This window comes from Triticum dicoccoides, chromosome 5A (genome assembly GCF_002162155.2).
Source record: "Triticum dicoccoides isolate Atlit2015 ecotype Zavitan chromosome 5A, WEW_v2.0, whole genome shotgun sequence".
NCBI classification, from domain to species: Eukaryota; Viridiplantae; Streptophyta; class Magnoliopsida; order Poales; family Poaceae; genus Triticum; species Triticum dicoccoides.
This window is the reverse complement of record NC_041388.1, coordinates 495894845-495966933: the sequence shown is the minus strand read 5'-3', so window position 1 is coordinate 495966933 and position 72089 is coordinate 495894845. Positions and strand designations below refer to the sequence as shown.

The following is a 72089-nucleotide window of genomic DNA, read 5'->3' as shown; positions in this document are numbered from 1 at the left end:
AGAGTCAGCGAAGAGTGAAATGATGGTTGCTTCGTCCATGCTTTGTGATTTGACGCCTCACTGCTTTGTGACTTGCGATCGAAGGGACAGGGGAGTAGACTCTGTCCTCTATACTATACATGCGTCCAAGCACTTGAGAAAGACGAGAGAGGTTGCATTTTTCTGTTCCTTCAATGAATCAATTAGGGAGCTTCGGTTCCATCTTTTTGGCATTGGCAGCACTGTCCACAATGATTTCCATCGATGCTATTTTCACATTTGGCTACACATTGTGGATGCCCTTATCCATACCACTTGGTTTTGCTCCTGTGTGCTATCTATACAAATCTCGATTGTATTGATCTAAAAAAATTATAGTATCAAGATTAGTAAAAAGGAGGTGATTTTTCCGCGCGGATGGCGAAGAGGTTTCTTATTTTTATAGGACGTTGGCCTGGCGGTTTGCTAACATGCGGTCCCACGTGTCAGTGCTTTACCAAACCGATCCGCGTCCCACATGAGGCAGACAACGGCAGAAGCAACACATGGTTAACTTGAAGAAGATGAGGGTTCAGCAACGAGTGAAATGATGGTTGCTTCGTCCATCCAACTTCTCTTTTTAGCATTATCAATTCGTCCCTCCAACTTAACTGTGGGAAAGGTGCAGCTTTGTGATTTGATGCCTCATTGCTCATTACTACGCCGGTGCCATGACTAGGGTGCTTCACCCCTGCTGCTCTACACTGTTATTTCGGTATGGCCCGTGGTCCCGGTTGCTTGATATCCCACATGTCGACGAAAGGCACTAGAACATTTATGAAAGCGAGCGCTCCAGTCTTACGACGGAGTACACGACACAGCGGCCCAGTGAACTATTACTTGTACTGCAGTACTACTATCGTTTTGCCGTTTCACACGATCCATAGTTACAAACCCGATTAAATAGGCAAGGGCGGGATTTTCCCCACGTGGTAGATGATACTAGCCATATATTTCAAAGGCTATTTTTAATGTATGCAAACTGAATAATTAAGTAACAATATGAGATCTAGTAAAACTAAAAACACATATGATTTATTGTGTTAGAGTGTAGTAGTAGTGATGTATTGCATAGTTGTTAGATGTAACATGCGAGAACGTGTAGAGATGTACTTTTGGAGGGCCTACAGAGAGAAGTTCGGCATAAACTGGATTCAAATATTTGTGTTCATCTTCATAGCATTTGTAACACATATCTACAGTTTGTACAGTAGACGTGAATGCTTGTTCGCTCTTACGAAACTATAGTACAACAATAATGGGGTGGTGTGTGCTAATTTAGGCACCGGCATGTTGGCCTACTCGGCTCCATAGAGAGAGCGAGAGAAGAGATAAATACACGGACGGTCAGTGTATTTCAAGCAAAAAGCGTAATACGATCACCGGACTTCAGAATACGCTCATTACGGTCACTATATACGTTTTGCGATGATTATACGGTCATTTGCTCACCGTTCAGCATCAGATTGCTCTCTGTTGACTGGTCAAATAGTCCGTGTGGCACTATGTTGACTAGTTAAATTGACCATGTTCCTTGTGGGTCCCTCCTATCAGTTCGCACAGGAAAAAGGTCATATAAACACAAATTTACGCAGGAACGACAAGACTCCAATCCATGCGCGGGAACCACTTGGTTGTGTATGTGTTTCTCAGGGCCTGATGTGTGCGCATGCACGTGTAGGTTGAGCACTTGAGCGTGAGAGTGTGTGTTGGTCGTGTGGTGTGTGCATGCATGCAAGCGTGTGTGCGTGTGAGTGTTGCGTGCATGCGTAGCTGTGTGTGTATGTGCGAGTGTTGCGTGCGTGCGTAGCTACGTGTGTTCGTGTGAGTGTTGCATGCATGCAGTTTGTGTGCATGTGTGCATGTGCGTATAATCACCACACCAGCTCATGTGTGTTAAAATAGATGGCTCAGCATACCAATACAAGGCCACCTTGTCCATTGTGCCCGCGGTCATGACTTCGAACCACCGTACAATATTTTTATCGCTTATTTTCGTTCTTATACATGCCGACAGGTGGGCCCAATGGTAGTGAGATAATTTGATACAACACTAGAGGTGCCACTCGAGCATTTAATTGGTCAACTAGTCATGTCTTGAGCAAATACAGAGATGTACGGTGAGCCCGTGACTGTATAATAACCACAAAACTTAAATGGTGACCGTAATGAGTGGATTCTGAAGTCCAATGTACGCATCGTGCTTTTGCTTCAAATACAATGATCGTCACTGTATATATCGCGAGAGAAAGATGAAACATGTGTGAATGTGTTGGGGGCATACTTTTAGACGGCATGTAGATAGTTTGTGTGCGTACATGAAAGGGGCGTAGAGGGGATGTATGCGATGGAGAGAGAGAGATGCTCTTCATTTCTCTTTATTATGACTAACTTTTTATATAGTATAAAAATATAAAAATTTACAGTGCGGATTAAATATCATTGGGGGCACCATGCAATGCAAATTAACGTTCCATCCTCCATATAACTTTGTAATGTTGTATATATGTACAAATTCTAAAATAAATTTTTGTCCATAGTTTGTGTGGTTTTATTCAAAAGGAATATTGTATGCGAAATAAACATGAAGAGAGGCCTTTTTAGATCAATGGGGTACGTGATGTAACATGTGTGAATGTGTAGTTCATGTATTTGGCAGGGCCTAGAGAGGTATGTGTATGTATTACGTATTCGAGAGAGGCATGGATAGAGGGGCCGGCGGGGGGGCATGGGAGAGATAGCACGAGAAATGAGAGAGGTCTAGAGAGAGAGAGACGAATAGGATGTCACGGTGAGAGAGGCCCTTGAGTGTGTTTATGCAAGGGGGAGTGTCGGTGTACAAAAGTAGGGTTCCATTTTGTACCCCTTTACTTGTGCGCGGGCAGTCGCAGCCACATGCCCATGGCCACGCTTGGCGGGGCAGAGGAAGCGAAGACACAAGACTACCAGAGCAGCGCCATGCCAAAGACGCGAGAGGCAGAGGGACAAGGTGGGCTTTCCCCGGCAAGAGCCTTGTCGGGGGAGCTTACGTATCCCCGGCAAGAGTCTTGCCGGGCAACTTGCCCAACACCAGTAGAGCCGCCACCCTTGAGCCTAAGGGTTCCGACACCATCGACAACACTGGAACCAAGGTTCGGGAGGCGCCTACATGGTGGCATGCGGATCTTTGTAAAGACCAAGAACATACAAGACTAGATGAGAACCAGAAGATGGAAACCCCCCGGCAAGGACGCTCGCGAGACCCCTGGCAAGACCCTTGCCAAGGACACCTATGAGACTCCGGCAAGGCCCTTGCCGGGGACATCTGCGGGGCCGCAGCTAGGCCCCCACCTGCCAAGGCTCCACCGCCATTCCAACACAATAGTCAACCCGCCAATGAAGCAGGCACCTGCGTGGCGACGTGTAGCTTACATACCAACTCAGCGAGCACCTGCGTGGTGGCATGCAGATCTTCGTGAAGACTCTGCCACCACACCAACTCAGCAGTTAGCCAGCCAGTGGGCCACTGCACTCCTAGTCAGCTTGGACGCGCGTTAGTGCGAGACGAGGCGGCGACGGGTGAGACGAGTTTCCTTGCCATCCCCGATAAAGTGAGGGGCACGTCGGCAACGCATTAAATGCGTTTGTCCTACGGTACCAGGCGATAGACTTGTATACAGTACAAACTTTCCACCTCATGTGTGCCACTGTGGCGACCCCTTTGGCTATAAGAGGAGGCCCGAGGCATACTAGAGGAGGATTCAGACTTTTTGGACCCTGCACACTTTGTAGCTAGTCCAAGAACACCAGATAAACAAAAACCAGTAGGAGTATGGTATCACGCATCACTTGCGGCCCGAACCTGGATAAATTCCCCCGTGTTGATCTTCTAAACCCGCTCTTTCCACAGCCCCGCGCCTGCCATCCGTAGAAGGGATTCCCTGTGATCCCATAGGTGTCGTTCTCATCGACATCTTTGGCGCGCCAGGTAGGGGGTGCAAGCTGTGAAAATCTGGTTTTGGAGTCAACTTACCGACTCCTTCGCCGCGATGGCTCGAGAAGAGAAGGCGACGTCAAGCAGCCATGCTCTAGTGTTGTCCACAGCCGCAACGACCGTCCGCGTGGCCGCAAAAAGCTAAGTCACGCACAACCTTGAGCATTTCTTCTTAATATAATGTTATTCTCCTTGAAAGATCTTGCTCTTTGTATAGAAAACCTGCACGCAATGGGACCCTTCCACTATTGGCAAAACCCTTGTTCTATTTTGAGTCCGCTCAACAGTTCAAGCGGCCACGCCGAGAGTGGCAAGGTGACCTGCTCACTATTAGCAACGCTCTTGTTCTGTTTCGAGTCCGCTCAACAGTTCAAGCGACTGTGCAGACAGCGACAAGGTGGTTTGTCCGGCAGCAAGCGCCCCCCGGTAGACTGCTAAGGATCTCTCCTCAAAGCACCATTGCATGGGTTTAAGCGCCGGTGAACCTATCCTACTGGGCGTAGGGTGTATACGTACAAAGAAAGATCGACACTGGAAGATAGCACGTTTCATCTTAAAGTACTGCAAGAGTTATATTACATCAATTGTTGTTGTGGTTCTAACTTAAGATAAAATCGTCTTGGTCATGAATTCACAGCGGCAATGAGAAACGGGGTACCTAGTCTCGACGCTGGCCCTCCACCCTCCTGACTCCATCGACACGGCTGATGATGGGCTCGATACGCTCTTCGAGCGCCGCGAGGTCCACACCCTCCGGCAAGCTCTCCAGTGCGTCCGCAAAGTCAACGTTGGGGTTCCAGTATGCCATGTTGGTGAGGACCTTGGTCAGGGCACCCCGACAAAGCTTCCGGGCCTCATTGGCTAGAGAGGTCACTCGGTTGGAACGAAGCTGCTCCAGGGCTTCAAGGACGCCCTTGAAGAACAAGGTCAACCTGGCGTTGGGGCTCACGTTCACCTCTGGGGAGTACTTGAAGTTCGGCATGCCCATGGCGGCCAGTTGCGTGGTGAGCCTCTCCGCGACATCGACGAGGCGGCTGATCCAGAGGTTTACGCTCATCGCGTAATCTTTGTGTTCGGCGGCGTCATTGCTCTGCAGCCGCTTCTCGTCCTCCAGGGCCTTGTTCAGGGTCTCCTCACGAGCTCCGGCCTCCGAAAGCTTCCCCTCCAAGCCATCCAGTTTCATCTTAAGGTCATTGATGGAGTCGTCGGCCTTGGAGAGCAGCTTGGCCTTGTCAGAGACTACGGCCTGGGCATCCTCCAAGGTGCGTTTGGTCGTGTCCCTCTCCTCTGTCAGCTCCAAGACCACTTTCTTTAGCCCATCTCGCTCCACCTCCAGCTTCTCCACTTCACCAGCATGAACCCAAGTCCGAGCATTGAGCGTGTCCTTGTGCCTCTGCTCCAGTTCCTGGGTCTGCTTCACGACGAGCTTCTCGACCTTCTCATCCTTGCAGCAAAGTGTGGCTGCGAGTGCCTCCTCATGGGCAGCAAGGTCCTCCTCCTAGGAGTTCAGCAGAGCCTGGTGCTGTTGCCAAGCAGCCTTGTCCTTGGCGGCCTGCTATTTTTCCACCTCCTGGGCCTTCTCAATGTCAGCCTGCTTCAGGATGAGCTCCCGTTTATGCTCAGCCAGCTCGCCCTGGGCAGCCTTCAGTTCTTCCTGAGCCTCGAGGAACCAGGCATGCGTCTGAGCGACACGCTCCTCAAGATCCGCCTCCACCTTGTCCGCTGCCGCCATACTGGATTCCGCCTTGTCTAGGCGGGCAAGGTGGAGCGCCTGGAGCTTCTGGAAGTTGATGCTCATGGCCCGGAGAAGCTGCTCCTCTTTAGAACAGCCACCGGCAGTGTTCGGTTCATCAACAACCTGGAGCCCGGCGGTGGCGAGCGCCTCGTCGTCAAACACCTCCCCTTTGGCTGGCGCCCTGGTGTCCGCCATCCTTGGGAGGTGGACGAACAGATCGTCGCCCACCTTCAAGTACTTGCCCGGGATAGGGGCTGTAGAGGAGGGAGGTTGGTTGTCGGCCAGCTCCTCCCCAGCAGGCCCCTTGCCAGTCTCCTCGGCAGCAGCCTTGCCGGCCTCCCCGGCAGGCCCCTTGGCGGACTCCTCGGTGGCTGTCTTAGCGGCCTCCTCGGCAACAATCTTGTCGGCCCCGTCCTCGGCGTCCTTGGCGGCCTCCTCGATGATGGTATCAATATCCTCCTGGCTCGCCGAGGGAGGGTCTGGATACCAAGAAGAAGAATGAGACGAGGCCAAAGTCAAGATTCAAAAAAGAAGAAGAAGAAAAGACAGGGACAAGAGGCAGGCTACGTACCCGTGCCAAGCTGGGGAGAAGTGGTTCCCTCCCCACCAAGATTCGTTGCCGGGATGGAGCCACTACCACCCAAGTTCACCTCCTCCTCCTCCATGCGTGTGGGCTCGATGCTTGGTGCCCTTGTCGGGGACGCCCTTTGGGCGGCGTGGTCGACGGGGGCGGCGTGTTGGGTGTGGCCCTCAGCGGCTCCTCCTGCTGCCGCTCTCCTCCTACGAACCAAGCAAGGTTAGCACCAATGGCTCGTGCCCAAACACACACTGACGGGAAGTGAGTAGTGAACTCACGCTGGGGGCTGAAGCGGGGGCTGCGTCGGGGGCTGTCGTCCGGGCTGATCACCGCCAACTCCGGCATGCGCGGAGTGCTCGCCGGGGGCTTGTCACCCATCGAGGCCCTGGCCCTCTTCGCCACCCTCTGGGCCAACGTCTCCATGTCCCTCTGAGGATAACATGAAGTTAAAGGAGGATAGCATAGTCATGGGGTTAGTAGATGATGGAGGGCGAAGTGCTTACCTCGTCCTCTGCCTCCTCTTCCACTAGCCTGCTCTTCCTCTTCGGGCTGAAGGACCCGAGGTCAAAATTAACCTCCGAGGTGCCATCCGAAGGAGCAGAAGGGGCTGGGGTCCGGCGCCACTTGGACGAGGAGGAAGCGGTCGCCGTTTTCTTCGCTACCACGGCCTTCACCGCCTTATTCGCTGCCGCGGCCTTCGCTGCTGTGGCCCTCGTCTGGCACACAAACTGCTCCTGGACTTGTTGCCGCTGCGTGGTCCTGCCGAGCCGGACTGGCTCGCCGGAGCTAGCCCACTGCAGGACACGTCTCTTCCCTATGGACGAGGGGGGGTCGTCATCCTCGGCCTCTTCTTCGGCCGACTCCTTGACCACGTCTTCAATGAGCAGGGGGGCGCCAACACTGCTGGCCTCCCCAGCAGATTTCAACCACTCGGCGAGCTCTTTATCCTCCACGGTCGTGTCGGCCTCGTCCTCCACGGTGTCGGTGCTGCCAGCCTCCTTGGCGAGCGCCGCCTCCGCCGCCCTGCCGGTGATGTAGTCTAGCTCCTCCTTGGTGCTTTCGTGGATGAGCAGCGGCTTGTCGCGAACATATTTCTCCGACAAGTTGTCGAAGAATGCCTGCAGCTCCTTCGCTTCCGGCTCGACCCAGAGCGGATCAAGGCCGTGCGCGTTGAAGTCCGGCAACATGGCAATGATGGCGGTCTGGCGAGAGTTGTTTCTCAAAAGGACCACTCTCATCGGCAACCCAAATAGAGATGTCTTGACGGTCTTGCTGGCCTTCTCGGCTTTGCCGGTCCTCTCAGCCCTACGTCGTCGCTCACCTTGAGTTGGAAGAGCCTCTGGAAAAAGTGGGCAAGCGCCATCATCGTGAAGTTGTGGTTCAAGCTAGGGCGAAGCCTTATAAGGTCAGTCGCGTTCCTGTAGTCCCAGGCTAGCCTCCCCTTCTTGTGAAGTGGGGCAATCCGGCGGTGGATGAAATCAGCCTCAATCATTTCAAGGGTGAGCCCGGCCACGGCGAGGCGATTGATCCTGGTGGTGGCGACTGAGAGCTTCTTGTCGTTGGCATCGAGGTCGCTCCAGTCCTTGCGGTGAACCGGCGGACTCCGGCGAACCCAGCAGAACTCCCGTGGATCCTCCTCCTTGATCCAGCACCACTGGCTCCGCCACTCCTCCCAACTCTCCTTCTGGGCGCTGATAACCCACAAGTTTAGGGGATCGCAATAGTTTTTGAGGGTAGAGTATTCAACCCAAATTTATTGATTCGACACATGGGGAGCCAAAGAATATTCTCAAGTATTAGCAGCCGAGTTGTCAATTCAACCACACCTGGAAACTTAATATCTGCTGCAAAGTATTTAGTAACAAAGTAATATGATAGTAGTGGTAACGGTGGCAAAAGTAACGGTAGCAGTTTTCGTTTTGTAGTAATTGTAACAGTGGCAACGGAAAAGTAATAAGCGGAGATCAATATATGAAAAGCTCGTAGGCAATGGATCAGTGATGGATAATTATGTCGGATGTGATTCCTCATGCAACGGTTATAACATAGGGTGACACAGAACTAGCTCCAGTTCATCAATGTAATGTAGGCATGTATTCCGAATATAGTCATACGTATTTATGGAAAAGAACTTGCATGACATGTTTTGTCCTACCCTACCATGGAAGCGGGGTCCTATTGGAAACTAAGGGATATTAAGGCCTCCTTGTAATAGAGTACCGGACCAAAGCATTAACACTTAGTAAATACATGAACTCCTCAAACTACGGTCATCACCGATAAGTATCCCGAGTATTGTCACTTCGGGGTTAACGGATCATAACACATAATAGGTGACTATAGACTTGCAAGATAGGATCAAGAACTCATATATATTCATGAAAACATAATAGGTTCAGATCTGAAATCATGGCACTCGGGACCTAGTGACAAGCATTAAGCATAGCAATGTCATAGCAACATCAATCTTAGAACATAATGGATACTAGGGATCAAACACTAACAGAACTAACTCGATTACAAGGTAAATCTCATCCAACCCATCACCGTCCAGCAAGCCTACAATGGAATTACTCACGCGCGACAGTGAGCATCATGAAATTGGTGATGGAGGAAGGTTGATGATGACGATGGCGACGGATTCCCCTCTCCGGAGCCCCGAACGGACTCCAGACCAGCCCTCCCGAGAGAGATTAGGGCTTGGCGGCGGCTCCGTATCGTAAAACACGATGAATCCTGATGGAGTTGGGTTGAGGTCGGTGGAGCACCAGGGGGCCCACGAGGAAGGGGGCACACCCAGGGGGTAGGCGCGCCCCCACCCTCGTAGACAGGGTGTGGGCTGTTATCATGGGTTGTTATTACACATTATGTCACAATACTTATGCCTATTCTCTCTTATATCGATATTTATTGCATTATGGAGAATGCCGGCAGCTGGGATTCTGGGCTGGAACAGGAGCAAATATTAGAGGCTTATTCTGCACAACTCCAAAAGTCCTGAAACTTCACGGAAGTTATTTCCCGAATATATAAAAAATACTGAGCGCAAGAAGTACTAGAGGGGGGCCACCCACCAGCACGAGGGTGGGGGCGCGCCCTACCCCCCTAGGCGCGCCCCCCTGCCCCGTGGGCCCCCTGGTGGCCCTCCAATGCCCATCTTCTGCTATATGAAGCAAGCTTTGGAGAAGAAACTCCGCCGCCACTAGGCGGAACCTTGGCGGAACCAATCTAGGGCTCCGGCGGAGCTGTTCTGCTAGGGAAACTTCCCTCCGGGATGGGGAAATCATCACCAACGATCCTCTCACTGGGAGGGGGTCAATCTCCATCAACATATTCACCAGCACCATCTCATCTCAAACCCTAGTTCATCTCTTGTATCCAATCTTTGTATCCAAACCTCAAATTGGTACCTGTGGGTTGCTAGTAGTGTTGATTACTACTTTTAGTTGATGCTAGTTGGTTTACTTGGTTGAAGATCATATGTTCAGATCCATTATGCATATTAATACCCCTTTGATTATGAACATGAATATGCTTTGTGAGTAGTTACGTTTGTTCCTGAGGACATGGGAGAAGTCTTGCTATAAGTAGTCATGTGAATTTGGTATTCGTTCGATAATTTCATGAGATGTATATTGTCATCCCTCTAGTGGTGTCATGTGAACGTCGACTACATGACACTTCACCATTGTTTGGGCCTAGAGGGAGGCATCGAGAAGTAATAAGTAGATGATGGGTTGCTAGAGTGACAGAAGCTTAAACCCTAGTTTATGCGTTGCTTCGTAATGGGCTGATTTGGATCCATATGTTTCATGTTATGGTTAGGTTTACCTTAATACTTCTATTGTAGTTGCGGATGCTTGCAATAGGGGTTAATCATAAGTGGGATTCTTGTCCAAGTAAGGGCAGTATCCAAGCACCGGTCCACCCACATATCAAATTATCAAAGTACCAAACGCGAATCATATGAACGTGATGAAAACTAGCTTGACGATAATTCCCATGTGTCCTTGGGAGCGCTTTCCTTCATATAAGAGTTTGTCCAGGCTTGTACTATAAGCGATTGAAATTGGAATTTCACCAGAAGTTTTATCCTATGCATCTTGTTCATCATGATCGTAATTATATATATATATATATATATATATATATATATATATATATATATATATATATATATATAATTTTTGGCCTTGCGAAGGGGAAATCACCGCTCAAGCTTGGGGGAGGCTTAAGCCAATGTTATATTCATGCCCCAATCGTGAGCTTTCAAGAGAAATGATTATTCAAAAAAATTATGCTTGGCTTTTTGACAACAATCGCTCCATGCTCGATACTTCTTGTACTGGTTCCTTTATGATGAAGACTATTGAATTCAAATGGAATTTATTGGACAGAATTAAATGCAACTCTAAAAATTGGGATCTCGATGAAGGTAAGGAGTCAGGTATAACACCTAAGCTTGATTGTGATAAATCTTTTATGGATACCGATGTTTTCCGTAAAACTAAATATGGACTTGACTCTGATATAGTAGCTTTTTTCTGTGAATGCTTTGCTACTCATGTTGATCTCCCTAAGGAGAAGTGCTTTAAATATAATCCTCCCATTGAAACAAAACTAGTTGCACCTATTAAAGTTGAAGAAAAAACTATCACTTATGATGATCCTGTTGTTCTCACTTCTTATGTTGAGAAACCACCTTTCCCTGTTAGAATAAAGTATCATGCTAAAGCTTCAACTGTGGTTCGTAGAAGTAATATTAGAGCTTATACACCTCATGAGCAATTTAAATTTGAAACTAATATTGCTATTGTAAAATATATCTTGGCTGATAATATCGATGGGCATGTTATTTATTTCTGTGATGAGACTGCTAGAATTGCTAAACCTGGTGCAAAAGATAAACATAGACCTGTGGTAGGCATGCCTGTTATTTATGTTAAAATAGGAGATCATTGTTATCATGGCTTGTGTGATATGGGTGCTAGTGCCAGTGCAATACCTATTTCCTTATACAAAGAAATTATGCATAATATTGCACCAGCTGAGATAGAAGATATCGATGTTACCATTAAGCTTGCTAATAGAGATGCTATTTCACCAATTGGGATTGTTAGAGACGTGGAAGTCTTGTGTGGGAAGGCTAAATATCCTGCTGATTTCCTTGTTCTTGGTTCCCCTCAAGATAGCTTTTGTCCCATTATATTTGGTAGACCTTTCTTGAATACTGTTAATGCTAAGATAGATTGCAAGAAGGATGTTGTTACTATTGGTTTGGATGATATTTCTCATGAGTTTAATTTTTCTAAATTTCATAGACAACCCCGTGATGAAGAATTGCCTAGCAAAGATGAAATTATTTGTCTTGCTTCTATTGTTGTGCCTCCTAATGATCCTTTAGAACAATATTTGCTAGACCATGAGAATGATATGTTTATGAATGAAAGAAGGGAAATAGATGAAGTATTGTTTAAACAAAGACCCATTCTGAAACACAATTTTCCTGTTGAAATCCTAGGGGATCCTCCTCCACCCAAGGGTGATCCCGTGTTTGAGCTTAAACCATTATCTGATACTCTTAAATATGCTTATCTCGATGAAAAGAAGATATATCCTGTTATTATTAGTGCTAACCATTCAGAGAAGGAGGAAGAGAAATTATTGAAAACTATGAAGAAGCACCGTGCTGCTATTTGATATACTCTTGATGATCTTAAGGGCATTAGTCCCACTCTATGTCAACACAAAATAAATTTGGAGAAGGACGACAAACCAGTTATTGATCACCAACGATGGCTGAATCCTAAGATGAAAGAAGTGGCAACAAAGGAAATATTAAAGCTCCTTGAGGCAGGTATAATTTATCCCGTTGCTGATAGTCAGTGGGTAAGTCATGTTCATTGTGTCCCTAAGAAGGGAGGTATTACTGTCGTTCCAAATGATAAAGATGAATTGATTCCACAAAGAATTATTACAAGTTATAGGATGGTAATTGATTTTCGCAAATTAAATAAGGCTACTAAAAAAGATCATTACCCCTTACCTTTTATTGATCAAATGCTAGAAAAATTATCCAAACATACACATTTTTGCTTTCTAGATGGTTACTCTGGTTTCTCTCAAATACAGGTGTCAGCTGATGATCAAGCAAAGACCACTTTTACTTGCCCTTTCGATACTTTTGCTTATAGATGTATGCCTTTTGGTTTATGTAATGCACCTGCTACCTTTCAAAGATGCATTATGGCTATATTTTCTGACTTTTGTGAAGAGATTTGTGAGGTATTCATGGATGATTTCTCCATTTATGGATCCTCTTTTGATGATTGCTTGAGCAACATTGATCGATTTTTGCAGAGATGTGAAAAAACTAATCTCGTTTTGAATTGGGAGAAGTGCCACTTTATGGTTAATGAAAGTATTGTCTTGGGGCATAAAATTTCTGAAAGAGGTATTGAAGTTGACAAAGCTAAAGTTGATGCTATTGAAAAGATGCCATGTCCCAAGGACAATAAAGGTATAAGAAGCTTCCTCGGTCATGCCGGTTTTTATAGGAGTTTCATTAAGGACTTCTCAAAAATTTCTCGGCCTCTGACTAATCTATTACAAAAAGATATTCCTTTTGTCTTTGATGATGATTGCGTAGAAGCATTTGAAATACTTAAGAAATCATTGATTTCTGCGCCTACTGTTCAGCCACCTGATTGGAATTTACCCTTTGAAATTATGTGTGATGCTAGTGATTATGTTGTAGGTGTTGTTCTAGGGCAAAGAGTTGATAAGAAATTAAATGTTATTCAATATGCTAGTAAAACTCTAGACAATGCCCAGAGAAATTATGCTACTACTGAAAAAGAATTTTTAGCAGTTGTGTTTGCTTGTGATAAGTTCAAACCTTATATTGTTGATTCTAAAGTAACTATTCACACTGATCATGCTGCTATTAAATATCTTATGGAAAAGAAAGATGCTAAACCTAGATTTATTAGATGGGTTCTCTTGCTACAAGAATTTGATTTGCATATTATTGATAGAAAGGGAGCTGAGAACCCCGTTGTAGACAACTTGTCTAGGTTAGAAAATGTTCTTGATGACCCACCACCTATTGATGATATCTTTCCTGATGAACAATTAAATGTCATAAATGCTTCTCATACCACCCCATGGTATGCTGATTATGCTAATTATATTGTTGCTAAATTTTTACCACCTAGTTTCACATACCAACAAAAGAAAATGTTCTTCTATGATTTGAGACATTACTTTTGGGATGACCCACATCTTTATAAAGAAGGAGTAGATGGTATTATTAGACGTTGTGTACCTGAGCATGAACAGGAATAGATCCTACGCCAGTGTCACTCCGAAGCCTATGGAGGACACCATGCTGGAGATAGAACTTCACACAAGGTATTGCAATCCGGTTTTTATTGGCCTACTCTCTTCAAGGATGCCCGTAAGTTTGTCTTGTCTTGTGATGAATGTCAAAGAATTGGTAATATTAGTAGACGTCAAGAAATGCCTATGAATTATTCACTTGTTATTGAATCATTTGATGTTTGGGGCTTTGATTATATGGGACCTTTTCCTTGCTCTAACGGGTATACACATATTTTAGTCGTTGTTGATTACGTTACTAAGTGGGTAGAAGCTATTCCAACTAGTAGTGCTGATCATAACACCTCTATTAAGATGCTTAAAGAAGTTATTTTTCCGAGGTTTGGAGTCCCTAGATATTTAATGACTGATGGTGGTTCACATTTTATTCATGGTGCCTTTCGTAAAATGCTTGCTAAGTATGATGTTAATCATAGAATTGCATCTCCATATCACCCACAGTCTAGTGGTCAAGTAGAATTGAGTAATAAAGATCTCAAATTAATTTTGCAAAAGACTATTAATAGATCCAAGAAGAATTGGTCCAAGAAACTTGATGATGCATTATGGGCCTATAGAACTGCATATAAAAATCCTATGGGTATGTCTCCGTATAAAATGGTTTATGGAAAAGCATGTCACTTACCTCTCGAACTAGAACATAAGGCATATTGGGCTATTAAAGAGCTCAATTATTATTTTAAACTTGCCGGTGAGAAGAGGCTTTTTGACATTAACTCACATGATGAATGGAGAACCCAGGCTTATGAAAATGCCAAGCTATTTAAATAAAAAGTTAAAAGATGGCGTGATAAAAGGATACAAAAGCGTGAGTTCAATGTAGGTGATTATGTATTGTTATACAACTCTCGTTTAAGATATTTTGCAGGCAAACTTCTCTCTAAATGGGAAGGTCCTTATATCATCGAGGAGATCTATCGTTCCGGTGCCATAAAAATCAACAACTTCGAAGGCACAAATTCGAGGGTGGTGAATGGTCAAAGAGTCAAACATTATATCTTAGGTAATCCCATAAATGTTGAAACTAATGTTATTGAAACCGTAACCCCGAAGGAATACATAAGGGACACTTTCTGGAACATTTCAGACTCCGAAAAGGAATAGGTACGTGGTACGGTAAGTAAACCGACTCCAAAACAGTTCTAATGGCAATATTTCTTCATTTTGGAATATTTATGAAAATAGGAAAATAAGAAGCAGTCCGGGAAGGACACGAGGCTTCCACGATGGTGGGAGGCACGCCCTACCCCCCTGGGTGCACCCCCTGCCTCGTGGGCACCCCGTGTGCTCTCCGGACTCCGTTTTCTTGCATGATACTTCTTTTAGTCGGCAACAATTCATTGTATAATCTCCGGAAGGTTTTGATCACCATATCACGCAAAAATCTCCTATTCTTGTTTCAAGCAGTTTTCTGCCGGGTTGTCAAGGCCAAGCATCATGTTGTCTCCCTCCTCCTCCAACAATGAGGGCAACGATGCTTGGCTAATGAAGATAGAGCTAAAGAGAGAAGATCTCGGAGAGATCAACAAGGATGACGGGATCAAGAAGGCCACGGAGGACCAAGTTCCGGCAGCAGAAGACATCCTTCAACTTGATCACAATCTTCTTGCCCCAACTGAGATCGAAGCTTTCAAGATGATTGAGTTAGCTCGTATACAAAACAAATATCTCACACGTGAACATATTTTGTTGAAGGAGCATATCATCGCACTCAAGGGCATTATCCTCAAGCTGGAGGACCTCCTACACTCGATGTGCGACTATCCATCATCACCAACACCCTCTTCACCGACAAAGGAGATATAAACACATGGGTATGGGCACTCCCCTTGGCAACTGCCAAGCTTGGGGGAGTGCCCCGGTATCATATCACCATCACTTTTATCTTTACCATTTTTCTTAGTTCGATCCTTTTGATAATATCTTGATCTAGTAGAATAAAGTTTTACTATGATCTAGTTGTGAGTTTTGCTTTATGATCCCTCTATGTAATTGAGTCCATGAGCTTTATAATAAAATTAATGTTGAGTTAAGGGCTTGATTATTTTATTATGATCTTGAGGGAATTAAATAAAATAAAAGAGAAGAAATAAAAAGAAATAAAGAGATCAAATGGATCTTATGGAGAGTAATGAGCTCACATATAAAGAGTATGATGAATAAAAGTTGTTGAGAGTTGACAAGCATAGTTTTGGTCATTGTTGCAATTAATAGGAAGTAATAAAGAAAGAGAGGTTCACATATAAATATACTATCTTGGACATCTTTTATGATTGTGAGCACTCATTAAAGTATGATATGCTAAAGAGTTGATGTTGGACAAGGAAGACAATGTAATGGGTGATGTTTTCTTACATCTAAGATAAATTATATTGTCATGGATCATCCAACATGTTGAGCTTGCCTTTCCCTCTCATCCTAGCCAAGTTCTTTGCACCAAGTAGAGATACTACTTGTGCTTCCAAATATCCCTAAACCCAGTTTTGCCATGAGAGTCCACCATATCTACCTATGGATTGAGTAAGATCCTTCAAATAAGTTGTCATCGGTGCAAGCAATAAAAATTGCTCTCTAAATGTGTATGACTTATTAATGTGGAGAAAATAAGCTTTATATGATCTTGTGATGTGGAAGAAATAAAAGCGACGGACTGCATAATAAAGGTCCATATCACAAGTGGCAATATAAAGTGATGTTCTTTTGCATTAAGATTTTGTGCAACCAACCACAAAAATGCATGACAACCTCTGCTTCCCTCTGCGAAGGGCCTATCTTTTACTTTTATCTTCTACCTGACATAAGAGTCATGGTGATCTTCACCTTTCCTTTTTACATTTTATCCTTTGGCAAGCACAATGTGTTGGAAAGATCCTGATATATATAGCTAATTGGATGTGAGTATTCATGAACTATTATTGTTGACATTACCCTTGAGGTAAAACGTTGGGAGGAAAAACTATAAGCCCCTATCTTTCTCTGTGTCCGATTAAAACTTAATACCCATAAATATTGTGTGAGTGTTAGCAATTGTGAAAGACTAAAAGATGGTTGAGTATGTGGACTTGCTGAAAAGCTCTTATATTGACTCTTTACTATGTTATGATTAATTGCAATTGCCTCAATGACTGAGATTAGAGTTTGTTGGTTCTCAATGAAGTTTATGATTCATACTTGAAATTGTGATTGAATTGTTACTTTAGCATAAGTGATCATATGACAATATATATATACATTGCTGTTCTAAGATAATCATGATGCCCTCATGTCCGTATTTTATTTTTATCGACACCTCTATCTTTAAACATGTGTACATATTTTTCAATTTCGGCTTTCGCCTGAGGGCAAGCGAGGTCTAAGCTTGGGGGAGTTGATACGTCCATTTTTGCATCATGCTTTTATATCGATATTTATTAAATTATGGGTTGTTATTACACATTATGTCACAATACTTATACCTATTCTCTCTTATTTTACAAGGTTTACATGAAGAGGGAGAATGCCGGCAGCTGGGATTCTGGGTTGGAAAAGGAGCAAATATTAGAGATTTATTCTGCACAGCTCCAAAAGTCCTAAAACTTCATGGAAGTTATTTCCTGAATATATAAAAAATACTGAGCGCAAGAAGTACTAAAGGGGGGCCATCCACCAGCCACGAGGGTGGGGGGCGCGCCCTACCCCTTGGGCGCACCCCCTGCCTCGTGGGCCCTCTGGTGGCCCTCCGATGCCCATCTTCTGCTATATGAGGTCTTTCATCCGTGGAAAAATAATAAGCAAGCTTTGGAGAAGAAACTCCGCCGCCACGAGGTGGAACCTTGGTGGAACCAATATAGGGCTCCGGCGGAGCTGTTCTGCCGGGGAAACTTCCCTCCGAGAGGGGGAAATCATCACCATTGTCATCACCAACGATCCTCTCATCGGGAGGGGGTCAGTCTCCATCAACATATTCACCAGCACCATCTCATCTCAAACCCTAGTTCATATCTTGTATCCAATCTTTGTATCCAAACCTCAGATTGGTACCTGTGGGTTGCTTGTAGTGTTGATTACTCCTTGTAGTTGATGCTAGTTGGTTTACTTGGTGGAAGATCATATGTTCACATACATTATGCATATAATACCCCTCTGATTATGAACATGAATATGCTTTGTGAGTAGTTACGTTTGTTCCTGAGGACATGGGAGAAGTCTTGCTATAAGTAGTCATGTGAATTTAGTATTCGTTTGATATTTTGATGAGATGTATGTTGTCATCCCTCTAGTGGTGTCATGTGAACATCGACAGCATGACACTTCACCATTGTTTGGGCCTAGAGGGAGGTATTGGGAAGTAATAAGTAGATGATGGGATGCTAGAGTGACAGAAGCTTAAACCCTAGTTTATGTGTTGCTTCGTAAGGGGCTGATTTGGATCCATATGTTTCATGCTATGGTTAGGTTTACCTTAATACTTATGTTGTAGTTGTGGATGCTTGCAATAGGGGTTAATCATAAGTGGGATGCTTGTCCAAGTAAGGGCAGTACCCAAGCACCGGTCCACCCACATATCAAATTATCAAAGTACCGAACGCGAATCATATAAACATGATGAAAACTAGCTTGACGATAATTCCCATGTGTCCTCGGGAGCGCTTTCCTTCATATAAGAGTTTTTCCAGGCTTGTCCTTTGCTAAAAAAAGGATTGGGCCATCTTGCTGCACCTTATTTACTTCTATTACTTGCTACTCGTTACAAATTACCAAGTTACCGATAATTTCAGTGCTTGCAGGGAATACCTTACTGAAAACTGCTTATCATTTCCTTCTGCTCCTCATTGGGTTTGACACTCTTACTTATCGAAAAGGCTACGATAGATCCCCTACACATGTGGGTCATCAAACGGCAGGTAGATACCGCATATAGGAAGGTATAGTGGACTCATATGGAACAACTTTTGGGGTTTATGGGAGTGGATGCACAAGTAGTATTCCCACTTAGTACAGGTGAAGGCTAGAAAGAGACTGTGAAGCGAGCAGCTAGAGAGCGACAATAGTTATGAACATGCATTAAAATTAATCAACACTGAATGCAAGCATGAGTAGGATATAATTGACCATGAACGTAAATATCATGGAGGCTATGTTGATTTGTTTCAACTACATGCGTGAACATGTGCCAAGTCAAGCCACTCAAATCATTCAAAGGAGGATACCACCCTATCATACCATATCACAACCATTTTAATAGCATGTTGACACGCAAGGTAAACCATTATAAACTCCTAGCAATTTAAGCATGGCATGGGCAACTATAATCTCTAATTGTCGTTGCAAACATGTTTCATTCAGAATAGGTTGAATCAGGAACGATGAACTAATCATATTTACAAGAACAAGAGATGTCGAGTTCATACCAGCTTTTCTCATCTCAATTAGTTCATCATATATCGTCATTATTGCCTTTCACTTGCACGACCGGATGGTGTCGATAATAATAATATTGCGTGTGCATTGGACTATGCTGGAATCTACAAGCATTCAATACATGGGAGAAGACAAGGTAATATGGGCTCTTTGTTAGATCAACAATAATGCATATGAGAGCCACTCAACATTTTCATCATGGTCTTCTCCTCTCGACCCCCAAAGAAAAAGAAAAGAAACAAAACTATTTACACAGGAAAGCTCCCAACAAGCAAAAGAAGAATGAGAAATCTTTTTGGGGTTTCTTTTTAATTACTACTACTACAAGCATGGAAAGTAAACTAGATAAAAGCTACAACTAATTTTTTTTCTTAAGGTTTTTCAAACACACATGAATGATACAATGAAGAAGTATGAGCACCGACAACTGGCATGAGTGTGTGAACATGAATGTAATGTCGGTGAGAAATACATACTCCCCCAAGCTTAGGCTTTTGGCCTAAGTTGGTCTATGGCCACGGATCAAAACTGCCCTCTCCGGTGTATTGAGGAGGGTCTTCGGGGTGCCACTGGTTGGCGATCTCCTCCGGATCCCACTGATAAAAACATTGACGGTGAGGATCAGATAGTGGCTCCGGCTCTGGAGCTGATGTCAGGCTCTGGTATGCCTGAACGGCCTCCGGCAAAACAAGGTACGTGCCTGAAAATATGTTGATCAAAAAGGAGCAGGCAAGGTAATAGTCTCAAAGTGATTCTTATCAAACATCAGTCTATAGTTAAGCATCTTCTTCTTATTCTTAACAATAAAATCATGTGCTACCATGCTCTTATAATCTAGAAAAAAATATGAGGCAACAACTTTTCCTCTTTCTCATAATGCCTAATAGGTATTTTAAAGTGTGCAGCAAGGCGCGAGGCGAAGATGCCTCCTAAGACGGGACCATTTGTACGGTTCAAATTTAACCGTTTAGCAACAATAGCGCCTAAACTGAAAGTGGTATCACGAGACAAAGTGTGGTGCAAAATAACAATATCAGGGGCACTAAGATTTCCACAGTTCCCGCGACCAATTAAGCATCTACTAGCAAATATTGCAAAGTAACGTAGAACAGGAAAATGTATGCTAGTGATTCTTGCATCGGAAACTTTCCTCGTCTCCCCTACAGCAATCATATCAATAAATCCCTCCACATTATTACGATGTGGTTCCTCTATGCTGCCCTCAAAGGGTATCCTACAAACCCGGCAAAAATCATAAAGTGACATCTCCTTATGCTCATCATATAAATAAAATTCCACCGAAGGTGGTGATCTCCTAGGATGGAAATGAAAATTTTGCACAAAAATATTGGTGAGTAAGAGATATTGTTCACGCTGGTCGTGGAGGAAGCCGGTGAGGCCTGCATTCTCAGCCAAATAATATAAATCTTCATAAATCTCGGCTTCTCTCAAGAACTCATCACAAGGCCATTCGCACGGCGAACCTCCGCAGTATGATGGAGATTATACTTGGGCTTCTTATTTTCTTCACTTTGCTTATCCTTAGAGCTTCGGCTCGATGAGCCCTCAAGAATCTCTTCATCTTTTTCTGAAAATTTCTGAAATTTTTAGTAACTTAAAATAAAAGTGAACCAAACTCAACAAAATTGATAGCAACTACTCCTACAAGTGCCTAGAGGTTATATCATGCATTAAAACTACCTTTCACCACATAAATTTGACATGCAAGCTCAAGAACATGGTCACCTAAGCAGTAAAAATTTGCAATAAATAAAGCACTAGAACAAAAACTACTTGGACCATTGGAGGAGTCACATACCGAAGAACAATCCCCCAAAGAAGTTTTGTGAATGGAGCTTTGAGCAAGGAGATCGAAAATGGCACCAAGATGACCTAGAACTCGGGTTTGAGCTGGTGGATGATTTTTTTCGAGGAATACGAAGTGTGTGGGTGCAAGAATAAGTGGAGGGGACCCACATGTGGTCCACGAGGCAGGGGGCGCGCCCTCCAACCTCATGGGCACATGGTGGGTCCCCCTGGTGTGTTCTCAGTGCCAATAATTCTTAAATATTCTGGAAAAAATCACATTTCATTTTCAGGGCAATTGGAGAACTTTTATTTTCGGGGTATTTTTTATTGCAAGGATAATTCAGAAAACAGACAAAAAATACTATTTTTACTTTATTTAAGATATAGAAAGTTGTGCTTTCTAACTTCATCCATCTCATGCTCATCAAAAGGAATCCACTAACAAGGTTGATCAAGTCTTGTTAACAAACTCATTCTGAATCGCATGGAAGCGGAGAAATTTCGAATAACACTAGGTTACCTCAACGGGGATATGCACATCCCCAACAATAAGAGTATCATACTTCTTCTTGACAGTAGGAAGAGGAAATTCAAAACCTCCAATAGTGATTGTTGGAATTTTTCCAATAGAATTGATACTGTGGAGTTGAGGTTGTTTCCTCGGAAAGTGTACCATATGCTCATTACCATTAACATGAAAAGTGACATTGCCTTTGTTGCAATCAATAATAGCCCCTGCAGTATTCAAAAAGGGTCTACCAAGGATAATCGACATACTATCGTCTTCGGGAATATCAAGAATAACAAAGTCCGTTAAAATAGTAACGTTTGCAACCACAATAGGCACATCCTCACAAATAACGACAGGTATAGTAGTTGATTTATCAGCCATTTGAAAAGATATTTCAGTAGGTGTCAACTTATTCAAATCAAGTCTACAATATAAAGAGAGAGGCATAACACTAACACCGGCTTCAAGATCACATAAAGCAGTTTTAACATAGTTCCTTTTAATGGAGCATGGTATAGTTGGTACTCCTAGATCTCCAAGTTTCTTTGGTATTCCACCCTTAAAAGTGTAATTAGCAAGCATGGTGGAAATATCATCTGCCAGTATCTTTATTTTATTAACGATATCCTTCATGTACTTAGCATAAGGATTCATTTTAAGCATATCAGGCAAACGTATACGCAAAAAGGTAGGTCTAATCATTTCAACAAAGCACTCAAAATCCTCATCATCCTTTTTCTTGGATGGTTTAGGAGGAAAAGGCATGGGTTTCTGAACCCATGGTTCTCTTTCCTTACCGTGCTTCCTAGCAACAAAGTCTCTCTTATCATAACATTGATTCTTTGATTGTGGGTTATCAAGATCAACATCAGGTTCAATCTCTACGTCATTATCATTGCTAGGTTGAGCATCAACATGAACATCATCATTAACATTATCACTAGGGTCATGTTCATTACCAGACTGTGTTTCAGCATCAGAAATAGAAATATCATTGGGATTCTCATGTGTGTCAACAACAGGTTCACTAGAAGCATGCAAAGTCCTATCATTTTTCTTCTTCTTCTTAGAAGAACTAGGTGAATCAACATTAGTTCTCCGAGAATCTTGCTCAATTCTCTTAGGATGGCCCTCAGGATGCAAAGGTTCCTGAGTCATTTTACCCCCTCTAGTCATAACTCTAACAACATTATAATTTTTCTTATTTTTTAATTCATTGAGAAAATCATTCTGAGCCTTAAGTACTTGTTCTACTTGAGTGGTAACCATAGAAGCATGTTTACTAATAAGTTTGAGTTCATGTTTTACTCTAGACATATAATCACTCAAGTGTTCAATCATATAAGCATTACGTTTCAATTGTCCACCAACATAAGCATTGAAGTTTTCTTGTTTAATAATAAAATTATCAAACTCATCTAAGCATTGGCTAGCAGACTTATAACGAGGAATATCACCTTCATCAAACCTATAGAGGGAATTTACCTTCACTACATGTGTAGGGTTATCAAGACCATGTATTTCTTCAATAGGTGGTAAGTTCTTAACATCTTCAGCTTTAATACCTTTTTCTTTCATAGATTTCTTTGCCTCTTGCATATCTTCAAGACTGAGAAATAGAATACCTCTTTTCTTTGGAGTTGTCTTAGGAGTTGGTTCAGGAAGTGTCTAATCATTTTCATTACTCAACGTATTATTCAATAGCAATTCAACTTGATCAACAGTTCTTTCCCTGAAAACACAACCAACACAACTATACAGGTGGTCTTTGGAAGCATCGATTAGTCCATTATAAAAGATATCAAGTATCTCATTTTTCTTGAGAAGATGATCAGGCAAAGAATTAAGTAATCGGAGAAGCCTCCCCAAGCTTGTGGGAGACTCTCTTCTTCAGTTTGCACAAAATTATATATTTCCCTTAAAGCAGCTTGTTTCTTATGAGCGGGGAAATATTTAGCAAAGAAGTAATAAATCATATCCTGGGGACTACACACACAACCAGGATCAAGAGAATTAAACCATGTTTTAGGATCACCCTTTAATGAGAACGAAAACAACTTAAGGATAAAGTAATAGCGAGTTTTCTCATCATGAGTAAACAGGGTGGCTATATCATTTAATTTAGTAAGATGTGCCACAATAGTTTCAGATTCATAGCCATAAAAGGTTCAAATTCAACCAAAGTAATTAACTCAGGATCGTCAGAGAATTCATAATCCTTATCAGTAATAAAGATAGGCAAAGTAGCAAAAGCAGGGTCATATTTCATTATAGCATTCAAAGATTTTTCTTTCAGCTTAGCTAATAATTTCTTAAGATCATATCTATCATTGCAAGCAAGAAAGTCTCTAGCAGGTTCTTCATCCATAACAAAGCCCTCAAGCACAATAGGAAATTCATATCTAGGGGGAGAATCTTCATCGTCACTTTCATCAATATTATCAGTTTCAATAATTTCATTCTCTCTAACCCTAGCAAGTTGTTCATCAAGAAATTCACCTAGTGGCATAGTATTATCAAGCATAGAAGTAGTTTCATCATAAGTATCATGCAAAGCAGAAGTGGCATCATCAATAACATGCGACATATCAGAATGAATAGGAGGTGTAGGTGTCGCAAGTTTACTCAAAACAGAAGGTGAATCAAGTGCAGAGCTAGATGGCAGTTCCTTACCTCCCCTTGTAGTTGAGGGAAAATCTTGGTTCGTTTATCTTTCAAGTTCTTCATAGTGATCATCAGATATAAATCCCAAGTGACTCAAAGAATAGAGCTATGCTCCCCGGAGACGGCGCCAGAAAATAGTATTGATAACCCACAAATATAGGGGATCGCAACAGTTTTCGAGGGTAGAGTATTCAACCCAAATTTATTGATTTGACACAAGGGGAGCCAAAGAATATTCTCAAGTATTAGCAGCTGAGTTGTCAATTCAACCACACCTGGAAACTTAATATCTACAGCAAAGTATTTAGTAGCAAAATAATAAGATAGTAGTGGTAACGGTGGCAAAAGTAACGGTAGCAGTTTTGGTTTTGTAGTAATTGTAACAGTGGCAACGGAAAAGTAATAAGGGGAGATCAATATATGAAAAGCTCGTAGGCAATGGACCAGTGATGGATAATTATGTCGAATGCGATTCCTCATTCAATGGTTATAACATAGGGTGACATAGAACTAGCTCCAGTTCATCAATGTAATGTAGGCATGTATTCCGAATATAGTCATATGTGCTTATGGAAAAGAACTTGCATGACATCTTTTGTCCTACCCTCCCATGGCAGTGGCGTCCTATTGGAAAGTAAGGGATATTAAGGCCTCCTTTTAATAGAGTACCAGACCAAATCATGAACACTTAGTGAATACATGAACTCCTCAAACTACGGTCATCACCGGTAAGTATCCCGATTATTGTCATTTTGGGGTTAATGGATCATAACACATAATAGGTGACTATAGACTTGCAAGATAGGATCAAGAACTCACATATATTCATGAAAACATAATAGGTTCATATCTGAAATCATGGCGCTCGAGCCCTAGTGACAAGCATTAAGCATAGCAATGTCATAGCAACATCAATCTCAGAACATAATGGATACTAGGGATCAGACCCTGACAGAACTAACTCGATTCCATGATAATTATCATCCAACCCATCACCGTCCAGCAAGCCTACAATGGAATTACTTACGCACAGCGGTGAGCATCATGAAATTGGTGATGGATGAAGGTTGATGATGACGATGGCGACAGATTCCCCTCTCTGGAGCCCCGAACGGACTCCAGATCAGCCCTCTCGAGAGAGATTAGGGCTTGGCGGAGGCTCCGTATCGTAAAACACGATGAAACCTTCTCTCGGATTTTTTTCTCCCCGAACATGAATATATGGAGTTGGAGTTGAGGTCGGTGGAGCACCAGGGGCCCAGGAGGCAGGGGGGCGCGGCCCCCACCCTCGTGGACAGGGTGTGGGCCCCCTGGCATTGGTTCTTTCACCAGTATTTTTATATATTTCAAAAATATTCTCCGTTGATTTTTAGGTCATTCCAAGAACTTTTATTTCCGCACAAAAATAACACCATGGCAATTTTGCTGAAAACAGCGTCAGTCCGGGTTAGTTCCATTCAAATCATGCAAGTTAGAGTCAAAAACAAGGGCAAAAGTGTTTGGAAAAGTAGATACGTTGGAGACGTATCAGATGCCCTCCGGATACGTGCCCTTCTCCTGAGACCTCGGGATCCAGGTGATGCAGCCGAAGATGGCGCCCCTGACTGGATGCGAGGTAGAAGTAGTGGCGGAAGAGCGCCGTGCTAGGGAGCACTCCGGCGAAGCCCTCGTAGAGATGAGCGAAGAAGGCCATGCACGCCACGGCATTCGGCGTAAGATCCAGAAGATGGAAGCCGTAGGTGTGCATGACATCATTGAAGAAATCCGAAAAAGGAGGGCCGAGCCCGCAAGAGAAGTATTCAACGAAGAAGGGGTACCGACTTGGGCCGGCCTCAGCAAAATCTGCAGGGACGATGCTTGTGCACTACAAAAAAAGACACATTTGTGACATTTTGGGCCAAACGAATTTTCTTCTATCATACTTATGACACTTCTATGATGATAATTGTGACAAAACCCGGTTTCATCATAGATGTGGTGGGCTCCTACTTCTATGACGAAAAGTCATGACAGAAAATGAGCTTTTTGTCCTGGGCGGGCCGGAGACGCGGCTGCATGACATTCTTTGGGCCGTCCATGATGGAAAAAACCATGGTAGAAGCGAGGGCGAGGAAAATATCAGGGTGTTCCCGGTTACGGTGGGTGGTCGGGGCCGAGCGATGCGCGTTTCTCTCGTACATGCATGAGTGTGGGTGCGAGGCGTTGGGCTCTAACTGAACCCGAGCGAGGCATTGGGCTCTAACTGAACCCGAGCGATTGCAATGCAGGCTACGCATTACTGAACCTAAGCGATCGATCGATGGCTGTTAACTGAACCCGATCGAGCGATTCCTTCGCTACTGCTGCTAACTGAAGCCGATCGAGGTTGCCTTTGGATGAACAGTGAGCATTGTAGGGGGTGGATGAACAGTTCCCGGTGGGGGTGGATGAATAGGACCCCGTGGTGTTGCCTCTGGATGAACAGGACCACGATTGATCGAGCCGGTTGGGGCTAGATGAACAGTGCCCCGTGGAGGGCAGGATAAGCAGGACCACCCCGTGGAGGGCAGGATGAACAGTAGACGGTGGAGGGTTGGATGAACAGTAGCCTGTGGAGGGGTGGTTGAATAGGAGCCCATGAAGAGAGCTGGTTGAAGAGTAGCCGGTGGAGTAGCACGCGGTGGAGGCTGGATGAACAGGAGCCCGTGGATGAACAGTCGCGAGTGGAGGCTGGAGGAGGTCGACGGTGGATGAACAGTAGCCCGTGGAGGCTGGAGGGGGTCGATGGTGGAGATGAACAGTATCACGTGGAGTCCCATTTTGCGGTACGCCACACCCCTCCCGATGAACAAGACCCCCGTTTCAACCGTAGCGCTCCAACACAAGTCTGTTTCCTTCGTTTTCTGGTATGCCACACCCCTCCCGATCAACAGGACCCCTGTTTTGACCGTAGGAGGTCCATTTCCTCCTTTTTGCGGTACGCTAGACCCCTCCCGATGAACAGGATCCTGTTTCGAATGTGGCCAGTCGAACACAAGGCCGTTTCCTCCATTCTGTGGTACGCCAAGCCTCGTTTCCATCGGCTGTTCCGTCCAAGCCCTCCCGATGAACACGACGACGCATTCCGTTCCGACCCAGCTGGTTGGCTCCCCATGAAGACGACGACGACGACGCTGTTTCTCCGTTCCGACCTAGCCATGTACACGAGCCCTAGCCGTACGTATGCGTGAGTAGGCGTTCGAGACCCTGCCGTATGTACGTACGTGGCCGTATTTTCTTTCTTGTACACTGGCCGTTGTACGTACGTGTACATGCTACGTGCATGCATCTACTACGACACGTGCGCGCCTCTACATCGACTAGTATGTACGTACACGTTCACGACCAGAATAACAAAGCTACATACGCTTTGACCAGGTGGGTCCTGACTGTCAGGCACTTCCTTGCGTGCGAAGATGTAGCTGGTGGGTCCCAGCAGTCAGGGGGAAACATTTTTTTTGTGAAATACGGTGGCCCGTCCAGTGGGTACCCGCTGTCAGGTGGAGGAATAATTATTTTGCGCGTAATAAGGAGGCACTTCCTTGCTGCGGCCGTGGACCCAGCTGTCAGCCTCTCCACATACAGTCCATGTCCGATGGAAGCCGTTCCTTGACCACGTTGACCACGCCGCGCCGAGAGCACCAGGGCGGTGGACGACGGCAAGGCCTAGGAAGGGGACGACGCGGAGCCGGGGAAGACGCTGCAGTGGAAGCCCTCATGGAGAGGAGTATGAGGGTTCACTGGTTCGACTGCGGTGTGAGGCTGCCGTCGCCGCAGGGCCTAGCCAACAGTGGAAATAGTAGGGGGCGGTGAGGCCTCCGCGGCAGCACAGCCAGCCACAGGAGGCAGGAGCATGCGGCACGACCGGCGCTACTTTGGGCGGATGGAGCAGCAAGACCAGAGGTTGAAGAGGCACTACGGCCGTTGGATGGACATCGTACGGTCACTGGAGCTAGATCGTTCATATTGACTAAGTTGACAAAGCACTCCGTCCCCGTCAACTTAGTAGGCCCACAAGTCAGCCTCCCACCAAGGTGGGTCCCAACCAGCAGGGGGAGTATTCATTTTTTGTGCGTAATAATGAGGCACTTCCGGTGGGTCCGAGCTGACAGCGGGGGGAATGTTTTTTTCGTGCAATACGGTGGCTCGTCCGGTGGGTCCTAGCAGTTAGGGGGCAAATGTTTTTTCGCGAAATATGGTGGCCCGTCAGGTGGGTCCCTGCTATCAGGTGGAGGAATCATTATTTTCCCCGTAATAAGGAGGAACTTCCTTACTGCCGTCGTGGACCCAACTATCAGCCTCTCCATGTACAGTCCACATCCAATGGAAGCCGTTCCTTGACCATGTTAACCATGCCGCGCCGAGACCACCAGGGCGGTGGACGACGGCAAGGCCTGGGAAGGGGACAACATGGAGCCGGGGAAGACGCGACAGTGGAAGCCCGCGCGGAGAGGAGTACGAGGGTTCACTGGTTCGGCTGCGGTGTGAGGCTTCCATCGCCGCGGAATAACATGGGGTGTGGGTGAGTAGAGGGATGGCCTAGCCAGCAGTGGGAGTAGTAGGGGCGGTGAGGCCTCTACGGCATCACAGCCGGCCATGGGAGGCAGGAGCACGCAGCACGACCGGCGCTACTTTGGGCGGCTGGAGCAAGAAGACCAGAGGTTTAAGAAGCACTACGGCCGTTGGATGGACATCGTACGGTCACTGCAGCTAGAATCGTTCATATTGACTAAGTTGACAAAGCCCTTGGTACGCGTCAACTTAGTAGGCCCACAGGTCAGCTTCCGTAACGATGCGCCCTAGATGTCAGGGGGAGGAATCATTTTTTGGGCGGGTGAAGCTAGAATATCCGAGATTCAAGAAGAAGCACGACATCCGTTGGATGGACATCCAACGGCCACTGCTGCTAGAACCGTGTGTTGACTATAATAAGTTCACAAAGCCTTGCATACACGCAACTTCTTTTTTTAGGGGACGCATCAACTTAGTAGGCCCACAAGTGTGTGGGAGAGAACTTATAGCCCATTTGCGATTTCTAAGAATGTACATCCCATTTTTGAATTCTAATGGAATTTACTATAGCCCATTTACAGTTTGTTAAAAGTACAACCCATTTTCTAGCTAGGACAACGATTAGTAATTTCAACCAACCGTTCAAGACAAAACTCAATAAAATTTCCCACATTTTAATGGGGTCCAAAGTATTTTTATCCCAAAATTCCTAGTCAGATTAAATATAAATTTGTATTACATAAAAATCTAATGAAACTTTGCGTGCGCAACAATTAAAAATTAAGATTTTCAAAATCCATAAATAATATTTTATAAACTAATTCCGTGCTTGGTGCATTTTTTTATAGTTACTGCCCAGTTTTTATGATTACATCCCATTTATTATTTTTAAAGCTCATTTTCCTGTTAAGCCTAATGCATCCCTCCTAGGAAAGATTTGCATACCAGCGGGGCGGAGAATAACAAGTTGACCTTGCCTGGGTATTCCTCAAAAAAACGTGTAGCTCGGCTAGCCATTTTCGTCTTGAAAAAAAATTAATATTTGGTCTGGATATTAGTCCTAGGCTAGATGGGCCACAACACGCCCAGTTAATACACTGCTCTCCTCTGAACAACAACCAAAACATCGCCAAGAAAAACTCTGCAGTGCTCACGCCTCAAATACACAAATACTGCTCGAGCTGCTTGTTCCCAGCTGTCGGCCGCACCTTGTGCAATTCTCTCGTTTATTGACTACATAGGTTGTCAATGGTGTGGGACCGTGATGTCAGGAAACCAGGAGGAAGCAAAAAAATATAGTTGTACATAATAAGGAGGAACTTGCGTACGTACGGCTATGGCCCTAGTGGATCCCTACTATCAACCAGTGAAAATAAAGTCATCTCCTGAATCCTCATTTTCATTGACCATGTTAACAATGCTCGGCGCCACAGCGAGCGAAACAACTCAAAGGATGACGGAGAGGGCCTCGCGGGCCCTACGGATGGTCTGATACACCGCCCACTGCTCATTCGGGAAGCCAGGATCATCAGACACCTATGAGCACCTTCGAGAGACTGACACGGCATGAAACAGTAAGGCCGCGCTTGGGAGCTCTGGTTTATTTCACAATTGTATTAAGATACAAGTGTAATTTACTCGTCATCGGAAACAACGCGTAAAATATGGCGTAATGAAACCGAGGGCCCGAGGTCCGTAAGTAAAACCGGCGGGTTACGCGTGTAATTTAAGAGACCGGTGTATATTTTACTAGTCGAAATCGACCAACCAAGCGCTTCGCCCGAGATCATCTGCTTTTATTTACAAGCGTCAGTTTTACAAGCGGTTTTGGTTGGAAAATGATGATCCAATCACGGCCTAAGATGATGAGTTGGCCGGAAGATCATATGGTTTCACGTCTAACCTACCTGACTTGTCGTATAGGCTATGAATGAAACATAAGATGATGAACTTATTAAGCACGGAAACAACAGAAGAGGATGATCTTCCTAACAAGCAAATCACTGGCATTAGATCGACATGTGAAACAATACGAAGCATTATTCTTAGGAGGCACGGTGAACAGCTCATGATGCCGCATGCCACAACATTCCAAGCTCAACTTTGCAATCAAACACAAGGCCTAGCATTACATAGACAATATTCAGAACAAACTCTTAAAATATATTACATAAGTCAACATTCATGTGACTATGCCTCTCAGCAGAGTAATATTTACTTCTGAACTGAAGACAGGGATAGGAAAAAACGATCGACGTTGCTCACAGCAAAGGGCGTCCCACTCAAAAATATCAAATGCATGTCTTCTGGCTAACATCAATCAGCAAAAATTGACAAGGTTTTCCAATTCCAATATATTAAACTAATGTCAACTTTGACTAGCTTTTCCCATTCAAAATATGTAATGCCTATGATTGTGGAACGGGCAGGGTTTGTCATCAGTTTGTCATCTGATAGTCCGTTGGCTCAAGGTGACGACGAATGATTAGAGAACCATTCGATGTATTGTTCATGATGAAGTATTATTATGGAGGACACGAACCATCTGAACATTTTGTGCAGTTCCACTAAAATCAAGCTGAGCATCCCTATGGATTTCGTATTTATATGCTGCCAGAAAACAAAGACACATCAGCACACACATGAATATTGGCCCAGTGTCAACCCACCAATCGGTGGACTAACAAACTGAAAGTACGATAAACAGATTACCATACCCACATGCCCCATCATTGTTGCTTAGAGTGACATTGAAAGACTTGGAGTCTTGTCCTGGCTTCTTGGTACTTGCTTGGGCACTTGTTTGCCCAGTGTTCCTCCGAACCACAAGTAAAGCAGCCATCTCTGCAGACTAGTCATGTCACCAGCGTCTACTAATACTCTGTAAATCTTCTCGATCATTCCTTGTGTAATGTAGCGCAAACAGTGACTGCTTCTTCCTGCAAAGTGGTAAGACCAACTGGACCCACTAATGCAGCATTTTGCCTTAGACACATTGGCTCCTTTTGTACAGTTCAACTAAAATCAAAGTCGGAATAAAACCGAGCTTTAAATTGGATATCCCTGTAAGCAACAAAAGGTATAAGGAAAACAATTACTGAGAAATAACGGTTGATGACTTGTACTCCCAGAAGAAAAACATCTACTAATCTACCTTATCTTAATGGGAAACAAAGCAGGAGAGTAGCAATTCTCAATCAGTGTGATTCATTCATATTAACTGAGACATTATCTTAACAATGCCTTGTTTCAACATTTAGATACATTATAACTGAGCACTTTTCCAGCTCTCTCATGCTATCAACAATTTTGACCTTTGGATCTCGCTGTTCGGACATCTCTGGCCGTTCGATCAACTCAACTTATGAACTGGGCCACTCGTCCTTGAGGGCAGCTACTCCGAGAGAAAAATCTGAAGTCTGTGGTTAACTGGGCCTCCACCCCTTACGCATTGCCGGCTTCCAGCCCATTCTCGCAGCGCCTCATCCCCTTCCCCGACATCGTCACCACCGCCGCCGCCGCTGAAGGGATCTCAGGCAGCGGCGCCCGTCCCTCCTCTTGCTCGCTCTGCACCTAGCTAGGCGATTGCGCAACCCTCTCCTCCTTTGTCCCTCCTTTTTTTTACCTCCGGCTCCTTGTGCTACCTCCCCATGGCGCCTCCCTGTCCCGTTGTTCCATGAAGGTCGAAGGTGTGACAAAGATGAGAGGATGAGCACGGGAGGATGGGAAGACGAGTCGTGCTGGAGCAAGGCGGGACTTCCCAGCCGCCAATGTATTCCTCCCCGCCATGCATGCGTTCCTGCCCTTATGACCTCAGCAGGCACCATCAAGGGTGGATGGGTGCTCATCTCCAAGTCATGACCACTGGTGATGTCCTCTCCTCCAATGGAAGTTGATGTCAAATCCCCTCCTGGAAGGTGACAATCTACTCATGCAGATTTGCTTCTCCGGGTATTTCACTTAACCCCTACAAATATTTCATGGAATCCATGAGTTCTCTTCTGTACTGATTGAGCCAATTGCAGGTAAAAACATTATGTGATGGGGAAAATGAGATATTAGGGAGGAAGCTAATGTTCAGGTATGGTAGATCATTCTCATAATTTTTGAAGTGGCGTCTATTAATAGGTAATAGGGTGTTACAAAATATAATGGTATGATCTATTCGGTTGTAGACTTGTAGTAACATCATGCCAGTATACTCTTAGGCGTGTTCTGCACTGTTCACTTTGCTCAAATTTTTTAATGGAATCTTTTTGTTTTGTTAATAGTGTGGAATGAACCTACTAGAAAAAGTTAGGAATAATGTCATCATGATCATTTTTCGGTGCTGCGTACATGAAATACCTTCTCCAAGTTTTAATTTATGAAGCGGACTAGGACCTTTGCTCCAAGCACCTGTGGAAGATACTAGCCGAGCTGCGAACTGGTGAGCCACGGGCAAAAGAAAATACTGTCGATGCAGTCACAGGTTGTGCGTGGATAGGCAAGCTGGTTGAGCCGATGTGGGCGATGTGTTCACACGGGCATCCGTCATCCGGTCGAGGAGAGAGCCTATGTGGTAAAGCTGCTTCGGGCCTTCTGGGCCGCACGCCGATGCAGGTCTAGGCGAAGCGGCGTTTGCTGTTAGGTGAAGTAGATCAATGAGAGAAAGTCATTGGGTTTTGAAGAAAGCAATCAACAGTGAGTTCCTCGAGGCATTCATGGCAGATGATATGCCAGTTGTTGGCAACACTAATGGAGATATGTGTTTCAATTTTCCCAACTTGTTGGTGCTTCATTACATGCGTCTATATGCATGTTGTCTCGCCTGGTGCTCTCCTGGTCCATCACCCATCTTACTCTGGAGCAAACCATCAAATGGTATGGTTTTCAGCTAATGTTTCCCCCTATCAACATCTTTACCCTTCCTTGTGATTTTTCTGTCATGCAATTTTTATCATGTGCTCGTTTGGTGATGCTTTGATTGTGTAAACTACTTTAGTTTTTGCATGGCTAGATTTTTAGACAGATATACATATTTGTCGATTATTGCAATCAGGTGTTTGACAAATGGGTATAATCTGCAACCGAATCCAAATTCCTGGTAGCTAATAATAAATAGCAAGCATCATATTTGTTGCCATGGGATAGAAACATCATACGACAAAATCATCACACAAGCTTCCTAGAAGTGTGCTTTGTAAAATAAAATTATTTCATATTCTTCGGCAGGGATCTACTCTCTGTGTTCCTGACCTCGTGTTTTTCTTCTTTAGCTCATTAGTAATTCTCCAAGAAAACACATGCACATAACTGTATATTTTATGGATTATTTAGAGCAGTGTCATTTCAATTAATGTTCTGTTAGTCGTTGCATTTAAATATTTTTTGATCTAAGTCCTTTCCCAAGTTATTTCTCCCTCGCAACATTGTTGAGAGCAATGAAGAGGGCGTGACCGAGTTCGTGCCAGATGACCATGTCCTGCCAGTGTTCATTGGCCAGTGCAAGGAATGTGCTCACTATAATTTTTGTGACCTCTACAGGATCAATGTTGACCGGGGCATGCTGATAGGTGCTGAGCCATCACACTTCACCATCAGCTGGAAACTGAGGTTCATCTTCGTCCGGACCTCTAACTTCAATGATTGTTCCGATGCCGTTATTTCCCAATGAAACACCATACTTAGATTTAGAAGGCCTCGCAAAAACGGCAAAGGGTTTGAGGGTGACGATTTTTAGCCTTGGATTTGTAAGCCTTGCTTTAAGTGAAACATGATATTTTATCTAGCACAATATACTATTGAGGTTCATGAGAATTATTCCCTATAGACGTCAGTCATTGTTGTATGTTCTTTTCACATGATCAGGCTATGGAAGGGGCCAGGATGGATAGGGGATCAAGTATTATCAATGAGGACTTGAACCCTACAAAATAAGAACAAGTTACAGTCTATTGCTATCTTCAGAAAAAAAATACATTTTCATAATTGTTTACGGACACATACTGAACTTTTGTGAAAAAGCCAGCTAAGAAATTTTGCTGCACCGACTTTGTAAACCCAAAGGATCACACCAAGCAGTGCATGAGGTATGTTATGTTCTCTGCCTGAGCATACATTTATCTCTTAATTTGTTCACGGGATGCCATATTGTATCAAATGCTTGCAATTGAGTTATGCCCCTGGTGCTTGTTGAGATGGCAAACATTGGAGTCAACAGAGTCGTGGATTGCACTTGCCACGTCGATGCCATGATATTTGCCTTTGAATGCTTTCATGATGTATGTTCTCGATACACTTGTAGTTTGAGCATTCTGAGCATTGATGTGTTTTCTGCTTTGAGCTCAGTCATAAAGTCTAAATGCAGGGGTGGGGCATGGTTAGGCTGGTGGGTGTCCCACACAAGGAGGTGGCATTCAATACCCACCTGATGAACTTCCTAAGTGGCAAGACCTTGAAAGGTGCCTTCTTTGGGAACTACAAGCCACACACCAACCTCCTAGATGTTGTCAAGATTTACACGAGGAAGGAGCTGGAGCTGGAGAAGTTCATCACGCACGACGGACCTTTCTAACATATCAAATTGTGTTCATCATTCTAAAGAGGAGGTACTGCTGCTTCACGAGGTTGGATGATTAGATTGAGCTTCTTCAGTCATGTCCCTTGCTACTTTTAGATTTGGTGCTTGAGAAACATAAGAAAAATGCTTATAAGATCTTCCCTCGGGTAATAATATAATAGTTGTGAGACACCATGTGTTGAGCTCTCTTTTGTCACAAAGAACAAACACTGTTTTGTGTTGTCGTATAGTTTGGTCTTAATTTTAAGTGTGTCTACAACACTTGCCAGCAGCCAGCAGTCTTTAGTTACTTTGTACCTGAATGTTTTGCACAGTAATGGTCTACAGTTTCTCTGTTTTTCTTTTGCACATCAGCTTCTCTATTAATGTCGATGTTTTCCTTTTTTTAAACTGAATCTCAGTGTCTCCATTGCACATTGCAAATCAGTTCTGATATTCTGTCATCTTTATGTTTGTAGTTAGCCATTCTTTTACTCACCAGTTGTAAAAATAATTGATATTTCAAGTCCAAATTCTATGGGCAAAGTGGTGATCGTAAAAAAAACATCATCTAGCGAGCCAAGTGGAGTGTCCACTGTAGGCCTAAAGTCCAAGAGGATCTTGACATGCATGATCTTGAGAGAAAAATCCTAGCCTCGCAACATTGTTGAGAGCAATGAAGAGGGCGTGACCGAGTTCGTGCCAGATGACCATGTCCTGCCAGTGTTCATTGGCCAGTGCAAGGAATGTGCTCACTATAATTTTTGTGACCTCTACAGGATCAATGTTGACCGGGGCATGCTGATAGGTGCTGAGCCATCACACTTCACCATCAGCTGGAAACTGAGGTTCATCTTTGTCCGGACCTCTAACTTCAATGATTGTTCCGATGCCGTTATTTCCCAATGAAACACCATACTTAGATTTAGAAGGCCTCGCAAAAACGGCAAAGGGTTTGAGGGTGGCGATTTTTAGCCTTGGATTTGTAAGCCTTGCTTTAAGTGAAACATGATATTTTATCTAGCACAATATACTATTGGAGGTTCATGAGAATTATTCCCTATAGACGTCAGTCATTGTTGTATGTTCTTTTCACATGATCAGGCTATGGAAGGGGCCAGGATGGATAGGGGATCAAGTATTATCAATGAGGACTTGAACCCTACAAAATAAGAACAAGTTACAGTCTATTGCTATCTTCAGAAAAAAAAATACATTTTCATAATTGTTTACGGACACATACTGAACTTTTGTGAAAAAGCCAGCTAAGAAATTTTGCTGCACCGACTTTGTAAACCCAAAGGATCACACCAAGCAGTGCATGAGGTATGTTATGTTCTCTGCCTGAGCATACATTTATCTCTTAATTTGTTCACGGGATGCCATATTGTATCAAATGCTTGCAATTGAGTTATGCCCCTGGTGCTTGTTGAGATGGCAAACATTGGAGTCAACAGAGTCGTGGATTGCACTTGCCACGTCGATGCCATGATATTTGCCTTTGAATGCTTTCATGATGTATGTTCTCGATACACTTGTAGTTTGAGCATTCTGAGCATTGATGTGTTTTCTGCTTTGAGCTCAGTCATAAAGTCTAAATGCAGGGGTGGGGCATGGTTAGGCTGGTGGGTGTCCCACACAAGGAGGTGGCATTCAATACCCACCTGATGAACTTCCTAAGTGGCAAGACCTTGAAAGGTGCCTTCTTTGGGAACTACAAGCCACACACCAACCTCCTAGATGTTGTCAAGATTTACACGAGGAAGGAGCTGGAGCTGGAGAAGTTCATCACGCACGACGGACCTTTCTAACATATCAAATTGTGTTCATCATTCTAAAGAGGAGGTACTGCTGCTTCACGAGGTTGGATGATTAGATTGAGCTTCTTCAGTCATGTCCCTTGCTACTTTTAGATTTGGTGCTTGAGAAACATAAGAAAAATGCTTATAAGATCTTCCCTCGGGTAATAATATAATAGTTGTGAGACACCATGTGTTGAGCTCTCTTTTGTCACAAAGAACAAACACTGTTTTGTGTTGTCGTATAGTTTGGTCTTAATTTTAAGTATGTCTACAACACTTGCCAGCAGCCAGCAGTCTTTAGTTACTTTGTACCTGAATGTTTTGCACAGTAATGGTCTACAGTTTCTCTGTTTTTCTTTTGCACATCAGCTTCTCTATTAATGTCGATGTTTTCCTTTTTTTAAACTGAATCTCAGTGTCTCCATTGCACATTGCAAATCAGTTCTGATATTCTGTCATCTTTATGTTTGTAGTTAGCCATTCTTTTACTCACCAGTTGTAAAAATAATTGATATTTCAAGTCCAAATTCTATGGGCAAAGTGGTGATCGTAAAAAAAACATTATCTAGCGAGCCAAGTGGAGTGTCCACTGTAGGCCTAAAGTCCAAGAGGATCTTGACATGCATGATCTTGAGAGAAAAATCCTAGCCTCGCAACATTGTTGAGAGCAATGAAGAGGGCGTGACCGAGTTCGTGCCAGATGACCATGTCCTGCCAGTGTTCATTGGCCAGTGCAAGGAATGTGCTCACTATAATTTTTGTGACCTCTACAGGATCAATGTTGACCGGGGCATGCTGATAGGTGCTGAGCCATCACACTTCACCATCAGCTGGAAACTGAGGTTCATCTTTGTCCGGACCTCTAACTTCAATGATTGTTCCGATGCCGTTATTTCCCAATGAAACACCAAACTTAGATTTAGAAGGCCTCGCAAAAACGGCAAAGGGTTTGAGGGTGGCGATTTTTAGCCTTGGATTTGTAAGCCTTGCTTTAAGTGAAACATGATATTTTATCTAGCACAATATACTATTGGAGGTTCATGAGAATTATTCCCTATAGACGTCAGTCATTGTTGTATGTTCTTTTCACATGATCAGGCTATGGAAGGGGCCAGGATGGATAGGGGATCAAGTATTATCAATGAGGACTTGAACCCTACAAAATAAGAACAAGTTACAGTCTATTGCTATCTTCAGAAAAAAAAAATACATTTTCATAATTGTTTACGGACACATACTGAACTTTTGTGAAAAAGCCAGCTAAGAAATTTTGCTGCACCGACTTTGTAAACCCAAAGGATCACACCAAGCACTGCATGAGGTATGTTATGTTCTCTGCCTGAGCATACATTTATCTCTTAATTTGTTCACGGGATGCCATATTGTATCAAATGCTTGCAATTGAGTTATGCCCCTGGTGCTTGTTGAGATGGCAAACATTGGAGTCAACAGAGTCGTGGATTGCACTTGCCACGTCGATGCCATAATATTTGCCTTTGAATGCTTTCATGATGTATGTTCTCGATACACTTGTAGTTTGAGCATTCTGAGCATTGATGTGTTTTCTGCTTTGAGCTCAGTCATAAAGTCTAAATGCAGCGGTGGGGCATGGTTAGGCTGGTGGGTGTCCCACACAAGGAGGTGGCATTCAATACCCACCTGATGAACTTCCTAAGTGGCAAGACCTTGAAAGGTGCCTTCTTTGGGAACTACAAGCCGCACACCAACCTCCTAGATGTTGTCAAGATTTACGCGAGGAAGGAGCTGGAGCTGGAGAAGTTCATCACGCACGACGGACCTTTCTAACATATCAAATTGTGTTCATCATTCTAAAGAGGAGGTACTGCTGCTTCACGAGGTTGGATGATTAGATTGAGCTTCTCAGTCATGTCCCTTGCTACTTTTAGATTTGGTGCTTGAGAAACATAAGAAAAATGCTTATAAGATCTTCCCTCGGGTAATAATATAATAGTTGTGAGACACCATGTGTTGAGCTCTCTTTTGTCACAAAGAACAAACACTGTTTTCTGTTGTCGTATAGTTTGGTCTTAATTTTAAGTGTGTCTACAACACTTGCCAGCAGCCAGCAGTCTTTAGTTACTTTGTACCTGAATGTTTTGCACAGTAATGGTCTACAGTTTCTCTGTTTTTCTTTTGCACATCAGCTTCTCTATTAATGTCGATGTTTTCCTTTTTTTAAACTGAATCTCAGTGTCTCCATTGCACATTGCAAATCAGTTCTGATATTCTGTCATCTTTATGTTTGTAGTTAGCCATTCTTTTACTCACCAGTTGTAAAAATAATTGATATTTCAAGTCCAAATTCTATGGGCAAAGTGGTGATCATAAAAAAAACATCATCTAGCGAGCCAAGTGGAGTGTCCACTGTAGGCCTAAAGTCCAAGAGGATCTTGACATGCATGATCTTGAGAGAAAAATCCTAGCCTCCTGCAAATGGCATTTGGTCTATTATAATGAACATCTTATGCTACAAATGTGCAAAAAATCACAATAATATGTATACTACAACTACTATAACTTTTAGATAAAATAAAATTGTACATAGTTACATATAGTTTCTTTTAAATAAAATACCTACACAACATTGCATCAATACATAACATTCCGTATTTAAAAGACGGGCGCGGCAACGCGCGCCAACGATGATCTAGTGTATAAAGAACGACAAAGCAAAAAAGTACCATTCCTAAAACAATGCGACTGATTCATTTTAACAGAGACATTATCTTAACAATACCTTGGTTAAACATGTAGAAAGAACTACAAAGCAGGATAGTACCATTTGTAAAACACTGTAACTGATATATAATAACAGAGACATTTTCTGAACAATGCATTTCTTAAACATGTACTCCAGCCGATCCCTAACAGAAATGGTACTCCCGCCGATCCCTAACAAGTGTTGCAGTTTTGAACTAAGATTCAGTAGTTAATTCTGAGGAAAGTAGGTACTGATCTTTCAAGACCAAGATTTTAAACAACGCCTGAGGTGCATCTAAAAGAGATCTCAACACATATATGGAAATCTGGTCTCATTTTGTGCAGTTCCACCAAAATTAAGCGAAGCAAAATGTCGCAATAGCAACAAGTTGAATAGATATCCCTGTTTTAACACGGTTAAAAAAGGAATAAATTACTGGCCAATAAAGGAGGATGAAGCATGCTGCCACAAAAAATGGTATCCCGCCAATCACCAACGAGTGTTGCAGTTTTGAAATAAGATTCAGTAGTTAATTCTGAGAGTGGCATTTCTTTTTACCAGCAGCATTAGATTAACAAAAAGCATAAACAGTTCCAGGAGAGAGTGGGCGCAACAACAACATGTGCTTTCATCTACTTATAAAGGGGGTGATGCAGAGTTTCTTGTAACAAAGCAACAAGCATAATGTCTGGGTTGGTCCCATTTTTGTTCACTACTTAATGGGAAAAGACTACAATACAATAGCTTAAATTCAACATTTATTCAAAACAGTACCAATACAAGTAGCACAACATCTCAAAACACACTGCACGATCATGTGGATGAAGGCAAGTACCAACCTGTCATGACGCACACAAGATCACGTACGAATCTGCCAACACGAATAGGAAATCCAATCTCGTTTTGTGCAGTTACTCTAAAATCAAGTAAAGTCACCGGTGAGACATTTAAGTTTGCTATAGCAACAAGTTGAATAGATATCGCTGATTTAACAGAGGCAAAAAAGGAAACAAGTATTGCCAATAAAGTAGGATGAAACATGAGGCCACAAAAAGAAGCATCTACCTTATCTTGATGGAAAACAAAGTATAGGACAATAGCATTTCTAAAACGGTTGCATTGATTCATATTAACAGAGAAATTCTCTTAAAATAGTTCAGTAGTTAATTTTGAGAGTGACATTGCTTAAAATACAATAGCTTCAATACAACATTTATTTAAAATAGTACCAATACAAGTAGCACAACATCTCAAAACACACCGCATGATCATGTGGATGGGACATGCCAGCACCATGTGCGTCCACACGTATAAATGGGTGATGCAGAGTATGTAGCCAAGCATCATATCTGCGTTGGTCCCATATTTGTTCTCTTTGAAACCTTTTCCGATGTGAGGGTAGCAAATCTAGTCCTGCACAAACTACCTGACACCCCAGTTTCTTTCCCTTTTCAACAAAGAGTTTGGTTCCTTACAGATGTGTGTACTGGGTTACCCCCTTTTTCCCTTTTTGACCAACAAAGTGGCTGGATAGCTAGTCTATACTACTTTCCCTCCCTCCTTTCCTCATTGAACCACGTCCTAGATTCATGCTGCACCCCACCGCACCCTTCTTTCCTCTTTGAACAAAGACCTAGATTCGACTACAGAATCGAAAAAGATCAGCATGCAGCTAGAACAATGACAGTTTCAAAGAAACTTATACCTTAGGGTCGTCGAGATGTTGCAAGGCGTGCGGCAGGAGGTCGGATCTACCCACACTACATACGGCAGTGAGGAAGAAGGGGTCGGTGGCCCTCCCGCACAGGCACTGGGTGAAAGAGAAAAGCGCAGCCGGCAATGGATTGCAACCAAGGTGAACTGACAAAGGATATCATCTTTGTGGGTAACTAGCAAAGAGCACTGATGGAAGACAGCTTGTTTTTCATTGAAAATTGATCAGCTTCACCAGCCGACGCAACCATGAGGCGCAACCATGAGCATCGATAGGTCATCGCGGTGATGCATCATCCATTTGGCATCAAGTTTGGGTGAGGCACCTATGAAGTTCGACAAATCCTCACCATGGTTTGTTTCTTCTCAGTAGTCAAGCGCGTGGAAGGAAGAACCACGTGGTAGAGGACAGTGAGGGGGAACAACAATGGCCATCCAATTTTGTGCAGTTCCACTAAAATTGAGGAAGACATGCCCGGGTATGGAGATATGCATCGTTGTTTCCAAAAATATAAAAAAGGGGATATAGTGTTGTTACTTTGTTTTACAAGATTAACAACGACATCTCAATTGTTAATAAGAATTATGAAAAGTACACCAACAAACAGAAGCATCATGATTATCTTGATGGGAACTAAACCAGGATACCCGAGAAAAAAGCATTTCTTCATTTAACGAGTGATAGTATTAGATTAGGAGCAGCAATAGGAGCATATGGACAATGACCGCACAACCACCATGTACTTTTTGTCAAAAAAATGTATACCTCCACCGAGGCATAAATTAGGACAACTTTTCGAGTGGTATTTCCTTTATAATAGTAGGTGATTTTGGACCAGCCAACGAACCCTAGCTACTATACATGGGGAGCTGGGGAGTAGTCGCATAGAAGAAAACCCACATGCAGCGACCTGGGGAGCTGGACGAGTACAAGAAGTTATACCTCAGGTGGGCGAGATGGCGCTTAGGCGAGCGGGCGGGATCTGCCCACACGACGGCAGCGAACAAGGGCACGGAGGACCTTCATCCGCGCCAGCGCCGGCTCCGAGAAGACGGTGCGCATCGGCTTCCTCCATCGCCGACGGCGACAACGTCAATGCTGCACCTCCTCACCCCCCGCAGCGGACGGGATTTGGCCGGATATGTGACCACTGGTGAGGAGAGAGATAGTGTGGACACTGTCATCTTGTTTTGATATGGAGAGGGTGAGAGAGCGAGATGCGAGAAATTCTATCAAACAAGAGGCTATAATGGAGTAAAACAATCTCTCCATAGTAGTGGTTTTAAGTAGAATACGCGCGTTCCCAGAAAAAAGAAACAAAAATTGGCGGACAATTTTTTAACGTACCAAGAAAGAAAACTCGATCAAAAACACGCCCCCGCTTCCAGGTCGTGAGAGTCGTCGCGCACACACACAGACATAGACATGCATATACGTGTTTACGTAAAATTCCATTTCCATCTCCATCTCCAATCATATTTGTCCAACTGGCACATTATTTACGTTGTTAATTATATACGCGGCAATATTAACGTACAACATCTCTTGTTTGCGGGCGTCCGGACCGCTGCCACGGCCGCTCCTGGCCAACCCAAACCCCCTTCATCACCCGCGCGTGCTTCCCGCCCTAAGCGGTCAGTGCCGCATTCATGCCCGGCCAGAGCGGACGCGACCTCTCACTGGTGCCAGCATTGAAGCGGTGCACCGGCCGAGAGAGCGTCGCCCGCGCTGCTTCCTGGTGCACGCGACTGCTCCGCGTTCAAAGGTCACAATAGCCGGCCACAACATGCATGTACAAAGATCTCGGGAGTCCGTGCTACAGCTAGCTGTCCTCCCCAATTCGTCAATCTCTTCCAGTAGTACTAGTACTCCATGGCGTGATCCATCGACAAGCAGGCGGGAAAGTTATCATATACTCGGTTTGCAATGAGTGGCATGCCGAGCGACCGTGTGGGGTCGAGCCCTGGAGGAGGGTGAGACACGAATGTGACAGACGTGATTTAAACGTTGGTTTTTGCTCGATTGCGTGATCCAACGAAATGAAACGTTGGTTTCTCTCTGTTTCCATTTTTTCTCTGGAAAAACGGAAACTTTCCACTCCATTTTCATTCATTTTTTACCAACAAAGCGACATGGAGATGGATCTACGTGGGGAGCTGCGGCAGTGGAGCAAGCCCGCTCCAAAAGGAAGATGGACTACCTGGGACGTCGGGCTGTAGCTAGAAGGGCGGTTGGGACACAGCATCGGCCCATACCGCGGTGACCCCCGATTGGGACGCACCGACTGTGGATTTTCTCCCTCGCCGATGTCAACCGCGTCTACGCAAAACTTTGTTACCTTCCCCCAGCTGCGGGATCAGGCCAGATATGTGACCCGCGGTGTGGCCACCGTCGTTCTATGCTTGTGAAGAGAGCAACCCAAGCAAGCAGGCTTGTAGCTTCGGCTCCTGCTAGTGTATATATAGTGGTTTTATTTTTCTCTCCATATGAACCATTTTATATTGCGTATGTGTCATTGAAGAGTGAAATGATGGTTGCTTCTTCCGACTAACTTACTGTGTGATTTGACTGCTCCTTTAGTGGCCCCTACACGTACTCCCCCTACGTGTATGCAATAGTCACACATACACATGGACACAAAAACGCGTGCGACGCCCTAATGCATGCATGTCCGAGCACACGACGGAACACACACGGTCACGCTCAAGTGCTCAACCTACACGTGCATGCACACACATACTCAGCTAGGGTGAGCTAGTGACCGTATAAACACCAGAAAATGTATATATTGAGCGCAGAGTGTATTGTGAAGTCCACTGACCGTATTTTTACAAATATACAGTGACAGACAGTGTATTTATCTCGTTTGTAATTAAGCCATATTAACTGGAGAGGAGGCAGTATGGACTAGCATTACTTTGCTGTGTCCTGTCAACTTGCCGAACGAGGAGAAGCTTGCAGGACGGGAGAAGCTTGCGCGCGATGGCTTGCAGGACAAGGAGAAACTTTTGACTAATGCAAGCTGTCCTTCGCTCAAGCGGTGGACGTGCAACAGTTAATTCGGTGTCAGATTGCCAGAAGCATACACTATACTAGTAGTACTATTATTGTTGCACTTCCCGAAGAGGCGAACAGCCAAGCGCAAAGTTTACTAGTACTAGTACTACTACTATAGTCTATAGAGGTAGTACTAGGAACCGAATGGAGGAGCGTCTGCACTCTTATTATATTTTTAAAATGTGATAAAGCAATCTTCAACACATTTGGTTCTCTTCGAGGGTTCTCGCATGTGATAATGGAAGTTGATTACATGGAACACTCGCCACAATTCTCGCTTAATTCTGGCTCATGTCCTGTTACAAATAGGAGTGCTCGGTAATATTTCCTCTTTTTTTTGTTATCCAGCATGTAAACAGGTCAGCAAACATTGCGGTGCGTCTTTGTGCGAACCGTGCTTGCTGCACTTTGAATGTGGCCGAGAGCTAGCTTGATGAAACACCTCACTTCCTACTTCTTTTTTTGCGGGGTACCTCGATTCCTAGTGACTAGTGTCTTGGTTGATCGTCCTAAGAATGCTTATATATGAATAAAGCTCTCTCATTTACCCACAAAAAAAGATTAATCCATAATAACCGGAAAGGAGGGAGTATGGACTAGCACTACTTGTTGGTGTGTCCCGTCAACTTGTAGAACGAGGAGAAGCTTGCAGGACAATGTGAAGCTCGCTTACGCCTTTTGACTAATGAAACGTACCCTCGCCCAGGCGGTGGACATGCATCAGTTCATTCGGTGTCAGATTGCTAGAGGCATACACTATAGTACTGAACATGTGGAGTACCATCATTGTTCGACTTAACGAAGAGGCGAAGAGCCAAGCGCAAGGTTTAGTAGTACGAGTAGTACTACTACTAGAACTGCATGGTGGAGCCTCTGTACTCTAATTTTTCTTAATCTTTGATAAAGTACACATTTATTCCGAAGAAGGGCGGAAAATGGAAGCCCAACATGTAATGATGATATCGATCAACCATGCTTGAATATATCTTGGCCTCCGTGCGAGCCCGTCTGTGTGATCTCGCTCCTCGTCTCTCTCATGGAACGGCGGGTTGGCCATTTTGCCATCAATTGAGATCGGTTTGCTCACACTCCGGTCCCACATGTCAGTGATATGCCAAGAGGAGGTGCGTTGACCGACTGGCCATATGCTTACTTGGTTTTGTACCTTCATACTACTCCTCCCTCCGCCATACACCCATTTGAAATTTGTAAAAAGACAAATATTTACGAACAAAGGAGTATAATTTTGTGCATGGCACATGAACCTGGATGCCGAAGAGGCTTCTGGCAATGCTATCAAGCTTCCAGCATTTGTTTACATAATTGACGTACTATACAAATAATTTTCCAGCGACATAAAATTGTACAATGGTGTGAGCTTACAGCTTTTGTTTCGTGTGTCTTGCCATCGATGCTCTTTCGGAAACAATAAAAAACTAACATCCTTGCTAATCAGAGCTAATATTTACATCACAACTGAAGACAAAGTTGTGAGAAGGTGTTAAATTAAAATTTATCAATGCTTTCATTGGCAGCAACGTCCCCCCAGCTCTGTCTAAATCAACAAGGCATGTTGGGAAAAAAGTAGTTGTCTGGAGCATGCAACATTCGGATCATTTTGTGTAGTTCCACTAAAATAGAACTAAGCATCCCTGTTCCAAAGATATTAAGTGTGATTACGATAATAGAGGACTGCTGATGAAACAATAAACACACAAATAGAAGCCGGTCACCTTGGCAGTCTCTCTTAAGACTAACTAGTTGGAGAAGATTAGACTCAGAGTTGGATGAGGAGGATAGAGCAAAACCAATCTCCCTTTGTGCAGTCGCAATGGAATGTAGAGACGTTGCTAGTGTGACATTTTGGCAGAACTGCACAAAACACTCTTAAGAAAAAAGTGATTTATGCATTTCACCAAAAGGTCACAATAGAAAACGAGGTGAAATGGATAGCCATGTTTGCAAAAAAGAGGTAGAAAGGAAACAATTACTGGCCAATAACAGTTGATGACACATGCGACGGCAAAAAAGAAGCATATTCCTTGTCCTAAGGGAAGATAACAACACGGTTGTGTTTGTCTAAAACGGTGTGAGGACGAGATTGCAATATGGAAAGTACGCCGGACGAGCTACATTTTGGGCAAAGAACTATGGAAGATCCACATGCAGTGATGTGGGAAGACGGGCAGTGGAGCAAGGCCGGAGGGGATACCTGGAGGTCGTCGGGATGTAACTAGGTGAGCAGTGGCGGGCGGAATCTGCCAATACTGCGGCAGCGAGCAGGTGGCGTAGGACCTACCACGCCGGAGCTTGGTCAGAGAGAACGGCGTGTACCGTAGATCTGGACGTGCTGCCTCGGCGCCATTGAACGGAGAAATGATGCACATCCTCCCTTTCCTCCGGTGGACAGGACGCGGCCGGATCAATGACCAAAGTGAGAGAGAGAGAGGCCACCGCAGCCTTGTGTGAGATACTCTGAAGAGAGACAAATCAGGCTGGCAGGCTCCATTGTATATAGTGGAGCGGACTAGCTTTTTCTCCATAAAAATTGTTTTATATACTGTGTATGTGCCATTGAGCGATATAAGTTCATTTAAAAATAATGCACCAACGCATCAAGTCAAACTTTGTTTCATGCACGCGTGGTACACGACCTCCATAGGTAAACAACCGCTACACGCGTTCAAATTAGCACGTGGGCTGCCATTTCATACAGAAATGAGCTCCACCGTGTACCCGCGTGGGTGTGGCTGGGCACGAAGCGTGAGTACGTGCATGGTGCACCTATTCTCTTCTTGTATACTTACACCACCTACGTGGGGTTGTGTGAGAGAGATACAAACGTAGAGAGATATAGTGTGTGGGTTCGTGAGAGTTTTTCTTGGGGGGTGGGTCAATCAAAAAATGTAACATATGCAATGTGTGTGAAATAGAGTCATGGATATATCCTATATAGAGAGGGGGCGATCCACGAGAAGAGAGTGGAGGTATCATCGGCTTGAGGTGTCCATAGAACCGAAGAGAGGGATGATGTGTGTGTGCACGCGCGCGCGATCGGTAAAGAGTGCCATCAAATTTGTGTATGCCCACATCAAAGATATATAGTGGCTGGCCTACTGGAACGTGAGAGGGGACAGGTGCAGTTTGTCTCTGTGGCATGGATACCTACCTACAGTGCTCGACTATCAGTGTGTGGTGGGGGAGGGAGGCCTAATTAACTATAGAGATACAATGGCTGGTATATGTGTGGAGGAGGAGAGAGGCCTACCTCATGTATTAAGGGAGATCGATCTACCTCATGTATTAAGGGAGATCGATCGTTATTCATGCATATGTGTAGGATAGGAATAAGGTTGGGAGAGAGACAGAGCTAGAGTCTTGGAAGGGGTGGTAGTGGAGTTGCTTCTAACAAATGGTGGGATAGGCTTGCTAGACAACCGGAGGGCATGCCTGCAATATCAATAAGAGAGGGGATGGCTGCCTGTCTGTGCACATGCATGTGAGAGACGGGTCAGGAGGCATGCATGAATGATGTGGGGGCGATATGGATGTGGTAAGCAGACATAACTACATAGGAAGATCAATCGTCCTTTGTCAGAGAAAAGAGAGACATAACTTGTGAGGTACGTCGATCAATGGGGGGGAATAGTTAAAGTCGACCTAGGTATATGTTGGGAGATCGATCGGTAAACATGCATGTGTGTTAGAAGCAAATGAGGCACGGGGAGAAGGATAGAGAGAGAGGGATGCATCTAGGAGGTGGTGCGAGAAGAGGGCAAGCTTGTGTTTTGTGCTGGGCACACCTGGCTAGAGAGGCATATCGATCAATGTGTGCCGTAAAGAAGGAGCTGGGGGGCCTACACACACCATGGGTGAACGACCTAAAGTGAAAAGACGAATTTGCGCGATGGAGCTAAAGAATGCCGAGGGACGGTTAGAGGGATGCGGGCGTCTGCATGCACGAGAGAAAGTTAGCGCTAGCTAGCTACAAAGATAAGAGGATTTTATGGGTGTAAAAGACGAATAGAGAATCATACTTCATTATAAAAAGCGAATTCGGATATTTCAAGAATTTATCATAGTGTTTTAAACTGACGCATGTGTGAATATATATAACGGTGATACACATGGTGTGGTTATGAACATGTTATACTACATATAATATATTTTATCTCTACTCTTATAAAATACAGAGTTGTTGATGATGGTGCCATCCTGCAATATAGGCCGCCCGATTTATATCTGACGGATACGAAGGAAACTATGGCAATTTTTAAAAAAGATACCCACACCGCTCTCCATATTTGCAAATTAGGCCTCCCCTTGATCATGTTGATGTTCTGTGGAACGCATGGGCATCTTGCTAGTACTACGTATAACATATAGAACATTGATCATAATTTGGACTAATGTGTGGCTTTTGCAGCTCAGGTCTAAATACTTGTCATAATGTAGGGGGCGGGGCACTGTACTATGTGTGATAAACACGGTGTACACGTATGGAACATGGTTTAAATTATGAATATATAGTTAGTACATCAAATGTACTATTATTTGGAATAAACATCAAGTGTATACAAAAAAATAGAATTCGAGTTCATGTAGTACACATAGTTCATATCTATCTCTATAGTAATCATGTGGTGTGTTATTAAGGTAATACACGAATGATGGTTGAAGTTGGCAACAATCACGATTGTAGATTGTTATTGAAATAGAGAAACGAATTCAAATTCAATTCGAATTGGAGCGGTAGTATAGACATTTGGAATGCACTAAAATGTTGGTATGAGTAGGTTACATGCATTATACAGCAAGCGAAAAAAATTAATTGGACATAACATGGATTCATACTACTGAATAGCATTTAATTGCACTAAATTGTTGGTATGAGTACCTTTAAAGAGCATTTTTTATAGTAAAACAGGGCAAGACTCTCTCTTTGTGTGGTGTCAATAGTTTTATTTTTTTCGTATTCTTTTTGGTTGACGGAAGTGCGAATTGATTTGGTACGTACAAGTACAATATCACACGTTAGGCTTGTCCCTAAAATTCAACCCGCGCCTTGTTATATACCTAAAATTTAGATATCGTGCTCCCAAAACTGGCGCCTTCACAACCCGCGCCTTGCTATCCCAAAATTACAACGCACGCAAAAACTCCCTCCAGCTGCCAAAACCCGACACACGAAATCCCCCTTCTAACCCTGAGCCGAAACAGCCGCTAGTTCAAATCGGTGCGGGGTACTTTTGTAACACACCCTACATTTTGGACAAGCGCGACCCTAAGTCTTGGTTCACCCCCTCCCATCGCCTCCTTTTTGCCATTCAAAATCCCGGACCGCCATAACCTCTCCGCTCCAGCCGTGAAACCCCACCCTCCTCCGTCCGCCACGTCACTGCTGCCCAGCCGGAGCCTCTTCCCCGGCGATGTCGTCCACCACAACAGCTCGACGTCCCTCGTCCACCTCCCCGGATGAGGATCCGTTGTCTATCTCGTCGTCCCGCCGGTTCAGCCGCCCTGTCCTCCACCTCCAAGGAGGTGCTCTGACGATCGCCTCGCCTATCGCGGCTGCTCCATCCCCACAGCGCCACCTTAACCTGCTCCACCGGAACCGCAGCATCGTCACTGACTCCTCGGATGAAGCCGAGGCCTACTCGGCGCCACCAAAGAAGTTGTACACTCGTCGCATCGCACCTTCTCCTTAGATCGACCTCCCGACGCCGACGGTGCTCCATCCCGCACCCCCATGGAGCGACTACCTTGAAGCTGGCGCCGCGGGCGACATCTCCACGGCGGCTCTCCCCCAGTGCGAGGCCCCTTTGGCGGCGGTGTCCAGACCAGTTGGATCTGCTGTTGCTGCTCCGGCTCTCGCTCGCTCACTCGTGCTGCTACTGCTGCTCTCCCCCTCGCTCATGCTGCTCCTGCTCTGCTCCTATTTAGCTACACTTCGGTCGACTGAATCGACTTTTGGGTCAGTCGATTTTCAGGGGGTGGGGGGCTCGCTGGAGTTAAGGAAGAACCACCCGCAGCGGGGATGGGGGCTCGCCGGAGAGGTACTCCACTATCTATCTTAGGGTTCAGGGTGGGGGCGGGGGGGCCTATAGGGCTGGCCAGGGCGGCGGCGGACCGGCGGTGGGGAGTTGTTTTGGGGCGGCGAGGTGGCGCTGGGGCCGGCGGTTCGACTGGTGGTGGCTGGCGGCTCAGGGTGGTGCAGGTTGAAGATGAACTGCAAGCCCTCCCTAAACTACATGTCAAGTGCCTCTCTGCTACCATTGCGTTCAGCTTCGACAGTAACATTCAGATTCCACAGTAAATTTCAGTTTCGACAGTTAAGTTCAGAGTCAACAGTTTTTACCTCATCTATTGTAGTCTGGTGGTTTTTGGTGATGTAAATTTTACATCTACTTTACATCATCTATTGGAGATGTTATTAGAATCCCACTTGAGATTGATTATGTATGTCTTGTGCTGCTTCAGCCTTGACGTCTTACAGCTCATCAGGGCTGCTCCAATGGCAGAACGATCCATCACAACAGAGCAGTGCCCTGGACGCCCTCTACAGATTCCTCAGATCTTCCTCCACACCTCCAACAGCCACCTCTGCCTCAACTGCTTCAGCGACCAACCCAATGATGCTGAGGTCGACACGGCTACGGCAAAGAGGTTGTACACTTGTTGCATCACTTATTACTATACATTCATGTCGATCAATTAGGGCTATTTTGGTGCAATGGAAAAACATAGCAATAGGGAATTTTCCAATGGCACTCTACTATTCAATTATTCATGCATTTTGTTGAAAGGAATCATGTGTTTACAAATGCTCTGTTTACCATGTGCATTCCTATCCTATTCCGGTGTTTTTCCTATCCCTGCGTTTTTAGAATCTTGCAAGCCAAATGAGCCCTTACAGAATTACTTGAGTTACAGGTAGGTGTCTAAGGGAACTTTGTGTGGTTTGTCCTGCTCCTGTCGCGACGTCGTCCACCTGAACTGAGCTGCTCCATCGAGAGAAACATCCACCAAACCAGACATCACGACTCCTGGCCGTCTTTCGCCGCCTCAGATCTCCTTCCCTGTCGCCGGCACCCACCGCAACGGCATCACCATCATCGACTTAGCAGATGGACCTGAGGAGTACACGGGTCCACAAGAGAGGTCGCACTCTTTTGTTTCTGCTTATGTTATGCGTTGCTTAAAATTACCTGCTACTTTATCATCCTGTTCACCTCTTGGACTCCAAGTCAGGTCCAAATTAATGTTCAAACTTGAGTTCTAAATTAGTTGTGCGGCACATATCGAGGAAGCAATGAATAGTATCTCTGTCTAATATCTGGTTCACCTAGGGTATGCCTATGTTGTTCATCTTGGGTGGGAAACAAATAGTAAAGCAATCATCATCTGTCTTTTTATTAGACTAAAGCAATCATTAGCCTGCTATCATTATTTTTGGATCCATCCATTGGTTGTTACCATCACTCTAAATTTTGGCATGCTCTCCTTACATAATCTCACCATATTTTTTTCATATGCATGTTAGATATTGTACACAGTCATGCTGAACATGTAGAGAAAAAGAGAAGAGTTTTGCACGGCAATGCAATGTCATGCAGACATCGCTCCATGGTGGGTTCAATGGCAAACCCTCTCCGCCCCTCTCCAGATTGTAATCTAGAGGAAGATATCTATTCTGAGGTGGATTCAGACGCCGCTGACCACTCCTATTTACCCCCCAAGGTGTTTGCTCTACCTTGGCATGATGATGTTAGTCATATCATCCATATGTTGCCTTGTAGTCCCTACTTTTGACATCATATATGGTCATCTGCTTAGTTTAGACATGTTCTGTAATGCCACCTATTTAGTTTCTATATCATATATGGGAATTGTGCAGTCTCATGTCTTTTAGCCAGCCATAATATATGTGAAATGTGCAATGCCATCCTGTTTAACTAGGCACCACATATTTGAATGATATCTTGCCCATCCTTTTCTTCATTACATTTCCATTTGTCGACAATGTTTGTACATTAAACTAGTATTCCTGTGAATCAACCATTTGGGTGGGAGATTGAAAAATCTAGAGTGAAAACAAGGCCTTCAGCGCAGACAGTACTACCTGTCGAAGCAGATCTCTTGTTGGGTCTCGATAGCTCCTCAGAGATGGATTCAGAGACAGATGACTAGTCCTATTCCCCCACCGAGGTGTATGCTCTAACTTGGCATGGTTATACTGCTCATATCATGCATATGGTGTCTTGCATTGCATAGATTAGACATCAGATACACAATATTCAACACCATGTTCTTAGTTCAGACATCATATCTAATGCCCTTTGTTTAGCATATAAATCACATATGTGAATTAAATGATGCGATCCTGGTTACTTAGATAACATGTAGGTGAATTATGTCATGCGATCCTGTTTAGTTATTCATCATATCTTTGAATTATGTTATGCTATGCTATCCAGTTTAGATAGACATCATATATGTGAAATTATGTCATGCTATCCGTTTTAGTTAAACAATATACATGTCAACTATTTCATGCCCTCTTTTTTCCACACTATCTATTGCATCTGTCTCTCATACAATGTTTGTACATTCAACTATGTTTCCTGTTTATCAGCCATTTGAATTGGAGCGGGTGATGCCAGCATCTAGCGGACTAAAAACACGGTCTTCAAATAAAATAGTGCTACCTCTTGGTGGAGATAGCACCCCGGTTGTACATGCACGAGAACCGGCCCTACCACACATAACCCAAACTCTCGTAGATTGTACCCCTACTGCGATGGACAGAGAACCAGCTTCACCCAATCTAACCCCAACCCCAGCAGGTAGTAACCCAGTTCCTATTGACACAACACCATATCCACCACAGAGCTCCCAAACAAGAGCAGTTAGTAAGGCAGCTCCAGTGCCCAAAGGGCCAGTACTACCACGGCGAACCCCAACTCCACCAGTTAGTACGCCTATTCCTGTGGAGGAAGAACAACCAGCTAGTCGTAGTTTAGCATCTATCACATTTGATGTTGTTAAATCGTATGTGCGTATCTTCCCATCTTGGAAATATTATACTGAAGATGAAGGAAAATGCCAGTTGCAGGTGTTTGTCTAGGAGTTATGTGTAAGTAATGTTATTCATGGTAATTAATTTTCTTTGTCCCATACATCCTACCTCCATGATGGTCATAATACAGCAAAATTTCCCATTTTTCTCTATAGAGAAGGACCGATTTGGAAACTCGGGATGAGGTAACCTCTGCTAATACCTCTGCTATCTTTAAGAATGCATGGTGGCAGTATCGGAATTACCTAAAGAAAACATACTTCACAGGCAAAGAAACTCATCAAATTCCCTTATGTTCTCCTGAGACACATTTACTAGACGATGACTGGGAACGCCTTGTTCTGTACTGGTCCCGAACCAAGAATGTGGTAAGGTCTATGAGCTCATTTTCTATTTTAAGTACTATATTCTTGCGTCTTACTGTACTCTGTTCATGTAGAACAAGTGCCTAAACCTGAAGAACAATTGTTCTAATTTAAGATTCCATTGCTATCATAGTTCAAAGAAGTGCTAGGCGTTAATTGTGCATTTTCCCACCGCCTTGCGCTTTACTGACCAAAGCGCATGCATATGCGTAGTTATGCATAGATCAAGCGTAGTTATGCGCAATGCGTTTCGCCAACGCCTAGAGCCTAGGCGTGCTTAAGCGCTCGCTTAGGCGCGCCTTTTTTAACTATGATTGCTATCGTGCATACTGCTTTGCTCTTGTATCATTGTATTTACTCATACAAACTTATTTTTAAATTGAAGGACCCAATCGAAACTTCAATGGCACAACAAGTATGTTCACACATGTTTCTTTAACAGGCTTGCTCTTATCAATAGCTCTATTGATTTCAATTTCAATTGTGTATACAATTGACTTCTCATATCATGCACATTACTAGCATCACAACAGAGCCAATAGTGTTGTTGTACATGTAGACCCATGGTACCCATCTAAAATCTTGTTGTGCCGTGTAGTTTCCCACGCTTTGTATTCTTTCACTGCTGCTTTGTCTTGAACTGATATGATTTGAACCGTGTCTCTATTTTGATTTCGCAAGACAATGCAGTGACCATAGGACATAGATATATGTTTGTTTGATGCTTTTATTATGTACTAGTACTTGGCAATAGAAGACTTGGTAGTTTAATCCTGTCCACCTTACTAATGAACTTGTTCATCGAAATGAGTTTCATATACTAGTACATGCTAAACTGTTATGTGTCTGCTTGTTTCTTCTTTTAGAATGCTGACGGAATATTGGGGAAGAGTGCCTTATTAAGCAATGGTAAAGGAAGTAATGCAGATAAGGTTCAGGATAGTGACACATCCTTGTTGGTTTCCAACAAAGCTGATAAAACAGCTAAGGAAGACTATCTCAAAGACAGTGAGACAACCCCAAAGTCATATCTTGGTTTAGTGTTGGAGTTACTAGCCACTACCGCTTGCACAAGCTATTCAAACTCACTGTCTGAATCAGTTCGGTTTCTTGAGTCTCGACTACAAGCTGAAAGACATCGATTGGTTGTGCTGTGACAAGAAGCGGAAGGACTGCAGAAGTCTGTGGAGCATTCAGATGCATACTTTCTGGTGCAACAGCAAGTGTTGGAGGATTTTAGCGCCAAACAGGACAAAGCTAATAAGCTTGCTAAGATTATTGCTAGCATGGTGGATACCACGTTTCTTGAGCTCTTCTGAAGTTGTTTCAGTTATGCTCTTGTTTTGCTGCCGCGTTTATTTGCACTAGTGGCCAATTTTGACGGCCGATGTATGTAATATGCTGCTTTGTTCCCTATATTTGCACTGGTGGCGAACTTTGATGCCCAGTGGATGTAATATGTGTAATAGCGGTAATAGATAGCGTTAATTGGTTGCTTATTTATTTCCTTATTGTCTTGTTTAGTTATTTGCTTGTAGTCACTGCAGTTCTTTTTCTGTGTTTTTCTAGTGGCCACAATAACCTATTTTTGGAAACTAGGCCAAAATAATCATGGCAACACACAGACTGTTGTAACCATGGGCCTCCTGTGGGCCCTATGATCGATGGGCCTTCTACGGGCTGTAGGATCTATTGGCCTTCTATACGGGCTATAGGATCCATGGGCCTTCTACGGGTCATACGATCCATGAGACTTTTACGGGCCGTAGGATCCATGGGCCTTCTACGGGGCGTTCGCCAATCATGGGTCGTACTATTCGTGGATAATAATGGACTGTTTATTGGTCGTATTTGATAACTCTATGAAAACAGCCGAACGGGTTTTTTTCGACATGAAAACGGCCCAATGTATTCACGGGCCACAAACGGGCCGACTATAACCACGGGCCGAATTTGGCCCACAAGCAGAAAATGACAGTAACTGGCCGTAAGTAACCGAATGCTGGAAATGAGCCCAAGAATAAATGGGCCCTAAGAAGGCCGAAAGATATCATGGGCTAGAAACGGCCCAGCGGAATAATGGGTTGTTAATGGGTATAAAGGATACGCTGTTCATTACGGGCCAGTTTTACCACGGGCCGTTAAGGGGCCGAGGGTTACTAAGGGCCTCATATGGGCCGAAAGACGTCATGGGACATACATGGGCCGTGAGTTAAAACGGGCTAGAATTATATTGGACGGCCCAAATGACGCTACTGGGCCTAATTCGGATAAGCCATAAATGGGCCCTAGGATAGCGGGCTATAAATGGGCTATATGCGAACAGGCTGTTAGCAAGCTTGCCGTGGTCCGGCCCGCCACCTTTTGACCAAGTCAAACGGTCCGGCCTTTTCACAAGAATGGGCCTTTGTTGGGCCGTGCCACGTGTCGGCGTATCATAGGCGCTTTGGGTCCAATGAGTGGATGACATCTGTCCCAACGGTGAGCCGACACGTGTTTCCTCCAGCCAATGATGATTTTACACATGGAAAATCCCCATTGGTCGGGGCTGTTAACGGGTTATCGGATCCAAAACCGGACCCGATATCTTAACGGCGTTCCGTTATAGTGGATGCCACATATCGGTCACCCTTGACGAAAGCACTTCTGTGACGCACGATTTATTGTCATGGAAATGGACACTTCCGTGATGATAATTTTGGTAATGCCATGGAACACTTCTATGACAGCACAGGTATGACTATCTTGATTCTGTCATAAATTTGTCATGGATGTACATACATGACAGAAAACGTGACCTACTGTGACAAACACGTATCATCACGGAAGTGTATTTTTTTGTAGTGGTGGCAGGGTGCCCCGTCATCTTCCTCCCCCACGGGGGCTTGAAGAAGTCCCAGAGATGGACCGCATCAACCGTCGAGGGGAAGTAGGCGTGCTGCGTCCGAAGCGCCACCAACTCGTTCTACGACGCCTCCTTGTCCCCGGCATCCTTGGCCGCCCCCTTGCCTTTGCCTGTCTAGGCGCCATAATGACCGAGAGGGGATAGAGGATTAAGGGCAATGAGGCGCGGCGGCGGTGAGCAAAGGCAAGAGTTCGAGGAAGAAGACGGGAGCGATGGTACCGAGATTGGGAGAGGCATAGGGGGTAAATGAGCAGTGCGGCTGCGGTTTTCACTTTTTATGGGGAAGGCGTGGGCCGCCTCTTACCATTTACCACGACGTGATGCAAGCAGGCTGCAGCCGCCCCACGCACGACCCCCGCGCCATGCATTCAACGTGGGTCGTGGGGAAGCGCAACTGGCGAGGGAGTTACTGCAGTAAGACTCTGCCACGCGTACCTGCACACCGTTCTGAGCCTGGCCCAATAACGCTCCACGCATATATGTGGCCCAGGCCCGAGGGCTCCTATCGGTGTACAAAAGTAGGGGTCCATATTGTACCCCTTTACTTGTGCGCTGGCAGTCGCAGCGACACGCCTGTGGCCACACTTGGCAGGGCAGAGGTAGTGAAGACAGAAGACTACCAGAGCAATGCCAAGCTAAAGGCACGAGAAGCAGAGGGACGAGGTGGGCTTTCCTCGGCAAGATCCTTGCCGGGGGAGCTTACGTAGCCCCGGCAAGAGTCTTGCCGGGGCAACTTGCCAACACCCTTGAGCCGCCACCCCTGAGCCTAAGGGTTCTGACACCGTCGACAACACTAGAACCAAGGCTCGGGAGGCGCCTGCATGGTGGCATGCAGATCTTTGTAAAGACCAAGAACATACAAGACTAGATGAGAACCAGAAGACCGAAAACCCCCGGGCAAGATCCTTGCCGAGGACGCTCGCGATACTCCCGGCAAGGCCCTTGCCGGAGACATCTGCGGGGCCGCAGCCAGGCCCCCACCTGCCAAGGCTCCACCGCCATTCCAACACAGCAGTCAACTCGCCAACGAGGTAGGCACCTGCGTGGCGACGTGTAGCTTCTAGGACAACTCAGTGAGCACCTGCGTGGTGGCATGCAGATCTTCGTGAAGACTCAGCCACAACACCAACTCAGCAGTCAGCCAGCCAGCGTGGCGCTGCACGCCTAGTCTTCTTGGACGCACATCAGTGCGAGGCGAGGCGGCGATGGGCGAGACAAGTTTCCTTGTCGTCCCCGATAAAGTGAGGGGGCACGTCGGCAGTGCATTAAATGTGTTTGTCCTACGGTACCAGGTGATAGACTTGTATACAGTACAAACTTTCCACCTCCTGTGTGCCACTGTGGCGACCCCTTTGGCTATAAAAGGAGGCCCGAGGCATACTAGAGGAGGATTCGGACTTTTTGGACCCTGCACGCTTTGTAGCTAGTCCAAGAACACCAGATAAACAAAAACCAGCAGGAGTAGGGTATTAGGCATCACTTGCAGCCCGAACCTGGATAAATTCCCCCGTGTTGATCTTCTAAACCTGCTCTATCCACAGCCCCGCGCCTGCCAACCATAGAAGGGATTCCCTGTGATCCCATAGGTGTCGTTCTCACCTACAGGGAGGGGATAGAAGCACGAGGAGAAAATATTTTGTGTGGCATCTATGTTGGTATGTGTGGGTGTGAGAAGATAAGGAGACCTGGGGGCAGAGGGTGTGTCACCGTGTGAGGTCCGATGGGCTGAGGTGAGGCCCTTGGTTCGGCTCCGTCCTGCGCCACATTGGTTGGCTCGTGGTGTATTTTGGGAGACCCATGGAGGACTAGTCATACAAGACAAAGATAGCAGAGTTGTGAAGGACTCTGTGTCCACTGACAAAGTCGGCTTGGATTTTTAACCCAAGGTCCTCGGACTAAGGTAACCCCTTATCTCTGATATTACTATTCATCCAACCTAACTTTAAGGGGTATCCTACAGAATGCTCTGCTAGAATCATACTCGTCAATTAGGAAGAGAGGTGGAGATAATGCGTGAGAGACAGGCCTAAAAATAATGTGTGTGCGGGAGACACGTAGGCAGGTCTATGTATATAGAAAGGGTCGATGGGGATTGTGCGTGTGTATGCTTGTGAGAGGAAGAGTTCTTGTGATAAAGGTTAGTGAAAACGGCCATAAATGGTTACGAGAGGGAGGGATGGTTATATCAAGAGCATGTCTATGAGAAAGACACCTCAGGAGAGAGTGTGTGAGCATGTGTGAGAGACCACCGATGGATATACACCGTGTGCGCGTATGTGTGAGACATAAAGTCAGCTTGTGTGTGAGGAGGTGCCTATGGAGAGTGAAACTACACGTAAAAGACTGATGTATACATTGATTAAAAATATAAATTGTATCCAAATATTAGGATGGGATCACGATATTTGCAATTCGTGTTAGGAACGGTCATTGATCCATCAGACATCCATATTCTATCGAATTTGAGCATGTCTATGTTATTATTTGACATAATTGATCCACAGAGTTAGTATTTTGAACTCCAGACAATGCATCGCTTTAGCAATCAAATGTAAACGTGAGTATAGTTCATGATGGGTGTGTAAAGCACACTATACATAGAAAGGTTACACGATGAACATTATAAATAGCTAGCTGTGAACTAGCATACATTTGAATTCAACTTAAGGTCATTTAAAAAATTGAATTCAACATCAAGTCCATTCAATTATTTGAATTCGATATCATGGAATTTGTAAATCATACCTAAATTATGGGGGGCACCAATCTTTGCTCTGCTTTTGTACATAATAGCATATACAGTCATGTACAAAATAGATTCAAATTTACCTCCTCCATTCCAAAATAATCATAGTTATAGGATTTTCAAGTGTCAAAATTTAAAAAAGAAGCGCATAATTTAATGAGGTTTTCAAACATACAAGGTCACATTTAACATTGTCTATTTAGGTCAATCCTCAAAGTTCAAGAGTACTCTAAACGTGAATGCTTCTGTTTCAAAATGTCGAACAAAGCGCCAAAAGAGCCTCTACTCGCCCGAAACCGCGTGAGACCAATGGTTGGTACAAGGAAATTACTTTTCTAACTCCGACACGTGAAACCTATCGGCCCGACATCCAAAGGTCTAAACCGGGGTAGGTTTGTAGCTTCATCTAGACACCACACAACCGCCTCTGAAAAACATTCATACACAATGGCCGCCTAAGCACACATGCGCGTGGCCGAAATCGCCCCCGCCCACTATTTGGGACACTTGGGATTACCATCCTACCCCCGACCCGCAGTAGGTCCGAAATTTAAGAGGGGGGCAAAGTTTGTACTTTCCCCAAATTTCAAACAAGCACGTCTCATCTGTTAAAAAAACAAAAACAAGCGCGTCCCAGACCGAAACATGGTTCTCCCTTAACTCTCCCCTCTGTCTGATTCCCCATTCGTACTCTGTGGACGCCAAAACTACCTCTCCACCAGCCACGAAACCCCAGCGTCCTCCGTCCTCCACCCCATCCTACCCATCAACTGCCGCCCTCCTCCATCAAGCCGGGGCCGATACACCGACGTCATCATCCACCGCAACCGCAACCGCAATGCCCTCCATGGCTACTGGTTGAAGCCGAGGCCGAGCTGCCTCCAGGACGCCGACATGCATCGTACTCGAGCCAGTTCAACCACGTAGTCCCGCGCCTCACCGCTGCCGCTCCAACTTCGCCATTGTCCACCGCACCGGAGGTGTTCCCGCTACGCCGTCCTTCGCTGCCTCGGATCTGCTTCCCCTTCACCGACAGATGGCCACCGCAACATAGTAAACAATTTGGCCATGGGTTCGTCCAAGGCTCCACCCTCCTCCAAAACATCGGTTCCCCCGGTAAAAATAAGAAAATCGCCGCGACATCTGGAGGACACAGCACTGGCAACCGAAAATGGTACTCCTCTTCCCTTATTCCTGCAAACCTTACGTGTCTGCTTGCACGGTATTCAGCCACAGAAGACACTAGTTAACTGCTTCTTCCTGATACTAGATGTCCCTAGTAACTCGCGATGCACAAGGTTTCTCATCATATACTATTTCACCTTAGCTAGAGGTCCGTCGCCCCCTGGATTTCAATTCCTGGTCAGTTGATTCCCAATTAAAGGAAGCATTCCCCGGCGTAGCAGGTGCTAGTCTGCCTATTACGCCGGGGAAGCAGCGCCTTAGTGTTTATCTTAGGGGTGTGTGGGGCCTAGGAGCTGCTGGCGCCCGATCTGGAGGCCGACCAGGATTAAAGGGATGGCCGGGGGGCGCTGCCAAGCATGACGGTGGTGTGAGGTCAAGGGGAGGGCGGGGCGACAGAGGCAAGGGTCTGGACTAGTGGTCGCTCGCGATTCGAGAAAGATCATCAACAGTGACTAGCGGGAGGTAGACGAAGGTCATCTACCCTTTCCTTATAGATCGGACAGTTCATAAAAAGATCGACCGGCCTATTTATTTTTAGTCGACTGTTATTTTGATAGGACCACATGTGGTGGTGTGCTGGAGAAGTACCTGCATTTCCCAGCCATCCCTGTGCTCATATATTACAAAATCATACATAGTAGAATCTAATTTTGTTTGCCATGCAATGTTGTAGAGCTATCATATGTCTCCTATCATTTATATTTCAGCCACCTGCTATCTGCTACTTTTACAATGCACTAGTTCTACACACACTTCACCCATACTCTCACTATTGTGTTTTTATGCATGGGTATTTCAGACTCTGCCTTGACAGAAGCATGAAATAAAAGAGAGAAGTCGCTCCTGCTTTCTTGGTGGGCGGGCAAGACACGTTTCAGCGTTATAAAGGGTGCAGTGTCAGCACATGGATACAGTAAATGTAGCTCTGGATTTGATGACCTTGCTCGCCATGAACCACCATCAAAGGTGCTTGCTTTAACTTCGCGGTGTCATATGTGGTTGTATGTTGCATATGGTGTCTAGATTTTATTCAAAAGGTCGAAGTCGGTCTTTATTAAGATAAGGAAAGATATTTTTTACATGAACCACCATCCCAGGAGCACCAGAAGACAAATAGATAGTCAGGGCACTGGCCAAGCCAGTGACAAGCCCAGCATAGACAGGCATCACCTGGAAGCCAACTAAAAAGCCACGATGTGGCGAAGCAGCCCGCCTCCCACCAGGCTCTCGGGTCCTCGATGATCATGCTCACCACTCCAGCCGGATGTCTAGCTTGTATTGCTTCCAATTTGGTTAAATTGCATCTGCTTAGCTTACACATTATACCTTTGAATATGACATGCCTTCCTGTTTTTGGTACATACTAGTACATCTGAGTATTAACCATGTTCTTACATCAAACTAATGGTCTTGTGTATCCCTCATCAATCACTTATGATGAGACAGTCATGCCAGGGGGTTACTATGAGAAAATGCGCTCTTTTAAAGAATGCAGTGTCAGCCTCCCCACAAGATTCTCAAGAAACAGCAAGGCTAGATGAAGATAGTGAACGTAGCTCTATAGTAGATGACCGCATTTCCCCGAAACTAGCATCGCAGGTGCTTGCTCTCACTTGGCAGCGCGATATGTGATTGCATGTTGCATATGGTGTCTAGATTGTAATTCTTCCAATCTGGTTAAATTGCATGTGCTATTCTGCTTAGTTTATACATTATACCTATTAATGTTGAAAGTGCAATCATGCCCTTAATCGTATTTTGATGTTGATGACACCATGCATATTGGGACTAATCATGTTTATTAAGTATATCTCAGGATTATGTCTCAAGGGCCGTGTGTGGATCATGACTACGGACATAAACATATATATATATATCACTTAAGACCGGAGATACAAGATAAAGACAAAAGCTTCAGATCTTTTTCGGTTTGTTCTGTAGTATAGGGATCCCACACTATTAAGAGGGGATCATCGGATTTCGTGAAATAACTTGCTCAAAACCCACAAAGTATCCTCTCACATCATCTCAAATTCTTCCTCTACCTTGTGCTCAAAAACTGGTGTGATTCTAAGCCAGTGGGTTCAGCTATCACCGGTCGTCTGAAACTCTACGGACGTCCGACCTCTCACAGCCGACCGGGCATCCAGCTCTTCCCAGATGGATGGTGCATCTTCACAGAATATAAATTAGCGGAAGTCCTGTCCCATCGGACGACCGGTCACCGAACAACCGTTCCTCTCCGGATGTCCGGTACAGCCCCAACAGAATACTTATTAGCGGTTTTCCGACCCCACCGGACGGTCGGCGTCTTCCGGACCTCCGCTGGCTGTGTGCCTCATGCATCGTGTGTGGCCTGGTAGGCCTTCTAGCGACGGGACGACCGGCGGCCCGGCCGGACGTCCGGTCCAATTTTAGTCATCGGACGTCCGGTACCCAGGGACGTCCGATAGCTCCAGTACACTGTGTGGCTCAATAGTCAGATTTACACTATCACTATATATAGCCTTCTCCCTCCCACATGATAAGGTTGACCATTCACTTTGAGCTTTCTAAAAACACATCTCACTCCCTCTCTTGAGTCACTACACCAAATCCTTGATCCCCAAGGGATTTGGGACCATTTGAGAGAAGTTCTCCAATCAAGGGATAGATCCACTCCTTCCCCTTGTTCTCACCGAAGGAATTCGTGATTTGAGCAAGTTCTTGAGCATTTCCCAACGTTCTTGTTACTCTTGGAGGTTGGAGACTCCTAGGCGGTAGGAGTCTTTCGGAGAGGAATCGACCATTGTGATTACCCCCGGAAAAGTTTGTGAGGGTTTGGAGACCACCCCAAGGTCTACGACTAGTGGTTGAGAAATGCCTCTATGGTGTTGTCTCAAAGGGAGAATAGGGTGAGCCTTCGTGGCATTGGTGTGCCTTCGTGGTAACATACACCTCTCTAATGGTGACGTAGCTTCCCTCCGAGGAAGTGAACATCAGCATACATCCTCGTCTCTCGGAGTTGCGGTTATTCCTAATCCTAACTCTCTACTTGTGGTTACTTGTCTCTTAGCACTTACGTATATCATATTGTGATTTCTTACTCACTTACATGTGCCACTTGTTTATCTTGCTTAGCACTTAACATCCTACTTGCAATTGTTAGGCTCACTTTCATATTACGCATTATTGCCTAATTGCTAAGTAATAATTAAAATTTGTAATTGTACCTATCCACCCCCTCTAGGTCCATCTCAATCCTTTCAATTGGTATCAGAGCCTCGTGCTCTATTCTTGTGACTTAACTGCCCTAGAGCGAGATGAACCCCGATGGGACCCCCCTTGTTGCAGATCCGAATCATAAAAGCGTGGCTTCCACGGAAGCCAAGTCCTTCACTTCATAGGATCTGGAATGAGCTCTTGCTCAACAACAGTAGGAGGATGATGTCTCTCTTGAGGCCTTGGTCCAAATGAGGATGGACACACTAACCACGATGCTTGCACCACTTTCTGGTGGTGCGGCCTCGAGGCCAGCTGTGCCTACTCCTTCACTTGGCCAACAACCTCCTAGCAATGAACACTCCAGTGTTCCCTGGCTTTATGCAAGACCTCAAATAGAGAAACCCAAGTATAACCCTCAAGGCAAACCTCCTTTACTTTATGACACTACTGATTTTGCTTTGTGGAGAGTTGCTATGCAGGATCATCTTCGATATGGAAATGATGAGATGTTGGAGATCTTGGATTATGGCTACCAAGTTGTTGACCCGAAGAATCTTACTCCAAGAGAGGTATATAACAAGAATCTCAACGACACAGCAACCATGTGCCTAAGAAGAGGTATGACTGATAAGCAAAGCAGACCATACATACATATCACAATTATGGGATAGCATTGTGAGAACCAAGACCGGTACCTCCACTCTCCGGCTTGCTCAATATGAAATTGCCAAGGGTCAATTGCAAAACTTTTGTATGGAGAAAGGTGAATCTCCCAAGCAACTTCTTGAGCGTCTTATGACTCTCACCGCCGACATCGAGTCATGTGAATGTGACAAGACACAAGATGGATTCAACTTGACTAAGCGATTTCTTATGGATAAGTTGCTTCACGCTCTTGCTCCGTATCATCACCAAATGGTGTGGGACATAAGACAACACCATGGATTCAAGGAAATGACTCCGGATGACATCATACCCACCTTCCAACTATTTGAAGAGTCAAAGGCAAATGCTACAAAACATCTTGCCATGCATGGTACCTCAACATCAAAGATCAATCTTGCATTGAAGGCCAAGCATATATGTGAAGAAGAGCAAAGTGAAGAATAAGATGAGGAGGAGGAGGAGGAGGATGGTGATGAGGTTGACTCAGATGAGAGCCCGTCATATGAAGACATTCCTCTCTTTGTCAAGAAGTTTAGCGCGGGAAAATTCAAGGGAAGATTCCGGAAGAAGAAAGTGAGAATATGCTACAACTGTGAAGAAACCAACCACTTCTCCAACGAGTGCCCTTATGAGAAGAGAGAAGATAAACCAAGGTTTCCCAAGACCTTTCCCAAGAAGAAGTTGCCAAATCCTTTGAACTTCAAGCTCAAAAAGACAGATGGGAAAGCAATGGTTGCACATGAAGAATCCGATACGGATGATGTTAGTGGTGTTTCCGAAGTTGCTCAAGATTCTCAAAACACGTTGAGGCTAGTCAACAAGAGTGGTGATGTTGTCACCTACAACTCTATGAAGGACTAGGGGGGCAACGCTCACAAGTGCCTAATGGCAAAGGCCGTGGTAGAAGATGGAGAGGACCAAAGCTCTCCTAACAAGGTCAAGGTAACCCCACGATCAAACCCTCCTCTTTTCACTCCTCCTACTCTTAGTGAAGAGTATCTTGATGCAGAGGATAGTTATGAGGATGATGATATAGACGATCCTATGCTTGCTAAGCCAAATAAGTTCATGTGCTCCCTCAAAGGAAAGAAGCTCACTATGTTTCGTATGCTTATGGAGATGGTGAGTAAGCACTCCATCACCATTAAGGAACTCGAAACCCTCGTCACCGAGGAAAAGGAAAAATATGAAATCCTTGAGCGGAAAATCCAATATGAGGAAGCATGAAATGATGAACTATGCTTAAAAATTGGTGCAAACATTGATGTTCATACTAAAGATCTTGCCTCCTTGAAAAGGCTAATGACTCTTGGGAAGAGTTTATGAATGATAAAAGTAAGCTTGTGAAGTCTCATGCTTCTCTCTCTAAGGATTGTGAGATCCTATCTATGTCCCTCAAGACTAAGGAAGAAGAGCTCACCCTTCTTACAAAGAGTTTTGAGACACTCAAGCTTACTTATCTTGAAACTCTAGCCAAGGCTTACTCTTCTCCTATTATCAATGTTGATGCTTGTACTACTAACTCTAGTAGTGATCTAGCATCTATTCTTGAGGATAATCACTTTCTCAAGGCTCAAATCGAGAGAGGTCTCATGACATGTGCTCAAGGGCAAAAGAACCTTAATGAGGTATTGAGCCAACACAATGAGGTGTTTACCAAAGAGGGGCTCGGGCTTGACCCAAGCACAAGCAAGAAGAAGACGTCCTCTCAGAAGTGCACCACCCCTCTAAAAGAAACTTTTGTACGAGAAGGGCGCAAGGAGAAAGGTAAGGTTGTTAGTGGGAAGTCCACAAGGGGCATTCCCACTCTCAAAAATCCAAAAGAGTTCATTCCTCCATCCTATGTACTTCGTTAGACTAAGGATGGAGAAGTTTATGCAAAGTTTGTTGGTCCTCGAAATGCATTCCGGTTTTATGCTATTTGGGTCCCTAAGACCCTTGTGACTAACTTCAGAGGTCCCACTGAAAAATGGGTGCCTCTAACCAAGTCATAATTGTGTGTAGGTTGCCTTCTCCGGTGGAGTAAAATGGGTGATTGATCGTGGATGTACCAATCATATGACCAGAGATAGCAAATTTCTCTATGATTTCATGGAAGCTATTCAACCATTTATGAGCATTATGTTTGGTGGAGGATCAAAAGGACAGGTACTCGGGTTGGGCAAGGTGGCTATCACAAATGACATGTCTCTTGCAAATGTCATGCTTGTCCAATCCCTTAAATACCATTTGCTTTCTGTTCGCCAATTGGCTTCTCTTGGTTATGATACACTCTTTGGACTAACAGATGTGGAAGTCTTTAATAGAGATACTCTCGAAGTGACCTTTGTTGGAGAGTTGGATGGCAAACTTTACATGGTTGATTTCTAGAAAGAGAGCACATTCCATGCAACTTGTCTAATGGCCAAGGCCGACAAGGGGTGGCTATGGCATCGCCGGCTAGCCCATGTCGGCATGAAAAATCTTCAAGATCTCTTAAAGGGTAATCACATCCCTGGACTAACCAGTGTCTCTTTTGAGAAAGATCGTGTGTGTAGTGCATGCATAGCCGGGAAGCAACATCAATCAAAGCACCCACTCAAGAATATTGTGTCTACTTCAAGGCCTTTGGAGCTCCTTCATGTGGATCTTTTTGGGCCTCCTTCATGGGATAGTCTTGGTGGGAAAAAGTATGGCCTTGTCATTGTTGATGATTACTCAAGATATACATGGGTCTTCTTCCTCAAGTCCAAGGACGAGACGAAGATCACCTGCGTTGATTTTGCCAAGCAAGCACAACGCAAGTTTGACAAAGAAATCTTGGCAATAAGAAGTGACAATGGCTCTGAGTTCAAGAACTACACCTTGGAAGAATTTCTTAGTGATGAAGGAATTGAGCATCAATATTCTGCACCATACACTCCCCAATAAAATGGTGTAGCAGAAAGGAAGAACCGCACACTTATGGAGATGGCAAGGTCCATGTTGGATGAATACAAGTCGCCACATAGTTTTTGGGCCGAGGCTGTCAACACCGCATGCCATGCATCAAACCGGCTCTTCCTCCGCACTATATTGGAAAAGACTCCATATGAGCTCCTAACTGGGAATAAGCCAAATGTCAAGTACTTTCGTGTCTTTTGGTGCAAATGTTTCATCCTCAACAAAAGAGAACGGTTGGGAAAATTTCAATCCAAAACAATTGAGGGCATATTTGTTGGCTATGGATCAAACTCTCACGCCTATAGAGTCTACAACAAATCCAATGGATGTGTTATAGAAACTTGTGACATGGTGTTTGATGAATTTAATGGCTCCCATGGGGAGCAAGTTGATCTAAGTGATGTAGGTGAAGAAGATTCTACTCAAGATATTTTGACCATGGGTGTTAGTGCACTTCTTCCAGTGGAACAAGAACCTCATGATGATGAAGAAGAAGATGGGAAGCTTCACCCATCATCGAACCACTTCAACACCGATACCACCACAAGCCCCTAGTGCTCTACCAATGCCCTTAGTCCAAGTACAAGAAGATGATCAAGTTCCTCTTCATGATAATCTTCAAGAACAAGATCATCATCAAGGGCAAGAACAAGAAAGTGCAATCATTGATAATGAACCTCAACAAATGCAATATGAAGAAGAAGATTTTCCACCACACATCAATGATACATATGTTGAGGATGTGGATGATGGACATGAAGTTGAACCTCGTGAAACCTTAACCTCCATCATGCCTTGAGTGGACGGTCGTGTTGATGTTGACAAAATTATCACCGGCATATCGGAAGGTAGACTCACTCGTAAACAATGACAAACTTTTGTGCTCACTTCTCGTTTGTGTCTAGTGTTGAGCCTCTCAAGGTACAAGAGGAATTGATGGACAAGGATTGGCTCGTTGCTATGCAAGAAGAGTTGAACGGTTTTGAACGCAACCAAGTGTGGTCATTAGTCGAGAGGCCAACCACGAAGCATAATGTCATTGGAATAAAATGGATTTTCAAGAACAAGCAAGATGAGAATGGTGTAATCATCCATAATAAGGCAAGGTTAGTGACACAAGGGTACTCACAAGTTGTAGGTTTGGACTTTGGTGAGACCTTTGCCCCCGTTGCCCGTCTTGAATACATTCGCGTTTTACTTGCTTATGCTGCTTTCAATGGCTTTACATTACATCAAATAGATGTGAAGAGTGCTTTCCTTCACGGTCCTCTACAAGAAGAAGTATATGTATCACAACCACCTGGGTTCGTTGATCCCGATCACAAAGACTATGTGTATAAACTTCATAAGTCTTTGTATGGCCTCAAACAAGTATCTCTCGTGCTTGGTATGATCATCTTAAGAAGTTTCTACTCGATGATGGTTTTGTGAGAGGGGTGATCGATCCCACTCTTTTTAGTAAGAGGGACAAGGGTGATTTGATCTTATGCCAAATCTATGTAGATGATATCATTTTTGGTTCTCCTAACATTCATTTATGCAAGAAGTTTGCGGCCTCCATGACCAAGAATTTTGAAATGTCACTCAATGCAGACTTAAAGTTCTTTCTCGGATTCCAAATTCAACAATTTCAAGAAGGAATTTTCTTGTCTCAAGCAAAATACCTCAAGGATATTCTAGAGAAGTTTGGCATGTCTGATGCTAGTCCATGTAGGACACCCATGCCAACCAAAATTGTACTCAATGAAGACACAAATGGTATCCCTTTCGACCCATCTATTTACCGCTGTGTGATTGGTTCATTGCTATATCTTTGTGCATCTAGACCAGACATCATGTTTAGTGTATGCATGTGTGCTAGATTTCAAGCTTCCCCAAGGGAAAGTCATCATAACGCGGTTAACCATATTCTTAGATACCTTGTTCACACCCCAAAGTTGGGACTATGGTACCCCAAGGATGCTAAGTTTGATCTTATTGGGTACACGGATGCAGATTGGGCCGGAGACAAAGTGGATCGTAAGTCCACCTCTGGTGCATGTCAATTTCTTGGACGCTTCTTGGTAAGTTGGTCCTCGAAGAAACAAAATTGTGTTGCTCTTTCCATCGCCGAAGCTGAATACATTGCAACAGCCAGTTGTGCAACTCAATTACTATGGATGAGGCAAACTTTGAAGGATTATGGTATCACCTATAGACATGTGCCTCTTCTATGTGATAATGAAACTGCCATCAATATTGCTGAGAATCCCAAAGATGATACTCGCACCAAGCACATTCATATTAGGTATCATTTCTTGCGAGATCATGTGGAGAAGGGTGACATTGATATTGCTCATGTGGGTACGGATATGCAACTTGCAGAAATTTTCACCAAACCATTGGATGAAGCAAGGTTCTGTCAACTTAGGCATGAACTTGGTATCTTGGATCTTGACAACATTATGTGAAATCTAGTACTAATGCATGCATTTTCATCATGTTTTGTCTTGATGTAGGCATATATTTAGGGGGAGACCCTCAACTCATGAGTACTCTCACCCTATGTAATGCATAAAAAGAACAAACACTCTCAAAGCTATCATGTTATTCTAACTATGGTTCTTTCAATGATGGAGTAGTGATTATGCACCCAAAGTTCAAATCTTTGCGGTGCCATGTCACATATACTCACGCATGGTGGCATCAGCCACCGCTCTTTCCGTTAGAACATTGTCTGAGCGATGTGTGTTATTTTTGTTGGCATAAGATACTTACTGCTTCATATTGTGTCTTTGCATCTTACTTCATACTGAAATCATCAATCACTATCATTGTCATTAACACAAATAATTGCACCTTGTTCTTCTAAAAAAATCCTTTCTGCTTCCGGTCGTCCGGCATGTACCAGACGTCCATAAAATCCTCTATGTTTTCCTCATACAGGACGTCCGGTGAGACCGGACTTCTGTTAATTTCTGCCCTGTTCCATCGCGTCAGACGTCTAGTTTTGTCGGTTGTCCGCTACCTGGCATATCTAGTAGTCTTCTCAGGCCCCGGATGTCCGTTCCTCAACGGCCATCTGGTCAATTCCTGTCACGCATATTTATAGTGGAGTGCGTGTTGAGCAGTTCCTAAACCTAAAATCGCATGTTCCTCATATCTTCTCCGCCGCCGCCGCTCACTCTCCTTGTTGCGGTCGCACGCCGGCCGTGCTACTCGCCTTCTCAGCGCGGGGTGCGTCATCCAGGTCGCCGTAGGGCCTCCGGCTCCATCCAGTGGTTCTCCTCCCCATCCTGTTCGTTCTCCTGAGGTAGCACCTCTTATTCTCCTCTCATCCATCGAACCTCCCTTCGATCTATAAAGGTGGATAGGTGATTTGGTTCTTCTTCCTCCTCTAGGTCAAAATGCCAAGGACCAAGCGCTCTGCACGCAAGCAGGTCACTGGTGGGCCATCTCGTCCGTCTCGTCGTGGCGGCTCTGATGATTCACAAGAGCGGGAGCGTACTCGAACACATGCCACCCACCCTCACAGCTCTACTAGCGACCCCTCTTCGGAGGAATCCGGCTATGAGGATGGGCTGGAAGATTTGGAGCAGCCCGAGTATGTTGTTGTTCGCGCCTCTACACCCAAGCCAGGAAGACATCGGCCCACCTTCAAGCCTCCTCCTCCTCCGGTGCAACCTCAAGGTGATGCCAGTCACATCTCTCCTGAACCTCCACTTCCTCTCGACCGCAACATTAAAAGGTTCAATGAGGTTCCCATAGCTTCCTATCTTAAGATTCATCGTGACATTGATCAATTCTCTGTTGTTAGCGACTCACAAGATGCTCGCTTTTGCACTAATGTCCAGGCAGACATTTTTACCACTGTCATCATTCCTAAGGGTCCATCTCTCCATGTATGCATTGACTTAGAGAGCATTCGTGCTCATCCGGTGAAATATCCGGGGGCTATTGAGCTCATCGAGTCATCTAATCTTGATGCTCCATTTGCATTTCAGCCTGATTTTTTAACCAAGCTGTCATTAATCAATTCTATGCCACATGTTACTTTGGTCCCAATAACACTGTCACTTGGATGACCTCCGACACCGTACTCATAGCATCTTATTCTCAATTTTTTGTTGCCCTTGGTTTTCCTGACACCGGGTTCAAAATCCATAAGGATGAACCCAACCATAGGCCCAAGGGCATTGAGGTCTGTGTGGATCTTCTCAAACACGTGGGTGAAATGACTAATGAGGAGAAACATAAGGGTCTGAACCAAGTCTCCGTTTGGTGCTCACCTTTCTACATCATCTATCAGTGTGTCATTTGCACCCTTTATCCCAAGATGGGTGACAAGGGATCTTGCAATAGCTACTGTATTGATCTCATGAATCGCCTCTATGCGTCTCCAAAGGGGAAGATCAATGTCCCTCATTTTCTGTGGCATGAGATCCGTCTCACTTGTTTTCAGCACAAGCGGGCCTTTCCTCATGCTCCCTTCCTCCAAGCATTTATCGAGAGTGTAGCTCTGTTTCCCATTGCCCGCACTCACTTGCATGAGGGGTGGGTCATTCCACCTCACATGGCAGATGA

General features: G+C 44.7%; 2 protein-coding genes and 1 pseudogene across 2 annotated transcripts; all 3 read left to right on the top strand.

Moving 5' to 3' along the window:
* Positions 1 to 33077: 33077 nt before the first annotated feature.
* On the top strand, positions 33078 to 35174 carry LOC119297667 (annotated as a pseudogene).
* Positions 35175 to 35696: 522 nt separating this feature from the next.
* On the top strand, positions 35697 to 36970 carry LOC119299801 (alcohol dehydrogenase 3-like). The gene is made up of 5 exons (XM_037576945.1): positions 35697 to 35714; positions 35814 to 35967; positions 36083 to 36144; positions 36421 to 36489; positions 36764 to 36970. Exons 1-5 carry the CDS (start codon positions 35697 to 35699, stop codon positions 36968 to 36970), a joined length of 510 nt encoding a protein of 169 aa, XP_037432842.1.
* Positions 36971 to 37492: 522 nt separating this feature from the next.
* On the top strand, positions 37493 to 38767 carry LOC119299800 (alcohol dehydrogenase 3-like). The gene is made up of 5 exons (XM_037576944.1): positions 37493 to 37510; positions 37610 to 37763; positions 37879 to 37940; positions 38218 to 38286; positions 38561 to 38767. The coding sequence occupies exons 1-5, from the start codon at positions 37493 to 37495 to the stop codon at positions 38765 to 38767; spliced, it is 510 nt and encodes a 169-aa protein (XP_037432841.1).
* Positions 38768 to 72089: the final 33322 nt, after the last annotated feature.

Excerpts from the sequence above, each read along its gene's own strand:
- LOC119299801 (XM_037576945.1), top strand. Across the intron at positions 35,968-36,082 it reads TGACCGGGGCATGCTGATAG|ATTTAGAAGGCCTCGCAAAA; the intron begins GTGCTGAGCCAT and ends CACCATACTTAG. Across the intron at positions 36,145-36,420 it reads CGATTTTTAGCCTTGGATTT|CCAGCTAAGAAATTTTGCTG; the intron begins GTAAGCCTTGCT and ends TTTGTGAAAAAG.
- LOC119299800 (XM_037576944.1), top strand. Across the intron at positions 37,764-37,878 it reads TGACCGGGGCATGCTGATAG|ATTTAGAAGGCCTCGCAAAA; the intron begins GTGCTGAGCCAT and ends CACCAAACTTAG. Across the intron at positions 38,287-38,560 it reads CCAAGCACTGCATGAGGTAT|CGGTGGGGCATGGTTAGGCT; the intron begins GTTATGTTCTCT and ends GTCTAAATGCAG.